The sequence below is a fragment of the Esox lucius genome, chromosome 13, assembly GCF_011004845.1.
Source record: "Esox lucius isolate fEsoLuc1 chromosome 13, fEsoLuc1.pri, whole genome shotgun sequence".
Taxonomy (NCBI): Eukaryota; Metazoa; Chordata; class Actinopteri; order Esociformes; family Esocidae; genus Esox; species Esox lucius.
This window is the reverse complement of record NC_047581.1, coordinates 24,567,679-24,639,767: the sequence shown is the minus strand read 5'-3', so window position 1 is coordinate 24,639,767 and position 72,089 is coordinate 24,567,679. Positions and strand designations below refer to the sequence as shown.

Genomic DNA, 72,089 nt, shown 5'->3' with positions numbered 1-72,089 from the left:
ACGGGGGCTTGGTAGAGACGGGAGCTGGGTAGAGACGGGAGCTGGGTAGATACGGGAGCTGGGTAGAGACGGGAGCTGGGTAGAGACGGGGGCTGGGTAGAGACGGGAGCTGGGTAGAGACGGGAGCTGGGTAGAGACGGGAGCTGGGTAGAGACGGGAGCTGGGTAGAAGCTGGCAATACAGCAAACCCACATAGAGACTTGAGGGCTTGGAGCTACTCCACCCACCCACCATCCCTACCTCCCTCAGCTAGTAAATTATGCTAACCCAGCCCAATATTAGTGTCATTATGAGGCTATTTTAGCTGCTTTCAGCTTGTCACATATGCTCAACTATGTCTGTGGCTTGATTTGATTCCTCTTGACAGGCTTTTCTTCAACTGAAAGGCCCGGGGAAGAAAGCAGGAGAGAGGGCGATGGAGTCACTTTTTAGGTCTACTTAGTGGGGGGTGTAAAGAAGAATGATGGATAACATTCATTTACTTTTATGATGATCCACACGATGTAGACTTTGGCATACTGCACAGCGTAATAATCAAAACAAAGACACATTTCAGTGGGAGAGAGGGAGGTATATAAAAGAGGCAAAAGGCAAGGAGAACTGGCAACGTTACTTCATCTGCCTGCTCGTTGACACATTTTTAAACATAGTTGAAGAATTACCCTCATTTCTAGAAACCCAAGGCCTTTCCATTTTACTGTGTTTGGCATGGCAATGCAGTCCCAAAACCCTCTTATGCTGCTGTCTGCCATGCCTTCATTTCCCAGCCCGGGCCAGTCCATGTTCCAGTCCTTCAGTCCTTCGGTCCCCCTCTCGCCATCTTTCATCCTGTCAGCGCTGGACTGATAGGGTATTCCCGGAGAAAAAGAAACTTCATTGTGAAGGTTAGAGGAGTGCTCACTCGCTCTCCTTCCACACTAAATCATAGCTGAAGCCCAGATCTCTCAATCTGTGATGGCTCATTTGGAAATGCGGCCCAGGGCTCTTGCTCCCTTCACATGTGCCAACTACAATAATTCTTATTTTTATTTCTCCTGCTCAATTTTATAATTTGACTATTTTTCACTGTCAGCCTCAGACTTTTGAAGAATTTTTATTTAATTTCCTGCCGGACTGCAAGGTCCATTCTGTCAAGTTTCCTGTTGATCTCTCTCTCTCTTTCTCATGTATTACACTTTGCAACGGTCACCCTTTCAATCTTTCCTACATCATAAACAACATCCACCAATCAATCTTTATACTCCATCCATCCATCCCTCTATATGTTGACTCCTTCTTAAATCCCTCCTATCTCTAGACTCTCTACATGTTGACTCCTTCTTAAATCCCTCCTATCTCTAGACTCTATACATGTTGACTCCTTCTTAAATCCCTCTATCTCTAGAATCTCTACATCTCGGCTGCTCATTCCTGTTCCTAGAGAGATTACATCCTGTAGGTTTTCATTCCAACACTAATTTTGCACACCTGATTTCAATAATGACCTGGATGAAAAGGTTGGTCACAACTGGTGTTAAAGAGAACACCAACAGCATGGTAGATCACCAGAATTTAGTAGTCCTTCTCTACATTCTTCCATCTCAAGACTTCCTCTATGCCTCTATCTTTGGACTTATAGTCTCCCTTAGACCATCAATTTATTGACTCCATCCGCCATCTCTAGACTCCTTCCATCTCTAGACTCTTTACATCTTTCGATTCCTTCCATCTGTAGAATCTTTCCATCTCTAGAGTCTTTACATATCTGGATTCCTTGCATTGTCACACTCATTCCATCTCCATACTCCTTCTATTGCCAGAATACTTCCATCTCTACAACTCTAAACTCCCTAAATTCTTCCATCTTCCGTTTATATCTTTACCTCTCTGTTTTCTCTTCCTAGCTTGGATACTTTTATTAACAGTCCTATATCTATAGTACATTACACCAATGCAATGCGGGTTTAGATAAACTATATTTCACGAGAGAAAATCAAACTGGTGGTATCATTATAAAGTCATTCCTCATTCATATCACAGCACTGAGACACTGACTTGGTCCAGCACAGCTTCTGATAATGCCTGACCTAATCCTGTTCCCACACTACATTTCTTCCCTTTCTCTCTCCTGAACACCGTGCTGGGCTCACAGAGTACTAAACCCAGTCAGCTCCTACTCCCCCTCCATCCACATGTGTTTGCAATTCCCCTCCTGGACTTATGATTCAACAACAGCATCATCTCAATTCGTCTCAATGCAAGAAGCATTGCAAGATAAACTCAAGTGGTGGTGGGGGGGGGGGATCCAACCCATTTGCCCCCTTTAAGCGGTAAGAGATTGAGTGTGTTTGGCGTTGCTGGACCCAACTCTGTTAGTGTCCCAAATGACAGTCTATTCCCAAGCAGTGTTCCAGGGTTCATCAAGGTCCTGTCACAGGGTAGCAGCATACATAAGAAATGGGGTGCCATTTAGTACGCAGCTCCAACCAGTTTCTGGGTTGTGCTCTCTAGAGAGAGCAGAGCCATGCTGGCCTAATCACATTAAGGGTGCCATATTATGTGTCAAGCTGTCACTTTCAATTTGATCCAGCCCGCTGTAGCACTGTAGACAGGCCTTTTCTTCATATTTCTGTTTTGATTGGGGCTAGATAGCAACTCACTGGGTCTGCATGCCAAATGGCACACTATTCCGCTATGCAGTGCACTACTGTGGACCTGGGTCCATGGGGCTTGATTAAATCAGTGTACCACTTAAGGCACAGAAAGCCATTCGGGACACTGCCTAGAACTGGGCGTTTTCGGGGAGTGAAGGGACTCTGCATCTGCAGTGTCGATCATATGTTTACAATTAGTGTTGGTGGGGGAGATGGAGGGTGGGGGGTTGGAGTCACATGTTTGAACTCACCCTTGTCTCCTGTTTGAACTCCTGTCATGTGTCTGGTCCACCAATCTGTCACACTTTGTGAGGAAACCATGTCGGGGGTAAAGGCCTGGCAGTTAGTTCAGTTCACTGGAAAGTGTTTGCAGCCAGTCGATCTACAGATCTACACTTCCATTGCCTAAGCAGGGTAAACTGTGGCGATACGGAACAACTGGAAGGAAGGGGGAGAGGACAGCACTATAACACTTGAGCAGTCAGAATCAATTGTCCTCGGTGGAATTGGTAGGAGCTAGAGCTCTTTTGTTTAGAAATGAATCATGTGAGAGAGTGAGAGTTTAAACCCTCTGTTTTTCTTAACTGAAGAGGGTGTTTTTGTATCCATTCATATCACACTTCCCCAGAGCAGCCCAGGGATAAGCTTGCTCAACCCCTCCCCCCATCTTTCAATCTCTGTCCAAAAGATCCAAATGTGATGATAACACACAGAAACCTGGCAGGACTGCAGGCTCTACAGTGCTACACTCTAGTACTACCCAGCATCAGTTCCAGCCTCTCTCTCCAAGGAGGCAGGCATATAGTTAGGTGAGGTCCTCAGTCTTGCCCAAAAGCTGAATATTTCCAGTAGATTGCTGTCATTTTTAATGCCTTTTTATCTAAATCTTTTCTAAGCTGTGAAAGCTGAATGGCACTGTGTTCCAGAGGGCTGTCCTTCCAGCGTCCACCTGAGCCAGCTCCTAGCTCCAATACATTCCTCCAGGCACGTCAACAGGCCTATTAGACCAGGATGAAAAGCAAACCAGTATCACAGTTATTTTCTTCTTTTTTTTGACACGCCATGCTGGCGCATACAGCAGGAACACATTTCCATCTCTACAATGTATCACTGGACAAAAACAATAGCATTTACCCATATAGTGTGTATTTATGGGTTTTATGTTGATCATTTTGTTTTAGGACTGATTATGGTGCTAGACAATTGTTTGTCTAAAGTGCATTACTTATTATAAATAACTAAATCAATAAGAAAACACATTTCTGATATTACCCAATTCACCTTTGTTGTGGAATATCTAGCAAAGATTGAGAGGGGAATAAAAGTGTTTTAATAGTAGCTAGCTATTTTGCAAGCTATTGACAAAACTGAAATCTGTCTAAAGTGGATGGAGTGGTTTCTTCCAAAATATTTGCCTACATTAGAAATGCACTGTAATTTTATCATACAAATATTTGTGGGTTTGAAACAGATCCACTGCTCTGTATGTATGTAAAATCTGTCATCTATTTGTAACTACTTACCAGAAAAATAAAGCAAACAAATGCCTTAATATTATTATGTTTTAAACCTTTTTAAGAAAGCACTGTAAATGCAGTCCATTGTGGATGCAACAAAATGACACAAACAGTTATACAGCACTGATTTTTATTTCTGGAACTCATAGTAGCCCACATACATAGTCCAAAGACAAAATAATAAGAATTGAAGTAAGTACATTTTATTATCGCAGACATTTCAATACTGGGTATAGAATAACACATTTAAGGTTTCATTATTCACCCTTAATTTACATTCACAACTTCTCCTCTAAAGATTAAGTACACAGGTTGCATTCCAAACTACCCACTAATAGTGTTCTACTTTTGACCAGGGCTAATACATTGTAGTGAAATACAGAGGATAGGGTGCCATTTGAGACAGTAACAAATTAAAGCAAAACAAGAGACAACACTCAGGCTCACAGTGTTATGAATGTGCTGCATTTGTCTTAGCTAGGTCATTGATGAATATATTCCCTACCATCTCCATTCCTAGCCATACACGCAAACCCACCCCAGGTAGTAAAAGGGGGTAAAAAGCTTTATGAACATTCTCAGCAGTTTGCAAGCAGAAGTGGAGATTTAATTTTTTACGACTGGCTGAAGTTATGGACTTGTATAAATATGAACACGTGCTGCCGGTGGTGAGTTATTGCCAATGGCAGGCCACATTAATATGTCACAATAAAGCAGCCATGCTGTTGACAGGACCTGTTTGACTGTGTCAAAGCACATACACGGACACATGCACACACACACACACATAACCCCTCTTTTCTCCTTCATTGGTGCCACTATTTCTAAATGTAGTCTATATTCTGAAAGCTATGCTGTAATCATGCTGTATTCTTTGGTCAAAGTTCCACAGTTTTGAACCAAACAAAACCTGTTATAAACGCATTTCAATCAACTAGCACATTTAGGAAAGGAGGAAAATGCTCACTTGTTGCTCACAGAACAGAGAATGAAACAGAAAGACAGAGATGAGAGACTGAGGCAGAAATAGAGGAACAGAAAGAAAGAGATAAATAAGAAGGGAAAAAGAACATAGAGAGAGAGACATCAAAGCGAGGCTCCCTCCACTGCTCTCCATACAAGGGGAAACAGGGCCCACATCAGACAAGCTCTTCTGTAAACAGTCTCCTCAGATCCTGCCAGCATGAAGTTCCCCTTCACTGGGCTGCTTTGTCTATCAAAGTGCTGCCGGGGCATAGTGGGGCAATGGAGCTGCACTCCTCTTCCCCTATACACAGAGAGCTGGGGTGGTGTCCCGCCCTCCTCTCCTCCGAATCGCAAAATAAAGGTGATTACCACCCCCCACTTTATGTATTGAAATCGTCCCCCTGTGAAGTGAAGCTTCTCTTCTCCTATAATCTTTTGTCTTGTTGTTTTCCTCTTGGGAAACCGTTTTTGCCTTTTTACTTCAATGCTGTAACCAGCTTTTATCTGTTTTTGCCTTTGCGGAATCTTGTGAATCGCTCAACCTACGACGCTTCTACTCAGCATTGAATACCACTGACAAGAAGATTTGACTTAACTACTACTGCCATCATTCAAGCATGCTCCACAACCAATGGGGTCAAGTATGTCTCAACTTTGACCTTCCAGGTTGTGATATGTGGAGCCATTACCCGTAGTGTTGTGGTTTCCTCTGGCCAGCCTGAGTCACTGAGAGAACAGTAATTGCCGGTCTGGTTTCTTTCCTCCATTCTTTTCAATGGGCTTAGGGAGCCGCCTTTACAAGCACTTCCCCCTTCTCATCCTCCAGTGATCAAAGCCTGTTCTCACAGATACATTTCCCCCACAGACAATACCTCTACTCAAGGTGCTGTCAGGTTCCCTTCTTTGCTTTAATTTCATCTCTTAAACTTTTTTTTAATCCCCGTACCCCCTGCCTCTCCTCTCTTTCCTCTTTTGTGGGAGCTGTCAGCCATGACAGTTTGTTGCCGGGAGGGACTTGTGGGAAGCGAAGGTAGGCAGCACTTCTTACAAAGAGCCGCCGCCTGGCTGCACCTCACTCACAATGTCAGTCAAACACACCACGCCTGCCTCACCTCGCATCGCTCACACCCCCGACACACTCACTCCTCATTGGCTTTCATGCATAGGCGACCGCAACAGCACACCTGAGACAAAAAAAAATAAGAAACATACAGGCACCTCGACCTATTCATGTAACAGGTAGGTATTACCACACTTGGAGCGAGGCCGAGCGGGAGAGGTGAGCCGAGCACAGTGCAGGCAGTTGTATTGTCTGGACCTCTCAGATCACAGCAGAGGAGGAAACTCAGGGTGACAGAGCCGGGATGGAGTTGTGACGGAGCCACTCTGACAGGCCCGAGATGACAGACAGGCTCTGACACATGCTGACATCTCCCTGTCGCCTCTGGCGAAGAGACAGACAGTCTATCTATCAGTGAAACCTGAGGATCTCTCCCTTGCAGGAGCCTGAAGCCACAACACGCCAGCCCTCCCTTGCTTCACACCCTAATCCTCCAAGTTCAGACAAAGACACCAGAATGACAGAGACGAGTGGAGAAAAGCATAATTTAATTTGGTGGATCAAAAAAGCAAGATGGTGGAAGATGGGGAATGTGCATGGCCCAGAGGGGAAAGATTGGGTTTGTGAAACATTAATTACACCTCTATATCCCTCCTTCCATTCGTCCCTCTATCCATCTCTTTTGGAGTGCTTCACAGTGCAAAGGATGCCCAGAGCTTGTAAGCTATTCTGTCTGTTCTTGTAAAGAGAGCCCACAGACAAGTAGGACAAAGTAACACACTACACTAAACCAGTAGCTTCTCTGGAACTCCCCAACTATACATCTCCCTTGTACATCAGTGTCCTCCACCACACCCCTCCCCTATTGTGACTATCACGTCCATTGGAAGACCACATGCTAAGGCTTGAGCCACTTGTGACCCATGGGCTCTAGTTCACTAGCAGGAGGGATTTTTTACTGTCGGTGTGAACTCCCTGAATAGGCAGCAGCCAGCTGGGTGCTACAAAATCACCTCAAGTGCTCAGTTAACCCAACAAGCTGAAAGTGGCAGCTTCAAAAATGTGTGCAGTGACTTTGATAAGTCAAGGTGCCTGAAGTCACACCTCGCTTTAAATTCCTTGAGACGACTACTCAGTAGTCAGAAATTAGGACATTAGCTTGTCAAGAAGGTGGCAACTTTAGCACAATGACACATTTGGTTGGAGAAGACATATTGGTCAGGTCAATGACACTGCTGTTGCCTTACATTTTGCGAGACACATCGAATAAGACAAGACACTCGAGACGCCACCTTCTGAAGTAGTGTGCGCCACATTTTCGATCGAGCCACCACAGAGGTTTGCAAATGTGAAGACAATCGTGTCTGAGACTGTGTCAAATTTCTGTGAAGTGCCCGCATATTGTTCAATTTTCTCTCGACTGAGGCTCACAGTCGTATGTGCTACGTCTTCGAAAATGCCAGTGCAAATTCAACTGCGAAGCAAATTATTTATGCACACGAAGATAGGTCTTCCTAGTGATTTATTCTGTCTCGTAATGGAAAAAAGCCCACAGTCAATTAATTTAAAGGCCTTCCAGGACAGTGGGCTAGATGAAGCATTGCGGATGCATGTGTTGAGCTGTACAACATACCTCTGGCCCAGCGAGAGATTCTCATAATGTAGAGGGAATAGATAATAATATTTACATTATTTTGTGGCATAGGTTCCAGTGGTCTAAAGATGCTGCTTCCAGTGCATATGTATAGCTGCAGCGCGAACTGAAATCCAGCCCACAGTTAATCCTAAAGCATAAAAAGGTTACAAAAAAATTAAGAGAAAAAAACTTGCCAGATAAACTGATCAGACTCAACACCAAACAATGTTATGTTTCTATGGGGAAGTGGAAGTAGAATGACTGAACTGGCAACACCATTCAGCCTTGCCCCAGATTTGCCCTCCGGAGAAGTCCAGCGCTAAGATTCCTACAGTGCAAGTTAATCTATGGGATGTTTATGTAGTGAGACAAACTATGTTTGCAGACATTATCTTGTCACCTGTAAAGTGATCATCTGTCACCTGAAGAATGAACAGAGGGAGTTTCTATAGACAAACTGGCTAGATTCTCTGCCTCTCTCTCTCTCTCCCTCCCATTGACTGACAGCTCCAATCATTCCCCAGTATTTGCTCGGCAGGTTCAGATGCGAGTGACACACAATAAATGGGAAGAGGGTGTCAGGCGAGGAAGACAAGAAAACAGAAAACCAAATCCTCCCGGTATGACACCCCTTGTCCCCTTTCCTCCCCTTTCCTCCCCTTTCCTCCCCTTTCCTCCCTTGTCCTCCTCTTTCCTCCCCGTCACCACACTCCCTCTCTTCTACCATCTTGCTCTCTGTCATTCCATTTCCATCCAATCCCTTCTGAGAGCACGTCAGTGGGCCCGTCAAATAGCAGATAATCCCCTCACAGTTTTATCACTAACCCCCTTTTTTTATTTTGATCCCTGCACGTATGCCTGCCTTGTTTGCTGATACAATCTGCCAGTCTTGGTGGATCACACATCAAAAGGCAGCACAGGCTCCCCACCACACCGCAGCACACCGAAGGGATGTCATGGTAGCACGCAGCTCCACTGTGTTGTGGTGGCTCAGTCAGTGGGCTCCCACACCACAAAAGCTTCATTCAACTCTGTACTGTTCTGTTTGGGACAGATTATGTTGTTTAGGGATTTCCGTGCATAAATTGGCAATTTGAAAAAGAACAAGAATGAACGATGAGAAGGTCCTGAACCCATTATGTTCTGAACGACGCCTTGTTTACATATTTGATAGCTCTGCATGAAAAATTGTAATCCAACTGTTATAAATAAATGATTATCTCTGTAAGGATTACTGGAACTATGTAATGATCGATCATAATATCAAAAGAGGGGGAAATGTAAATGTTGAACTGGATATTCCAGTAAAGAGGCCTCTGAAATGAACAAGGTTACTGAGAAATACCTATAAGGAATTCTGATACTGTATTACCACATCTGATACTAGAAATATCTGCAGCAAAGTATATTTGATTAGCATGAAAATATGAAGGGACAGCTCTAGCAAGGGCAAGCCAGAAAACAGATATCTACTGTTTTCTGACATTTCACAGACATTTTCACAACAGCATCCTTCCAGTCTTTTTTTTAACATGACAAAAACATTGCTTTTACACACTTTAGATATCATAGAAGAAACACAGGAATATAACAGAGACAGGAACAGAGAGTGAAAGTTTCTAAATAAGAGAGAGAAGGATAGCAGAGACAGAAGAGTAGCATGAGTGTACACAATGCTGTATTTTGTGGAGATGAAGAGTGAAACATGGAGTTGTAATGTGCAGAGAAAGGAGTGACGGATCAAATGATGGAGGAAACTATGAGGCCTGAACAATTCCCTCAAGATCCTGAAATAAGAATCAAGTGATATACATATAGGGATGAGTGCAGAGCCTCCCTCACTTTCAGATGACATATACACTAATGAGTCAAAACATGACCACATGCCTAATATGCTGTTGGTCCTCTACATGTTGCCAAAACAGCACCGACCTGCCGAGGCATGGACTATACAAGACTCTTGAAGGTGTCCTGTGATATCTGGCACCAAGACATTAGCAGCAGATCCTTCAAGTCGTACAAGTTGCTAGGTGGATCCGCTGTGGATCGGACTCGCTTGTCCAGCACATCCCACAGATGCTAACTCAGATTGAGATCTGGGGAATTTGGAGGCCAGGGCAACACCTCTTCATCATGTTCCTCAAACCATTCCTGAACAAGGTGTGCAGTGTGGCGGGGTGCATTATCCTGCTGAAAGAGGCCACTGCCATCAGGGAATGCCTGTGCCAGTTCCCTGGTCTGCAACAATGTTTAGGTAAGTGGCACCTATAAAATGTACGTCCACATGAATGCCCGGACACAGGGTTTCCCAGGAGAATATTACCCAGAGCAACACAGCTCCCTCCACAAGCTTGTCGTCTTCCCACAGTGCATCCTGGTGCCATCACTTCCCCAGGTCAACGGTGCACATGCACACAGCCATCCACATGTTGCAAAGAAAGACGGAAGTCATTGGACCAGGCATCTTCCACTGCTCCAATGTCCAGTTCTGCACCATTGTAGGTGCACAGAGGTCATCATGGGCACTGTGACCAGTCAGCAATTTGGCCCTTGTCAAAGTCACTCAGGGCTTTACTCCTGCCCATTTATTTTGCATCCAACACATTGACTATGAGAACTGATTGTCCACTTACCGTCTAATCTACACAGACCTTGACATGGGCCCTTGTTAGGAAATGATCAACGTTATTCGCTTCACCTGTGACTGGTCATAATGTTTTGGCTCATCAGCGTACATCCTGAACAAGCTAATTGAACAAGCTTCTCACGTGTTGTTGACTGAAAAAAGCTTTGGACTCGATTTGGCCAGATGGCTTGTATGTATGACATCTATAAGAACATTATGTAAAATAAACAGACTGATTCCTTCCTTCACGTCTGTGGGTTGATGACACGGATTCTTTAACATTTTAATCAATGAATAGGGTCTCAAATAGTCTGTGCCTCCCATCCTCAGCAAATTGGACTCTTAATTAGGATGTCAACAGTTTTCAAATAATCTGGTGTTCCTTTCCTCAACCAAAGAGAGCCTACATCACTTGGGTTTTCTGCAGAGATTCCATCAGATGTGGCCCTGATAGTGAACTGAGATATATTTTTTTAAAGCTCCACATGCCAGGACCACAAAAATAGGTTTTACCTATGGTGCTGCACAGGAGGACACAATGAATTCCTCCTACAGTGGATATAAAATGTCTACACACCCCTGTTAAAATGCCAGGTTCTTGTGATGTAAAAGAATGAGACAAAGATAAATCATGTCAGAACATTTTCCACCTTTAATGTGACCTATAATGTGAAAAATGCAATTTAAAAACAAACTGAAATCTTTGAGGGGAAGTTTAAAAAAAAATAAAAAATCACAATAACCTGGTTGCAAAAGTGTGCACACCCTTAAACTAATACTTTGTTAAAGCACCTTTTGATTTTATTACAGAACTTTTTTGGGGTTACCATCTTGACGTGGCAATATTTGCTCACTCTTCTTTGCTAAAGCGCTACCAAATTTGTCAGATTGCAAGGACATCTCCTGTGCACAGCCCTCTTCAGATCACCCCACAGATGTTTAATTGGATTCTGGACTCTGGCTGGGCCATTCCAAAACGTTAATATTCTTCTGGTGAAGCCATGTTTTGTGGATTTGGATGTGAGTTTTAGGTTGTTGTCGTGCTGAACAGGTGAACTTCCTCTTCATCTTCAGCTCTCTAATGGACACCTGAAGGCTTTGTGCCAAAATTGCCTGGTATTTGGAACTGTTCCTAATTCCCTCCACCCTGACTAAGGCCCTGGTTCCAGTTGAAGAAAAACAGCCCCAAAGCATGATGCTGCCACCACCATGCTTCACTGTGGGTATGGTGTTCTTTGGGTGATGTGCAGTGTTGTTTTTGCGTCAAACATACCTTTTGGAATTATGGCCAAAAGGTTCTACCTTGGTTTCATCAGACCATAACACATTTTCCCACATGCTTCCCACGTTTATTTTTGCAAACTTCAGCCGGGCTTGGATGTTTTTTTTTGTAAGAAAAGGCTTCCATCTTACCTCCCTACCCCATAGCCCATTCATATGAAGAATACGGGAGATTGTTGTCACATGTAGCACACAGCCAGTACTTGCCAGAAATTCCTGCAGTTCCTTTAATGTTGCTATAGGCCTCTTGGAAGCCTCCCTGACCAGTTTTCCTCTCATCTTTTCATCAATTATGGAGGAACATCCAATTCTGTTTTGCCATATTTTCTCCACTTGATGATGAATATCTTCACTGTGTTCCATGGTATATCTAATGCTTTGGAAATTATTTTGTACCCTTCCCCTGACTGATATCTTTCAACAATGAGATCCCTCTGATACTTTGGAAGCGCTCTGTGGACCATGACTTTTGCTCTGAGATGCAACTAAGAAAAAACAGCTGAACTTTATTTGTGATTAATCAGAGTCACTTTAAATGATGGCAGGTGTTTAATGACTACTATTTAACATGAGTTTGAATGTGATTGGTTAATTCTGAACACATCCCCAGTTATAAGAGGGTGTGCACACTTATGCAACCAGGCTATTGTAAGGTTTCTATTTAAAATGTTCCCCCCTCAAAGATTTCAATTAGTTTTTCAATTGAATTGTTCACATTAAAAGTGGGAAAGTTCTGACATGATTTATTTATGATTTGTGAATGGTTGGGGGGAAACAACCAAACAAAAACTAAGCAGGAAAGGGGGAAAATAATTTAGGAGTGTTGAAACCAATAAACAGTATTTGGTTCTTTCATAAACGTTGAACGTACACTGAACAAGGTCTGTCTGAGATGTAACCACAAAAAGGGTTTAATGGAGTCCATAACTCATAATTATTTAATACAAAATCGAAAGTCCATTAAAAATGTGAGAGTAATCAGGTAACACGCCTTAAGGGCTAAACAGTAACGACTGAGACCAGAACTTAAGGGAGCTTACGATACAGGAAAACAGAGCTTTTGGAGAGGCTAATCCCATACAGCACGTGGGCACTTAAAGTCATCTAACACTGAAGTCTGGAGCAGAATAACAAACTAATACTGTATATGACTTCATATGGCGTAATGGTGTCTACTGTAGTTGGATAAGGTTTTCTGATGAGGCACATGATTGAAGTAAGAGATGCCCTAAATCTATATGTGACTTTTAGTCACATTTTACTCATTATATTTTTTTCTGTGAAATATTGTACACTTAGGAGACCTCTTACCACCCATCGTGTGCACAATCAGAAAACATTGTGCAACTACATTATTGTTGTCCAGAGATTTTTTAGACTGATAAAACTTTAAAGACTAAATTAACAATGCTTCCTCGTATCATGGAGGTCTGCCCAGCCTGGCCTTGTTACATTGGCAGACACAAAAGGGCAGGAGCATTCAATTGTAGTTTTCTTAAAACCACGTTACTGAACACGTTTCTACTGGTGAGTTGCAGAAAATCATTAATTTGCACACAGTAAGGATATATTAACTGTAATTGACACTGTTCATGCATTCACAACCTATTGTTAATAGGCATATACCCCAGTAGAGCAGCCCTTTAAACATAGATATGCCTCAAATCAGAAATATACATGAGTGGTAAAAGAAACGTGTTTGATTCACAAATAAATTAAATATGTTTGTTGCCAAAGATGGAATGAGTGGTAGTAGCACAGGGATCTGATCATTCTACTGATAGCTGGATGAGTTTCTCTACACACAACATGCCTCCATACCTCTACATGTTAAAGTCAAGGGTGTTCAAAGTGTAAAAGAAAATTGCAAGTAGTCTAATGTTACTATCTTGCTTTGAGCAGTTATATATTTTATATAGCCTAGCTTATGGACCCCATGAAAAGGCCTCTGGACAGTGAACACTGAATGATACTGTATCCCTGTCACATAGGATTCCTTGCATAGTTCTCGGCAATGTATTCAGAAATGTTTGTCTTTTCCCCTTTAATACAGACAAATGTTTTTCGGCAACCAAATTTAACATTGCCACTGCTGGGAATGGGATTTATAGACATTCTTTGATCCATTTTACAGCCAGTCATACAGTATATATGTAAGAATGCAGTGGATGTCTACAAGTCAGTACAGCACACACAAGTTAAATATCTTCCACCAAAACCAGTGTTGCTAAGTTAGTACTGTAGCTGGCTAGAAAATATTGTTGTGACTTCTCTAAGCCAGCTGTCTCCAGCCTGTTGTTGCTGTGACACATTCAGCTGCTCTTGTCCACAGCTGACCAAAAGTATTGAAGAAACATGCTTATCTACAGACTGATACCAATTTTCACTGTTAATTAACAGGCAGCATGTCTACAATTCTAAGCTTAACGAAACAAGCAAAGCAAGTTGTTAATGTCAGCAGATTTAGCTTGCAAGGTAGTTTAGTCAGTTACATAATTAGCATCAGTTACCAAACCAGCTACAGTCCCCTAGCCAATATATTTGTAAGCTGAAATACCAAAACAGGATCATTAACAGTGACATATTGCAATCCTAATTGTACTGTCTATTTTTTTGACTAATATTCCCTATAATGTTGTTTCTTTACTAAATCACAAGCAAAATATTATGTTTTAAATGTTATTCTCTTTTAACCTTCTGTGTGTATAAGATTCATGTTGATGTCTGAATGCTTTTGTCCTTGTCTTGATTAATTTGTTTTGGCTTGTTTATTGTTTTTTAACATATATTTTCTTCTTGCTTTGGCAATGTAAACATGTTTCTCATGCCAATAAAGAAGCTTTGTATTGAACTGAAAATTAGAGAAACAGAGACTATTGGATTTGCAATTAAATGTGATCTATTACATCTTAAAACTTTGATCTCTTAAAAGGATTCAGGATTTACACAACAATAATTATTCTTGGTCTCAGCTGAAATGAATGATGTGGCATGAGTCCCAAGTACGGTTTTATAGTCTGATCATTGCTGGAAAACAGAGCAAAAGAAAAAGATGAGGAAAGAAAGGAGGCTAGACAATGAGTACATGAAGTGTCCTCATCTCAGCTTGACTAGAGGGAGAGATGTTCATAAATATCCAGATGGAATCCATGGAGCTATGACTTAAGAGATAATGAAAAAAAATACCAAGGGCACGCATCAAACTCCATAAGCAGAGAGTAATGGTCTGTGTTACCTGGGTTTCCCATTATGTCTAGTGTCGACAGTAATGGAATCACCCCAGCCGCTGACATCCCTTAGCTCATAGAGAGACTTACAGGTTACTTTTCACATACAGGTTTATAGCAAAACTTGCTTAGGTCACTGTGTAGGCACAAATAGTGGCATGCTTCATAAGGTTAAAGCTCTTGTAAAATGAACAAAGTACACTCTACAGAAGACAAGAAAAAAAGAAGCAGAGACGAACCAAGTTTGTCTGAACAAGATAGAAAGGATGACATGGTCTGGATAACACAGATTGTTGACATAACCTAAGACAGACAGATCTAGTTAATCTCTCTATATCGACCGATGCGCACACAAACACTACCTTTTAATTTTATTATTTTTTCCCCCTTCACCAAAGGGATGGGCTGTCAGGCCAAGAATTCTCCCCAGCTGCTCTCCTAAAATGGATGACATTCACCAGGCCATGGATTTGGTTTTAATAACAGTTAGCATAAACACTGTAAATTTACAGCTGTGAACAACTCTCTGAAAAGAGGCCCCGATTTTGCTTACACCATAAGTCCGCTCAGCGCCCCTCCCTCACTCCTCTTTACCTTCCCTTCTCTTTCTATCTTCTATCTTTCTTTCTCTCCCTCCCTCCATCTCTCCATCCTCAGTGACAGCTGGTTGTACTCAGTATGGGTCTAACACAGTACTTTGAAATAGCAATCAATGCCTTTATACTGCAGGAAGGGCTCGTAAAAGTGTCATTGGTAAGAATATATGACACCATATTTCATAGTTTTTTTTCTTCTATTTTTAAACGCTGAGTTATGGCTGTAGAAATGTGTAATGTGTTAAGGTGATATGATGTATTTTCTGCCTTGTCCTGAAACTCATTCATCAAATAGGACCAAAAAGAAAACCGCACTTACTCCTTCACTTCAACCCTACCCCCACCACCCCCCCCCTCTTCCTTTCTGGTCCCCCGTTCTTGTAGCCTGTCTTGTGTAATTTATGATGCACCGGCAGTGTAACCTTCTGGCAGGCCCCGCAGAAGCAGCTTGCTCACTCTCCTGGCAACTAAAAAACCCTTTTATAAGGCACAAACATGGCCAAGTTATTGGTGTGCAATGCACATGCACTGGGCCTGGGAAAGGAAGGACAAAACGGATCAACGGGATAAAATGGAGATGTCAAACAAAAACAAAAAAAGGGATCAAATGAAAAATTACACAAATACGGGAACGCAAACCAAGAGAGAAATAGACAGCATGGAAGAAGGGAGATGATATAGCTAGAATATTCTTTCTGTAATCAATAGTAAGTATTGTTTTTAACAGCCAAGCGGTTGGTGGTGTTATGTAGACACACACATGCCCACACACACACATGCCCACACACACACACACACACTCTGTCTCTCACTGTCAGTCTGCAGAGCAGGGATTAATGGCTGGGCTGAAGCGGTAGCCGGGGTCAGCAGGGGAAATATTTCACATGTGTCAGCTTGGCCCGCAGCCCTTTACACGGAGTTCTAAATGAGAATGCACGCACCGATGAGAAACGGCGTATGCATGTGACTTTCTGGGGCACACATGACCGTGGAGGGGGTTAGGGTGATGTATAGGACTGTTTCACTTTCATGTATATATCTCCCATCTGTGAATTACCGCCGGGCCCCGATAGAGTGCTTTGTCACTACCCAAAGCACCTATAGAGCCAGACTACAAGACTAATGGTATGTGTCCAGCACTACGTCTGGAATGCAGCTTTTTATTGTTTTGCTTTTCAAATAAATGGTTTCCATAAAGTGAGAAATGAAATATAGGGACTAACTGCTAAATTAAATGTCACTGTGACCCTTCAACGACTGTCCATCTCTGCATGGACAGCAGAAGGGAATTAGCCTGATATTCTGGCAATATATTTATTTTGCAAATGGTACGTTTTCAGCACACTTTGAAGAGATATTAGTTATCAGTTATCTTTTGGAGGTGACAGGCTGCTATAGCCTATATAATAGCACCATTAAAACTTTGCACAGTATCTACACTGACGAATTTATAAGCCACATAGCCTGCAGTTTATGGGTTTTCCAAATGGGTCTCGATATGCAAAAAAAAAACTATTCTTCAAGTTGGTGAACATAATATGTTCCATTTAATTTGGCTATTTCTTCTCCCCTTAGCTTTTCACTAAAGTAAAACGCTGGTGATGAAAAAAAGAAATAGAGAAGATATTAGTGAATTTAGATTTTCCATTGTTACTCTATCCCGGGATTTTGCTGCAACCGCTATGACCCAGGGTTGGCACGCAACACGCTGGGAGATTAATGGGGTGGGCGGACCCATGCAATAACTGTTTGTTTGATGTGACAAGACTGATAGGCGTTGATTTACTTACACGTTGATAAGCTTTTAATTGAGCGGCTCCATCCTTCGTCACATCAAAGGAAGGGCGACCGACAAGCACCCCCTCTTACTCCTGGTCTCGATGACTGACAGGTGGGCTTACCACAGTGCTGCCGAATCGTCCGTTCTTTCCACCACCGTTCTTTTTTTTTTGTAGTTTGAAGTTTGAATATTTAGTTAGACACCATTAAACTAACGTTTCTTAGTGAATTTTACTTCCACCACAAATAGCATCTATGAACTATATGGCTTTTACCACTGGCCGTTTTAATAGCCAACAAGCCAGTAATACTAGTATTACTACTTGGAAAAGTCAAGAATTGAGCCCGTGCTTGCAAGACTGAAGACAAACTTAACACTGCCAAAACTATTTCGTTTCATGGCACAACCAAGGTCGTTTTTCTTTCAGACGTGAATAACATTGATGAAATAACTATAAATATAGGTGACAACTGATTTTTTTCTCAAAAGAAACGACGAGAGATAGCACGGATACATCGAAAGTCCTCCAGAAATAGACATTTCAGGAACTTTTGGAATACTGTTTTCAGCGTACTATGGTTTGTTATGGTACTAACCTTCTCGCATACTAATCTGGTGTACTGTATAGTATGCGACATGAGATTCGGCCCATGAATCTCAAACCACTTGCACAGATTGCCCTCTGTGGTCACCTGTTGCTGACAATTCCCAGGGTGTTTAGGGGTTAGATGAATGCAGAAACTTCTGGACGCACTCATTACTTAAATTATGCAATGCAAGGTCCAATTTAAATTAAACAATTAAGAAATTGTAATTTACAGATCCTATCGATTGTAGTCATGAATGGATTTCCTGATTGGTTGCCTAATTTTATATGTTATACAGGTCGTACCTACTAAAACTTGTTGGTTATTGACAAACTATGGCAGTGCCCTTAAATAAAATATCTAGACTAAAGACCACCCCAGTGACAATCTTCCACTTGAACCTGTTCTTTCACATGCTAATATGACAAGGGGGTTGTCTTAGGCTATATGCATTAATTAATAACTCAAATTATTGTTCATTTTGCAACAATATATACACAAAATCATAATTTGGAGTCAGAAAAGGCAGACATATTTTTCTTTTTTTATTTCTTTTTAATTTTTGGGTCATTTATGTAAGCCCTATTTGGAATTATGAACATCTGTATTTGATCCCTTAGAAGCCAGCAAATTTGCTAATTCAAATGTATTTGCTAGATATGGATGCTGATATTTGGATGGCAGGGTGTGTGATGGTGGAGTATTTGACCAGTAACTGGAAGGTTGCCAGATCAAATCCTCAAGGTAATTATTTTTGTGTCTTTCTTTCCATGCCAAAGGCAGGAAACCCCTGATTAATCCTAGGTTGTTGACATTGTGCAACTTACTGTAAAATAACAGTAAATACATGTTCTATAGTTATTAGATTTCATTAAAAACATATTTTTTCTAATATAGCCTGTTTGTTTTGCAATGAGATAGTAAGCTCAATAAAGCATTGTGTGCATGCATGTGATTTTATGTTACACAGGTGTGTCCATAAAATGACACACCTGTGTAATTCCATAAAGTGGAATGCGTGAGATGATGAAGATACTGTGAGTCTGTGACTTTGAGTCTGAGTAGAGGAAACAGCAGTGAGTTTAACAAGTGTGAGGAATGTGCATGAGATTTAATTTGCACAGATGATGCACCCAGATGGCATCTTATTACTGGTGTAGTGCACTACTTTTGACCAGTACCCATTGTCCATGGTCAGGGAAACTGCTCTATATAGGGAATAGGGTGGTATTTAAGACAAAAATCTGAGCATTTACTGCTCTGGAACCTGTCATGGGTCTTGTGAATGCCTCGATTGTACTTCTATCAAACGCTTTCTCTGGACCAATGGAAAAACACCTTTTGATGTCAACTAAAATTTCACACAATCTGATTTGAGTCAGATGTAGTCAGACAGTGAGTCAGTCAGTCTGTTATCCCTGGGCATTCCCCCACCTGCAAATACTACTCCTTATAACTTCTCCACGTGGAGTGCAATAACTGCTTTTATATCCTAATGATTAAGAAACTGCATTTGTGATGTACACACCCTCATGCTAATGTGCGTACGTGTCTGTGCTTTTGTAAAGGTAAGAAGAGAATCTCTGGATCATACTAGGATCCCCTTTTTTAGGAAATATGTTTCAGTCCAACATTAACACTGCCAGGGAAGTCCATATGCACCTACACTACTGTTCAAATGTTTGGGGTCACTTAGAAATGTCTGTGTTTTCCATGAACACATACATTAAATTAGTTTGAATAGGAAATAGAGCTAAATTAATAGGAAATGTAGTCATTGACAAGGTTAGAAATAATCATTTTTAATCAAAATAATAATTGTCCTTCAAACTTTGCTTTTGTCAACAAAACCTCCATTTGCAATAGTGACTGCGTTGCATACCTTAGGCATTCTAGTTGTCAATTTGTTGAGGTAATCTGAAGAGATTTCACCCCATGCTTCCTGAAGCACCTCCCACCATTTGGATTGGCTTGATTTCTTATGTACCAAACGATCAAGCTGCTCCCACAACAGCTCAATCGACACCACGATGGAAGACATGATTTGTGACAATGACGATTCAGCCTACAGGGAAGAGGTCATGGACCCAAAGGGAAGGTTCGCTGACAACAACCTGGCCCTCAACGCAAAGAACACTATACGTTTTGAAGAGGCGGAAGAAGGCCCGCCTGCCTTTCAGGATCCTTGTGAACTTTTACTGCTGCGATATCGAGAGCATTCTGATAAACTACGCCATAATTTAGCAGCTGCTTCATAGCCAAACAGAAGGCCCTGCAATGGGTGGTGAAAACCGCCCAGCACATGACTGATGCCCAGCTTCCTGCCATCACAGACCTCCAGCGCAAGCGGTGTCTACACAGGGTGTGCGGGATAATCAGGGACCCTTCACACCCATGCCACAATCTATTTGCCCTCCTGCTCCCTTATAACAGTTGTTATACACAGGTCTACCTAGGGGACCTTAGTGCTGCTATCTCTGCATCCTGGTTGCTCATGCTTCTCTACTACATTACTCCTTTATCTGCCTCATTTGCACATCAAGAATGCCATTTAGAAACTGCCATTTGAACCCCAACAACTATTATCCCACTTGTAACATACACTATACCTAATGCTTGTAAACTTTCTGCCCTCCTTTATATGCCTTAATTGCACATTTAGTATTGCCATTCATTTGCCTTCTTTGCACATCTGCATATTCCACTTGTAATATACATATACTTTATACTTCTAAATACTTCAAGATTTTCTGTCCTGTATTTGCACTTCTGGTTAGATGCTAACTGCATTTTGTTGTCCTGTACTTGTACTGTTCAATGACAATAAAGTTGATTCTAGTCTAAATAGTTCTTGCATAGTTTGAAGATGCACTTTGGGTCATTGTACTGTTGTAGGAGGAAATTGGCTCCAATCAAGTGCCGTCCACAGGGTATGGCATGATGATTGCCTTCCTTCTTCAAGATCCCTTTTACACTGTACAAATCTCCCACTGTACCACCACCAAAGCACCCCCAGACCATCACATTGCCTCCACTGTGCTTGACCGATGGGTCACACGAATGTTCTTCTTTGTGATCCGAACACCTCAAACTCCACCAAAGCAATACTTTTCCAATCTTCCTCTGTCCAGTGTCTGTGTTCTTTTGCCCATCTTAAGCTATTCTTTTTATTGGCCAGTCTGAGAAATGGCTTTTATTTCTCTGAACACGAATAGACTGATGAGTTTCAGAAGAAAGTTATTTGTTTCTAGCCATTTTGAACCTGTAGTCGATCCCACAATTGATGATGCTCCAGATACTCAACTAGTCTAAAGAAGGCCAGTTTTATTCCTTTAATCAGTTTTCAGCTGTGCTAACATAATTGCAAAAGGGTTTTCTAATGATCAATTAGCCTTTAAAACTATGAACTTGGATTGGCAAATACAATGTGCCATTGGAACACATGACTGATGGTTGCTGATAATGGTCTTCTGTATTCCTATGTAGATATTCTGTAAAGAAATCTGTTTTGAGCTACAATAGTATTTTTCAGTATTAACAATGTCTACACTGTATTTCTGATCAATGTTATTTTAATGTGCTCTTTAGAAAACATGGACATTTCTAAGTGACCCCATACTTTTGAACAGTAGTGTATTTCGGAAATTGCTTGACTTTTGACCAGGGACCTGCTATGAGCACTGACCAGAAATTGTGCACTAGAGTGGGACTACAGTGTTTTTTGGGGACGTAATGCATTGTTCTGGTGTGATGATCAAGCAGGTAGGCAGGCAAAGTGCATAATAAGTGGGGTGTTGGAGAGAGACTGGGCTGACAAGAGACACTCTAAATCCTAAAACTGGAGGGAGAAGTGTCTCAGCCGCAGCACTATTACTTTACTGGAGAGAAAACTACAGTTAGCCACAGAGCTAGTACTAAACTGGAGAAAGATGTCAGCCAAACTGGCAGTGCTAGCATAGAACCACATTATTGTACCGCAGATACTATATACGAATATCCCATGTGTTCATGTGTGCGCATGCATTCATGTGAGTTTGTTTGCCTGGATGTGTGAGAGAGAGAAAGATGGAAAGAGTCCTAGAGAAAGAGAACTGTGTGTACAGTAGTTTTTCTGGACGTTTTTAAACTATTTGTCCAGCATGGAATGTTGCCTACTATGCCATGTCTGCTACACCCCATAAAACTGTCTTGTTTTCTCTCTGCGTTTTATTATTCCTGGAGAACACACAGATGGGCCGGAGCAGCAGAGCCCAGCCTCAAGCCTGTATTCCCATTCCACACACCCCATAAGTCACTCACAGATCATTAAATAGGAGTTATTTACATTCATTTCTCCTCCTCTCCCTCTTTTATCAGTTTTCTCTTTGTGCATGTAGCATACAGTAGATCGGTCCAAAATGACATATTCCTTATTTACTGCACTATTTTTGACCTAGGCCTAGAGTCTTTTACAAACTCAACTCAGTTGAGAGTTAACCTACTAATTCTTGCATCAAACACTTTATTTTACTCGTAGAGTAGGTAGGTAGAGAATTGAAAGAAATGCCTCACATCCATTAACTCTAGCTTGAAATAGTATGGCTGATTTTTCTCAAGTGAGTCAGACACCAAATTTTCACCAGTTAAATGAATAAGGCAGCCAATGACGGTTGGTGCCTACTACTGGCCTCACTGAGTATAAATCACTAAGACAAGACATCGGGGCATGTTGTTGGGGTCCTCTAGTGTCAGTTGCCTAGCCATGTTCGTATAGCCAAAGGACAGGTCAAAGCGTTTTGTTAGACTGCTGTTCTAGTAAAGACCGTTGCTTTGATATGGCTACGCAAAGGCAAATGCCTTGAGGGCCAAAGAGGTTTCTACTGCTGAGCGCCCTCCTGACGGGAAACCTGCCCCTTAAATATCAACAACAGGAAATGGCCATCAGTCACCAACACGCCACAACAGCTGTTACCAGCCCTACTTCAAGGCAAAACATGAAAGGAGCTGCTCCCCGTTGTTTCAGCCCCCCCTCTTGTTTCATTCTCTCGCCCTTTGTGTCTTTTTCCTCTTTTGCCCTCCTCCAGGTCTCATTTTTATACCCCTCCTTCTTTAACCCACCCCACTCACACATCCGCAACTTATCCTCTCTTTTCCTCTCTTTCTGAGCTGACATCCCTCTTGCAAATACAGAACTGAGTCATGTCGGCAAATGACTTGAGTTATAAGCATGGCACGTTTCCTTGTGAAGCTTCTTGAAAGCTTTGGATCAGCAGTAGACAGAGAATATAAATATATAGTCAGTTTAATTCTTGACTGCCTTGAAGCCTAGCCTACTGTTGAATTGTCCTGTAAATATAATAATCAACCCTTGTATACGTCATGCGTTTATACATCTTTCATCCCACGGTGGTGACAGAATAAAACAAACAGGCCAACGGACACAATTTGAAAAGGGAGATCACATCACACTTAGTGTTGAGTACATCTGCATTTGCATGTTCTTGGATCTGGCCAGGTTATTCAAGCGAATGCTGCAGTGTATAGGTGATAAGTGATGGCTAAGCCTAATGATGACAAGTCAAACAGTGATCCTGTTGAGTGAGGCAGAAGAAGTGACTTCATCTATCCACCCCCAGTCAGCCAGCCAACATACTCCCTTTCCTCTTAACTGCAGATAAATTGCATTAGTCATTATAATCAAGGGCTAAACTGCTGACAGCACTTGATAAGCTCCATCACAGACTTTCTGTCCCATTATTACACACAAGCAGCACAGGAAAGCCCTTTATTTATTGTTCTCTTGAGTCATTGAGTTTGTCAGCTTCGTTTTCTCTTTGTCTAACAGGGTTAAGTGAACAGTGTGGTGTTGTTGAGGACAGAACAGGCAGATTCAGCCGTTGCTTTGGAGGGTAAAATAAAACACTGCAAAACACATGATACAAGATGGGTTGTTTCCCAACTCAACTTGCTTGTGTGCTTAACAATAAGACTGCAAAGGTGCTGTATTGTTGTATCCATTAAAATAACTGATTGGTGTAGCAATTGGTGTAGCGGTTAAGTCACTGCCTCCCAATCCAGCTCTGTCATTTCAGACACAATCTTGGTTGTGACACACCAATGAGGCCAAGGTGTTCACATGTCAGCACCGACTGTGGTGAGGTTGGTTTTAAGACAAGGTTTGCTTCACAGCAAAGTAGCAGCTATTTGTGGTTGGTCAGGCACATGCAAGCACAATTGTGTTTGTTGGCCAGATAATGCATTCTCCTCCCAGAGCATAGGTGCAGGTGAGTTCTTCCTGGTGGTGTGAACAGTGTGACAAGAAGCAGAACTGCTTGGCAAGATGTTCTTTGGAGGACCTATGTCTCGATCATTGACTCCTTAGATTGCAGATGCCATAAGCGCAAATTGAATGACACAAAATTCGGAGTGGGGAAATGCAGAGAAATTGTGGAGAAATAAGTAGGCTACTTAATAAAAAAATAAGACTACTGAATTAAGGAAACGATTAGTAAGTATGACCTGTATGATAACAATACCATCTGATGAATGGGGGTTCATCTTGTTCCTGTGTTGTCATGCAGTTACAGTTGGGTTGTTATAACTGTTATATTTAGGCTGATTTGTGTCCTACTGAATTGAAAAATGTTTATGCATTGCCTTTAAATCAAGAGGTGACATTATGGCGTCATGTGGTCCTTTGGGATCACAATGAGAACTACAATGTCAGACAATTCATGACAAATGTAGGAACAGAGTAGGATACACATCAACGTTTCTTTGTTTCAGCAGGAATGTAATGGAGTCTGTCAGGCTTAATTTTGCAATAATACAATCAATTAATTTTGTAATGAGATTAGTTAAAATACCATCCCTACTTTGCCAGATTTACATGAAATATGACATTTAATTACTTACAATTAATTAATTTGTTTTACTTCCAAAATTTTAAATTAATGTTAAAAAGCTGCTTTTCTGCATTTAAGTCGTGTACCCAGGCATTTACATGAACTACCTAACAACCTTTTATTTCAAATCAAAACTATTTTTGCAAGCTATGTATGGTAAATTGCAGTTACCATAAAGTGTCTATACATTAGGCTATATTTTTACAACAGTGCTTGGGATGTGCCACGCCTCCAAAAGAGTGCCGTCCCCCTTATTACCAATGCGGGAACTCGCGATTGGACGGCGGCTTCTAGCAGTGAAATTCCTCCTCTTGAGATCTTTAGTATGTGAAATGAGCATGGAACTGCCTGTTGTATGAACAGAGAGAGATATCGTGGGACAGCGACGCATCAGAGTGGTCGTGTCCGCTTCGGGGATATTCTATTTGGTCGTTTTTTTTCTTCCGTGTTGGTGAAAACTGACTACTAAGACTGACGGAAGGAAGGACTTGTCCATTCTAAGGAAAGTATTTAAGGGCAGAAGATTGGATCAAGGAATGTTCACATTTGAAAGAATCCTTCCTTTTTAAAGACATTAATTTGATCTGATTCGGGGAACCTCTGCTGTCGTTGGTGTATTTGGATTAAAACAGACCGGGTACTTATACTTGATTAATTGATTTTCTCACCGTACATAAATGTATTTCGACTGGCACCTACACGTTCCCTGCCCTCGCACCAACTCTGCGCCACCCCGATCCAGATGAACAATTTTCCTGGTGGATCAGAAGCGCATTTACGCAGTCTGTCCTCTGAGTGCACTGGTACAGAAAGTGGTAATTCATCCCAGATAGGAACGAAAAGACGGTTGATTTCCCTACGTTCTCCCACAGACCCAACGCGCCAGGCTAAAAGGCTTCCCATTCGGATTCTAAAGATGTTGACCGCACATAGCGGCCACTTGCTACACCCGGAGTATCTCCAGCCCCTGACTTCCGCGCCAGTAAGCATTGAGGTGAGCAAAGTACACAATAAACTGTAAAATTGTTTGACCAGCATCGACAGTGTTAATGTCTGGAATTATTTATATATATATATATATATATATATATATATATATATATATATATATATATATATATATCCCGCGTAGTTCACGATATTACGACCAAGCAAATTATCTATATACGCTACGCGTCAACACTTTGTTTTAATACAATTTATGTTTTTTTTCTTTAAAAAAATGTATTTTAAATTACACATGATTCAGCGAACTAGATTATAAAATCCATCTTTCAAATTGAAAGCCTTTTATAGAGTCGCCCTTTTAGATATAAATAGGTCACTGTCTATGCTCTGTTATTTGTTTAATTGTCTGTAAAAACAGTTCTATAATTCCTAAATCTTCCCCAATTAGAACATATATTTACCCCATGCCAACATTGCAGTCATATATTCTCAGAATTCTTTCTTTTAGATTTTTTTTTAGTAGGCCTAATGCAAAAGCTGCTGAATAAAATAAGCAGAATGATATAGCCTTCCATGAAACCTGCTTCCCTGAAAGGATATTTGACTCATGGGTTAATTTATGACTTACATTTGCAATACATTTTACTCCTTGTTGTGATGACAGTTTCTTGAATGGAAATTACATCCATGTGTTTTGTTTTTTGGCCTATTAATTGCTACTTGCTTTGGTACATTTCTAGTAGAAATTATACTCTAATACTACATGTTAATTACTGTATCGCAGCCAAATATTTACCAAATAACCGTCTAATTGTATAGGATATGCATGTAGAGTGTTTTGAAGTAGCTATGTACTCATCTTGTCTCTCTCTCCCTTCAGCTGGATGCCAAGAAGAGTCCCCTGGCCCTGCTGGCTCAGACCTGCTCTCAGATTGGCAAGCCAGACCCCCCCTCCTCATCCAAGCTGGGTTCCCTCTCTAGTGAAAAAGACCCATCCGGACGCTCTTCCAGCTCCAGCCACAAGTCTGGAGACCAGCACCAATCCCTGGAGGATAAGTCCAGCTTCAAACCTTACAATAAGGCTGGAGGGGAATGCCGTAAGGATGGGTTGGTGGCCAAGAGCACTACAGACAAAGCTGGCTTCAGGGTGCCCAGCAGTGGATCCGGGAGCGGCAGCTCTTGCCCGTCCTTTCCCCCACACGCCACCTCCCCCAGCTCCAGCTCCCCTCCTCTGCACTCCCAGGGCCAGTCACACAGGCAGACTCAGTCCCCCTCAATGCAGCAGCAGCCATCACACTCTCAGAACCTGCACATGGACAACAAGCCTGTAAGCTCAGACCAGGCTAGCTCTGACAGTAACAGCAGTACCGGCAAAAAAGACTCTGATCACACCAAGGAGAGGCTAGACGGGGCCCAGCTAGCCAACTCCAGTCACATGCGAGCTAGTGCCAACTCCAGCAATGCCAGCTCCGCTAGCAGCCCCCGGCCAGAGAGCAAGCCTGACCCGCAGTCCTCTCAGCCTGGACTAGTCTCCGGACACATTGCCCCAGTCTCCCCCTTCAAACCTGGCCATTCTGTTTTCCCTATGCCCCCTGCCTCCATGGGCTACCACGGCTCCATAGTGGGAGCCTATGCGGGATACCCCTCTCAATTCCTGGATCATACCAAGTCTAGTCTAGGGATGGGGATCCCAGGGAAGCACCCCAGCTCCAGTCCCCTCACCGGGGCGTCACCTCCGTCTCTCATGCAGGGTCTATGCAGGGACCCGTACTGTCTGACTTACCCCAATGCCCCACATCTAGGAGGAAGCAACTGCAATACCTGTGTCCACGACCCCTCCTCCCTAAAATCGGGTTTCCCAATAATGTACCCATCACACCACCTCCATTCCCTCCACCCGAACTCTCTGTCTTCCACCAACCCCACCCTATCCCACCCGCTGTACACCTATGGCTTCATGCTGCAGAATGAGCCCCAGCCCCACGCCTGTAACTGGGTGTCAGTAGGAGGGCCGTGTGACAAACGTTTCTCCACATCAGAGGAGCTGCTGGCCCATCTGCGTACTCACACAGCTCTCCCTGGTGGACTAGAAAGTAAGCTCCTCTCTGCCTACCCCTCCTCTGTCTCCTCAGCTGCCTCCTGCCACCTACACCTTCCACAGCCTGGCAGCCCCGGCAATCTGCCCAGCTCCTTCTCCCTGCGGGGTTCACCTGGCCTGAGCCTTGCCCGCTACCATCCTTACTCCAAGGCCCACCTGCCCGGAGCCCCAGGCCTGCCAATGCACTCCCTGCAAGCCTCCTCCCCCTACTACTCCCCCTACGCTCTCTACAGCCAGAGACTGGGCTCAGCCTCCGCCCTTGGCTACCAGTGATGTAACACGACAGAGATGACAGAACAGGCACGAGCTGGACACCTCCGAAATGCACAGTGGATGGATGGACCAGGCTCGATATGGACAGAAGGGGTCCTTGCCCGTCTCTAGAACAAGGAGGCCTCGGCCTGCCCGCCTGGAATACCCCCTGTTAAGACACAGGATTCAGAATGTCATTTCAATGGCATGAGACCCCAATGGTGATGGCTGGTCAGCATTACAGGGTCAGAGACATTGGTGTGTGGACCAGACACCTGTCTGAGAAAAGAAAGAAGCTTGAATTTGGTTGGATGATATTGTGGGATTTCAATGGCTTCTTGATTTTATTTTACATTCTTTTTTTGTGATCCCTACCAGGACTGAAGCTGTGTATTTATTTTTCACTTGAGCGCTTGGCATTCAAATTTGCAGAAAGTTTGCTATACAAATGAATTGTTCATAATTGTTCACTAATTGAAATATTTTAATGATAGTATTATTATGCATATCATACAGTCTTTAAATAAAGTTTTGCACCATGGCATATACGGACGTTGTTTTTTTGTTTGTTTTTGCTTAAAGTTTTTCCCCCGTCCTTTTTTTCTGAAGGAATTAGATTTTCTTCTACTTTCCTCAATTTCTGCTGTAATATTATTATTTTGTGGCTATACTCTGGTGGAGAAGCGCATGTCCTGACAATGAACGTCTTCTTGATGAATTGCCATTCATTTTGTATTTGTACATAAGAAAATATGTAATATTTTTTCAAGTGTTATTGAGTTAGCTCTTTGCCACTGAAAGGGGATTAATTCAAACAAATTTCCAACACTTAACGATGGTAGTCCATCTGACAGGGAAGTCTTATTTTGTTTAATAAATGATACTTGATTGCATTTAATGTTTTTTTGTCATAATTTAATGCGTATCATGTATGGTTATAAGAGTATGCTATTTCTTGGTTTACTAAATTAAATAGTTTGTTGCAATGCTATAATGCTACAATTATCTACAGTTTAGCTAAGGACCAGGTTTTGATTTAGTATGCTACAGAGATATAGCTATGTGTACCATTTGAAAATAAATGCTTTTTTTGTACTGGATTAAGATTTAAAATTGTCCCAGAAAAGGCAGATCAGCTCAACTATGCCAATTTCTTTCTAAAAATGATTCTCACCCTTAACTGGGCCACAACTTTGGGAGTGCAGGCCAGGGTTTAATTGCTGATGCTTGTTTGTTAGGGGGCAGAATAGCAATCTCAGCATCACTGTGGCTTGCTGGATGTCTCTGAGTCAGTGGGATTTCAATAATGACTGGAGGGATGCCGACCCTGGCTCTTCTCCCTGTCTGACGGATGGCTCTGCTACACAAAGGCCAGGGCTGACAATGGGAGGCAGTTAATAGAGAAATATTCATCAAAGCTCCTGACACCCTGTCCTCCCCAGAGAGGATGAGCATCGCCTTTTTACCAGGCATTGAAAACAACGTGAGTGTGTCCCAAATAGCATCCTATTCCCTAAGTACAAGTACAAGTTCCCTAACAACGGGCTTCGGTCAAAAGAGGTGCACTACATTGAGAGTACTATTTGGGACCGATGCAGCGGCCCTCTCCTGGTGGGGGAGAACATGTTAGGTCACTGGTTACTGTTAAACCCACTGATTTTTGCTCTGCCTGGAGTACCGTTGGAGTAGCCACTAATGTTCTGTTTTTACCAGTAGGCTGATGATCTCATGAGTCTTCTCAAATACCTGTAGAGGTCCTAGTACCCCTGGTTGGTTTTATCTGAGTTTTTTGTTTCTAGTATTGGTTAATTATATTGAGGAATAATGTTAGCCTGGGCAGCAACAAGATCATAGACAAAAATGGAGCTGAAGCACACCCAACGTTTACGACGTGTTACTAACTGGCTTTGTAATAATACAAATGAGATTTTGCAGTTTGCAATATGTACATAATGTGTGATGTAGCACATGACTGGATTACAGGGTACACAAGAAACCGGGATCATGTTGGCTCATGAGCGCCACAGTACTGTGTGAAGTCTCCCTCAACATCAAAGGATTGGATCGTGGTTTACAGGAAACGGAACGATGGACACTACTCCAACCACATCACCAGGGTTCAATTGACTGGGTCGAGACTACGTTCCTTCTGAATACATCAGTGAGACATTAACATGCACCACCCGCACACACACAGCTGTGAAAAATGCACATTAGTGCCTCTTACACCTTTTGAAGATTTGGCATGTGGCCTCTGATTCTGAAAGGTTTCTACAGCAGGAACAGCAAATGGTAACAGTAGATCTTGTCTAGAATTGACAGGACCCTGTACAGATTCTACCCACAAGCCATAAGACCGGTAAAATGGCCTGCGTGATTATTACTCAGTGACCATCTGGACTATCTGCTTGGTCCCGTTTTTGCACTGACCCTTTGGTCCTGACTTAATGCACATACAATTTCATCACTGTTACTGTTTAATATTTAATTCCCAGGACACAGTAGCCCACCTACATGTACATAAACCTACATAAACATGTACATAAAAATACCAACTACTCAACATATCAGCTTTGTCCTGGTACTTCGTGTCTAACCATGCTGTTGTCACTGATTTTTCTTTGTGCGCATATTCCAATTTTTCTACAGTTTTCATTTATTTTCAACTATTCCTGTCTCTTTGTGTTTCCCTTTTTAGCTCTAAACTGTTGGAAAAGAAAGTGTTTCACTGTCAGTTTGCATTTGTTATTTACTCAGAATGTGGCAAATCTCCTTTTGCTGCTCTATTTTGACTAACTACTCGGATCAGATGTGTTTTGGGCTTAGCATTCCCTGTGACTGTTCAAGCTCACTTCTCATCCTAAATGTGACAGCATTTGGTTTGTTTCAACGAATCCACTTTTTAACAGAAATTATACAAAAATCCAACACAGATCTTTATGTAATTCCCGTGTTTTTGTGTCTCGGTTTATTTTCTCTTCAGCCTAAATAAGACAAGTGTCTAGGATTGGTTTATCCAGGAGTGAGAGGCTACACTCAGTCTCATGGGTGGCTATTGACCCAGACTCCCCCAGCTAGAGGCACTCTTGGTTCATTAGCACTCCAGACAGGAGAGACAGAGAGAGGCCAGTACAGGTGTCACTTGACAGGGCCATTAACAAAATAGATCACCCTTCCAAACTGCGGTGGGCTGGCCAGCTCCAGACCAGCAAGGTCACTTTGCCCTGAGAGCTGAGCACGGGAACTCATCGGGAGGGACACATTCTTCATCCCCAGGGACAAGCTGTGGCCCGCAGATGTGGAGTCTTCCACACATTATAGCCTGTCTAGGTTCTTTACCTGTTTTTAAGGTTGGAACTGAGGCTGGAATTAAAACTAGGATGGAGACAATAACAATAACTATTGTTTTGAGTTTTTGCTTTCAAAAAAAAGAATCCAGCATTATGGAAACATGCTGTTAAAAGGGCCATTAACTGGGTCATAGGCTGGTTTGATGTTGCCACCTATGGGTCTTTTGTAGAAGTGCAGCTTATATTTGATTGATTCCTGAATTTGTTTGTCTTTGCCACAAATGTACATGTCTGTTGGATTTGTATAACCGGGTTGTTGTGTAAATATGGTAGTAAATACCAGAGCTTCAATTTTAATGTCCTAAGGAGTAAGGCTGGCCCTTAACATTTTTTATGAGAGATCTGTGTCACAGCAGCATATTAGAGGAGGGCCTAGCAGCAGAGGTCAAGCTGAGGGGAATACTTTCAATCTAGTCCAGAGGGAGGAATTAATTCTGCTGTCGCCCATTTACACTCGTTCATCAAATGCCTCACTATTCTTTCCATCTCAGTACTCTCATCAATCTCACTCTACATCTATCTTTCTCCCCTCTCACTGCTCCAGCTGAGTCAACACCCAGATACTCAATTTCTGTCACCTCCGCTCTGCAGGTTGGCTGGGTTAAGAAGTGACCTACGGCTTACATCCAGGGTTGGCTAGATTACTTGAGAAATGTAATCTGTTACAGTTACTACACTGAAATTATACCATTAATCAAACCTTGGTCAATTGATCCAAAAAAGACACACTTTTATATTTTAGCAGTTGACCCAGTGTAGATAAATGTATTTGGTTCAACCTGTATTAGTAAACCAATGTAAATCATTCGGTTAGGTTTAACCTGTTTTAAGTTTTTATTAGTGTAGATTCTCATTTTGATAGTCTAATTTGCATATATATTAGCATGCCTTTAAATATGTGAGTGATACCCACCCATGAGTGTGTTGTTGCACTCAAAGGTTTGCAATCCTTAAACTTCCAGCAGGCATGTGCTAAATTCATACTGTTCTCATAACATAAATGCATGGAACTCACAGCACTGTTGGCTTCTAACAGGGTCAGTTGTAGGCAGAAGTGGTTGACTACTAGGTCTCTCCAGACAAAAAGAGTTAAGGGCAGAGTCGTCGCTAGGATCCCAATACATTCGTCGCTTAGTATGAATTTACATGCTAGCGGCCTACACGTCTACATTGTCATAACATGCAATCGTAATTATAGATTAATAGATCAGGGGTTATTTTTTAATTATTATTATTTCTGGTAAATTTGAGATCTGGATGCCCAAGCCACTGGGGAAGGGTGCCCTAAATCTAACTTCACTTGGGACCTCCAAACATTTAGAGCCAGCTACTGGGTTTTAAATATTGACTAGCCAAGTGGTAACTTGATATCACCCACAACAGACATTCAAAGCACCTGAATGACCTGTGAGTTTGCTTATTAATCATGATCAGGACAAGTACATCAATTCCAACAAGCATCTCTGTAATGGGTGCAATAAATCCAACCACTTAAAGGTTGGAATAGGTTAGGAAAATTAAGATGATTAATTACTTTTCATAATAAAACAGAGTAATCAATATGTGCATGGAGAACAGAAGATGCTAAAATTAACCTTTTGCAGCAAAGCTTTCTGGGAAATGTTGCTGGTGCCAACCTAAAAAACATACATCAAATGAAACTGAAATACTTAGGCTAACACTCTGCAGGCAATTTTACTTGATCTAAAAATATCTGGTTCTACAACTAAACTAATAATTTTAAACTGATATGAAATGAATTGGATGAACAACAACTGGTAATAACTTTTTTCAGTGTAGTTACCTGTGCAAAATCATAATCAGTAACTTTTTTGAAGAAACAAACTCAGTTATGGAATCTCAAGACTTTATTATGGATTTCCTTTAAACAGATATTAGAAGACTGAAAGAATACATCATACACATTTGTTGTAATCATAGAGGTCTGTAACTTGTGGCCTGACTTGCTTAGTTTAAAAAAAACTTTGGTCAATGCTGAATTCAGTATATCTAAGAAAACAGGTTTCATCATGTTTTTTCACAAACATTAAGTTATCAAATTCGTAAAACAATATTTACAATCGGATAATTCAGTGGTAAAATAACTAATCACAGTCACACCCCACCCCAAGGATACTAGTCAAATGTAGTGCTTTATAAAGGAAATAGTGTCCCCTCTCTGTCACTCTAGAGAGAGAGAGAGCTGTGTTGCCAGCCAGGCTGGCTGGCTGGGTGTCACTGTGGGGTCCTGGGCAGACAGTTGACAGCCCCAGTGATTAATGAAGACAGGGTGTGGAGCTGCTCCTCAATTAGACGCCAAGTCCACACTGGTTCACTGCGCTCACAGGCACGACTGAGAGAGAGAAGAGGTAGGGGACATTATCTCTTTCTCTTACGAATACAAACGATCAAACAAACAGTGAAACAAAACTTATCTGCAACTTCCATGACTACCACCTCCATGTAGAGCGTCATTCAGAGAATCGTCAACAGGACACAATGCATGCTTTACTCTTTCCAACAGTGACCGCACTGTAAAGCAAACCCAGATGGTAAAACACATCCTTCATCAGGGCCGTTAAGCAATCACAGAACTCCTGCTTTATTTCCACATTTAAACACGAGGAATGCCTCTCTCCACATGCTTCATTTCAACCCGTCGTCTCATTCACACCCGCGTTTAAGTACAGCATTACTCCAGTCTTAAAAACAATAACGACGAAATAAAACACACGGCGCCCAAAGGGACGGTCAAAACTTCTTTGAACCTCCACCTCTCACGATGTTCCTTTGACTCCGGCGCACACGGTTGTCCTATTCGATGTGTGTGCGCCGTTAGTAGAAAAGGAACTGCAATTATGGCGCACCGCTAATAACGGCGTACCGCAATTGCAGCTGGATTCCATTTGTTTTGCGTTTTTCGAGCGTGGCGGGGATGTCAGGAGACGTGTCGCGAGCACGGTGGTGCACTGGAGAACGTGCCTTGGCAAGGAATAAGTGGCGGCCCTGATACTTGAAATTCGTGCCCTGGTTGACAACGCGTTTTCCTCTTCACGTTGGAATAGCCCATGGCCATAATGCACTCACTCAGGATTTATGGTTTCTGCCTATGCAGGCTCTCTCAAACGAGAGCATTCAGAGCACACATCCCCAACCCAGATGCACTCTAAAGAAAATGGCCTGCTAGCCATAGCTATAGAAATAACTTAAGGTCAAACTTTGAATGCAGCTGGTCTGAATTTCGCAGTCATGGACTTCAAAGCTTAATAAATCCCAAATATTCTTATCAGAGGCAAAGTCAAGGTTATCTTGTACAATTATCTATGGGCCTAGGGCTTACGTATCTAAGGTGAGATTCAAACCACATGTTGAAGCTGCTGGGAGGAAGGGAACACTGTTGATGAGTACATTATTCATTTGCCAGGCACCATATAGAAATAACAGTATGTCAGGCTAAGGTAACAATAATTAATTAAGCATTGATTGAATGTAGCCTACTGTATGACTGAGCTCTGCCTCAGTATTGTGCAGGCTATCTCTGTAGGTTTTTCCCGCTCATCTGTAGATAGTGTATTGGGGGGACAGTATTGTTGTTTTGCAACCGAGATATAATTCAAGGTGTCAAAACTGTCAGTGGCCTGTCAATCAGTGGCCACTGTCAGTGGCCTGCATGTCTCCCTTATGTACGGACAGGTTTGAGTAAGACTCACGTAATGTGACAATAATTTTTATTTAGCTAGTGGATGGATGTATTGAATTTAGCTTAGAAATAAATTCAATAAAATGAATTGTATTTAGGTAGTAAATAGAGGCTATTTATTGTATTTAGATGGATGTATTTAGCTGGATCGATATGGGATTATTATAATTTTTTTGTCTGTTTTTCTTTTTTTCCCTGAATTTCGTGATATCAAATTTGTCATTTAGTCTCTGGGCACCCATTCCCAGCAGACTCGGGACAGTCAATATAAAGATCTGTCTTGAAAGCACATCCAATGCTATTGTGGTAGGGTAACGGAGCAAGACACACCCTGGGGTAATATGACCCCCCATGTAACGCTCACAAATAACACAAAATGTCACCATTCTTTTTTTCAACACCTCCTCTGGCTGCCACTAGTCTTGATCAACTGCAAATGTCCTCTGTATCATCACACCTTCTCAGCCAACTACTAAAATGTTTTCTTCTGTATCTCATTTTAAGGACTGCTGGGATTTAAAACATTTCCTTAATATGTTTAATATTAATATGTTTATTTTAACTGTATGAAATGGCGTGTAATGAAAATGTAAGTGGTGCAAAAAAACAGGGCCAATTATTAAAAATGGGGGGCATTTTACCCCAGTGGCTGGAAAAAATGCCCCTTTTCTAAAAAAATACATTTTATTAAATACAAATTAATCTGTCTACTGCAGCCATTTATTTTACTTTATAATCCATTACTCTAAGCATAGCCATCTTCAAAATACAACAAAATCACAAAGCTTTTCATTTTTTTCAGATCTTGGGGGGGAGGGGGTCATTATCGTTGTTACCCTACTTATTAAGGCACTTGCAGGCCGGCCGCGGTAAGTGAAAACTAAACCGCAATAAAAACCGGCCTACCGTGTGTTCACCCATCCGGGGGTGGACACTCCACAGCTACCACTGCTGAATTTGCATTTGTTACCATAGTAACAGCAATGCTCTGGCAAAATTAGGTTTGGTGTCTCCAAAAAATACTTTGCAGTTGTTTTTGTAAATTAAATAAAAATGAATGCCAAGCAAATTGTATTTTTTTCTGTGTGTTCATTTTAAGTAATGTTGTCTAGGTAAGCAGATTATTTGCAGGTCTCATCTGTGCAATATTCTTCTTATAGCCTAATTATTACGCTATATTGTTATAATATAGAAAAATCACACATGACGATTAACATTCAATTAACAACATAAATAGTTGTGTATGTGCAAAGCTAGCCAGTCAAACCAGTATAAACTCTGGTATTATAAACCCATTCTCTTCCTTTTGTGTCCATATAACACCCACCTGATAAGACCACAGTGGCACCAACGTTCCTCCACGCTGCATTTTTTTTGGTTTAGGTCTATGTAGGCCTGCAGAGTGCAACGTTAGTGTAGGCTATAATTGTGTAGCAAGTCCAAAGCAGCAATAATTTATTTATAAAAAAATTTTCCTGTCATATATTGATGTTGTCAGTGTGTGAGTGTTTGATTGGTTGACAAGATAAAGACTGTTCAGTGGTCGACATGTATGGAGTTAGATATCTGCCAAAAGGTTAAGTGTACGTATTGTTATGAACGTAAAAATAAGTAATACGCAAAAAATGAAATTAGATCTGTGAATGAACAAACACCCTGTTACGATGACGGACAAATATTTTTTGCTTGTACGAATCTAGTTTTACAATTCTAAAATACAGCATCACAATCTGGAGTTTTGGGAGTTTCATCTCATCCTCTAAAAAAACCTAACCGAAACATTCCGGGATGAGTGCTAATAACAAGCAGCGTCAGTGTGACCAACTGGAAATCAGGGAAACTGGAAATAGGTATCCTGCAAGATTTCAATTGAGAAGTCTCTCCTTTCTTCATGCATGCATAGTGAATGCTGATTTTCATGTGTGTAACTGCTCTTTGTACATAGGTTTCATGTGGAATAAAAATCACTCAAACTTATAGAAATGTTATTATTGTGTAGGCCTAAACACTTGTTGTGGTCCCAAATACTCAAACTGCGTTGCTACATGGGTCTTTGTTTTTTTCCCCCGGGGTTGTTGCTGTAAAATGAGAATTTGTTAAAATACTGAATAACTAAAATGAAATGTTAAGCAATTACTACAGAAGTTCCGGGCCACATACAGCCATCATAAATAGTATGGACAGAACACAGCAATTAAATAGCACATGCCAGACTAATATTTAAACAATATCTTGACCTAAATCACTTCATTATATTTTGCAGCTCAGAAGGATATTCTGTGCAATGGTATACGGTTGTTAAGCGGCCTTAAAAAAACAGCTATGGACTTTTATTTTGAACATGAGGCTAGCGGTCCAACTTATTGTTGCTAGCTTTACAGTTTCTAAGAGCTTATCTTTGCATATGCCAAAGTACTGACAAAGGTTTGTATGTAAAAAAAACGATTTGTAAACAAATAAATGGCGACATAAAGTAAGAATTTAACGTGTGGAAAATCCTAAAAGGTGTTTGTATGTTCACAGATTTAATTTCATGCTTACGTTTCATGTTTTACGTCTGACCTTTTTTACCATCATACCAATTTATTAATGTATTTTCTTACGATCCTAACAATATGTACGCTTAACCTTTTGGCAGATATCTAACTCCATAGGCCGGCGGGCGCTCAAGAGGTCAACAAATGTAACGGTGGATGTCCACTGTTCCGGCGTGTCCGCTGCCCCGGACCGATACAATTCAATGTCTTTGAATGGCTAGCAATGGAGCGCTTCCGCTTTCAACAACTGCATGCCGCTTACAGTTGTGTTCATAAGTTTGCATACCCTGGCAGAAATTGTGAAATGTTGGTGTTGATTTTGAAAATATGACTGATCATGCAAAAAAAAGGATAGTGATCATATGAAGCCATTTATTATCACAGTTGTTTGGCTCCTTAAATCATAATAACACAAATCCCCCAAATGGCCCTGATCAAAAGTTTACACAACCTTGAATATTTGACCTTGTTACAGACACACAAAGTGACACACACAGGTGAAAATGGCAATTAAAGATGAAATTCCCACACCTGTGACTTTTAAAATTGTAATTAGTGTCTGTGTATAAATTGTCAATTCATTTTTTAGCTCTCACGTGGATTCACTGAGCAGGCTAGATACTAAGTCATGGGGAGCAGAGAATAACTGTCAAAAGACCTGTGTAAAAAGGTAATTGGACTTTATATAGATGGAAAAGGAAATAAAAAGATGTCCAAAGCCTTGCAAATGCCACTTAGTACTGTTCAATCACTTATTAAGAAGTGGAAAATTTGGGGATCTCTTGATACCTAGCCAAGGTCAGTTACAATATGCCCGACAACACTTTAACATGCCTCACGGCCTCATTTGGAGTGATGAGACCAAAATGGAGCTTTATAGTCACAATCATAAGCGCTATGTTTGGAGAGGTGTCAATAAGGCCTATAGTGAACAGAATACCATCCCCACTGTGAAGCATGGTGGTGGCTCACTGATGTTTTGGGGGTGTGTGAGCTCTAAAGGCATGGGGAATCTTGTGAAAATTTATGACAAGATGAATGCAGCATGTTATCAGAAAATACTGGCAGACAATTTACATTCTTCTGCACGAAAGCTACCCACGACTTTCCAGCACAACAATGACCCTAAGCACAAGGCCAAGTTGACCCTCCAGTGGTTACAGCAGAAAAAGGTGAAGGTTCTGGAGTGGCCATCACAGTCTCCTTAATATCATCAAGCCACTCTGGAGGCATTTTGCCAAGACGAATGGGCAGCTGTACAACCTGCAAGATTGACTGCACGCTGTCATTGATGCTAAAGCGGGCAATAAACAGTTTTAAGAACTAAGGGTATGCAGACATTTGAACAGGGGTCAGGTGGTAATATTTTTCTTTGTTGCCATGTTTTGTTTATGATTGTGCCCTTCTATTATGACCTTCAGTTGAATGTGAATCCCATAAGAAATAAAGGACTTGTTTTGCCTGCTAGCCCATGTTTTCTTTACAAATGGTACATATATTACCAATTCTCCAAGGGTATGCAAACATTTGAGCACAACTGTATGTGTGAAGGGGAGATAAGGCTAGACCAGAATGATAAAAAAGAAAAAGGTGGATGGAGAACAATGTCTTCTACCTCATTGGTGCTGTTATTTGGTAGAAGGATATATTAAGATGGTGGATAGACATATTGTATTTAGCTTGTAAATAGATGTAACCTGCATTTAGCTGGTTGATAGGTAGATAGATTTAACTGGCAGATAGATAAATTGTCATTGGCTGATAGATTGTCTCAGAAGTCTCTATAGCTTGTGTTGCCCCTCTAACACTCCAGAGATTTCAGGGGTCGGCATCTAATGACCATCCGTATGTTGTGTGTTTCAGTTCAGCAGGACTGTAAGAGAGTGTACTCACACACAGAAGTTTACATTAAGAGAGTCATGGCGGTTTCTTGAGGGTGAAAAAAATAACAAAAATTCCACTAGAGGCCCTAGCAGTGATTATTTTTAGTTTTTTACTTAAGCCCCTTTAAGAAGCCTGAATCGAGACCACTCCTTCACTCCTTTGGCCCTTCTCCCAAATGGCAGCCTATTCACCATAAAGCACACATTAAGATACAGTTCACTTATAGGGAATAGGGTACTCTTTGGGACACAAGCTCAGTAGTCCTGTAGTAAGTCAACCCAGCTGCCTGTGATATTGCTTGGGGCGGAAAGGAAAAGGGGAGGGGCAAGGAAAGGATGGCCTGGGCCGAGAGAGGAAAGACAGACCTGATTATCCAAATACAGTCATTAAAGGGGAAATGTGTTTTTCAAACTGTCAAGATGATTAATGGGGTAGAGCAAATCCTCACAAATGCTCTTGTTTAGTCTAACTGGCAGACACGATCCTGCCCATTGATTTATGACAGGCCTGGTGTGTGAGGCCATAGTGGGGTTACAGGAGTGCTGGGTGAGGTTGGGGAGAGGCAGGATGGTAAGGAGGGACGGAAGGGATTTCTGGTGAGGGAGTATTAGCGCACAGGAGGTAGAGAGTTAGGGAGGGAGGAAGGAACAGCCAAGTAAACACTATGAGTGACAAACTTTTGCCCCTTGGTTTTAGAAAGCAACAACATGTCAAGACGAGGCTTTCCAGTGCTACGTAAACTTTTTTTCCCTCAGTGTTATGAAAGTCACATTCTCAATCTCAATAAATCACCCGAGCAATAAATCATCCAAGCTTTCAAGCCGCTTTTGAATGAGGGAATTAATAGTCCTACACTCAGAACACTAGATTATACTATAAATCCCTGGTAAGTGAGCAAGGGACACAAAGACATTATTTTTTCTATTAATCAGAGTGAGACTTAATATCATAACTGTGCACACATGTATAACATGTTTCCCACGCCATAGGATACACACTGTCAGGGGTTATACAACTACTGCACATCTCTCAATGGGAATATGACTCAGAAGACAAAATCCATCAAGAACTCCACTTGGTTTACTATGTAGCAAGGCAATAAATGTCCTCATGCGTTCCAAATGACACCCTGTTCCCTGTATAGTGCAGTGGTGTTGGCACGGGTTCCTTGGGCCGTGGGTTTACCATACCTGTTCCCCATGGCTGGATTCCCTGAAGACCGACCTTCACCTTCCAGCAAGGCCGGATAGATGACTAGCAGCTGTTAAGTCTTGCAGCCTCTTCCTAGTTACTCCAGCAGATGCATGAGGGCAATCTATCTGCAATTTTCTAATTCTTCCACTGCCCTTCTGAAGCCTTCAAGAGCCCTTCCCACACCCCCATAGCACCACACACACACATGCGCGCGCGCACTGTGTCTGTGCACCAAGATACTCAAGCACATTTCCAGAACCATCCCACCCACACACACACACAGACACACACACACACACGCTTATTGTACACACACTGAGCCCTCATAAATCTTCAGATGAAGTAAAAGCAGGCGGACACCCATGAGGAAGACGTTAAATGGAGATCTCGGCAACGAGGAGAAGATTAATGTGGTGCTGTAAAGATACAGAGAAGGAGAAAGGGAGAGAAGACACGAAGGAGAGAGGGAATGGGAGAAAGAGCAAGCTTATGTAACTCCGCACTGGGACCACTTCTGGGACTCTGAGCAGACAGCAGAGAGAGAGAGGAGGAGGACATCCAACTGGAACACAAACAGTAATGAAAATAAATGGTGGACAGGGGAAAGGCAGAGCACCAGTGTCCAAATGCTGGAAGTGATATCCTGACTTCCTCCCTTACTTTGTGTCAGGTGCCTTCGTTATTGTGAGGCGATGGTGATTTATCGGTAAATGGGTGGGGGGTGGGGTGGGTGGGGGGGGGGGGGTGTAGCAAGTGGACAGACGTCAGAAGGAGAGAGGTGAGGGGGAGGAGAATACAGAATACGGGTGGGAGGGATGCATGTCTTGTGAGTTGAGTGTAGTCCGTCCCAGCTGTGAGCTCTCATGGTGCCATGGCATTCTCGTCTATCTTTGTGTGTGTGTGTGTGTGTGTGTGTGTGAGCGAGCTGATGTGTGTTGAGGTTGTCCCAGCTGTGAGCTAACTGACAGTGCCCTGGCCTCCTGGTCTGTGTGTGTGCGCGTGTGTGTGTGTGTCAGGGCCCAGTGATTAATGACCCACAGGCCTTGTTTCTCCTGCTTCCTTCCCCTCCAGCCATGTCACACTCAGTGTCACGTGTCAACCTAATAGACACCGGCAGATTGACACTGGCGCAACCCCCACTAGGCCACAGCAATAGACAGAGTTACTACTCATGCACACACACAGATATGCATGCGTGCGCACACACATACACACACACACACACACACACACACACACATACATACAATACAAAGCTCCAGGGATAGTTCAGACATTTCCAATACAAACCCTGCTCATCAGCCGCTCCTGTTCTGAAGGAAGTGCTGCAGTGGGCATGTAAGTGGGGCTCTGTGTGTGTCTGAGTGTGAGGCTTTCTGTAGATGCACTGTACGATGTGTGTGTGTGTGTGTGAGTGTGAGAGGGAGAGAGAGAGACAGAGAGAGACTGAGAGAGAGCAAGAGCAGGGATTGCATTTGTGCTGGTTCCCAGCCTGTCAGAGGGCTGTCATGCTGTGATTTATGGTTGCGAGACTCGGAGCAGTCTTCACTGCCAGTTCAGTATTGTTACAACTGACAGCTAATGAGGCCAGACGTGCTTTCAAGCACAGCACTTAACAGAGGCCTCCATCTTCACGAGTCACAGACTCCTTTTCCTCTTCTCTCTCTCCCCCATTTATTTTCTCTTCTAGGGTGGCAGTGTGGAGAGGGCTAGCAGCCACATGAACCTGGGATACTGAGAGAACAAGCAGAGTAGAGCAGGGCTGAACAGACAGATGGGATGCCTTTTATCCCTTCATGCACACTGTTAAAAATAAAGGAAAACATTTTTTTTTTTAAATGGGGGAGGGTATTCAACTTATTTCACTCTTCAGTGATAGTAAAGAATCAGTAAAGACAGTTAAACAGTGGTAATACTGATGGTTGATTCTTGGCTGTTGAGGGATCATATCTGGACTATGAGCACCAGACAGGGGTCTGCTCTACCTTCAACACCCTAGCTCAGTGTGTGGACTCCCGGCAATAATCACTACCAGAGTCTCTGGCAGCAGCACCCGTGCTCTCCCTTCCCCGGCCCCTGGTTCCTTGTCAGTCGTGATTAATGGCAGTAGGACCCAGTGCGGCTTACGTTGCCAGTTCTAGCCGATGTTCCCTTGATACTTAATGAACTCTGACAAACTTATTTTCCCTTGCTCTTTTGTTCCTTTTTTCCTCTCCTTGTTTAAAATGCACAGATCTGTTGTGCACTGTAGCACCAGGGGGTGAACGCTGGCCTTCCATATTCCTGCAATGCCCGGTTAAGAACTGTAAATGAAGTGTTAGCCATCCTTGTGGTAATGACCCACCTGTGACCCAGGAGAAACACATGGGTCTACCTGTATGCAGATGAGGTGGCAGCATTGAATGGAAATCATGACCTGTCATCACTAGGCAAAATGCTTGCCAACACACCTTTACTCCTCAAATATAGTAATAAATTCCAAATAATCTTGAAAGCATTGCTGTTACAGCTATCTGTAGACAAATAGTTGCCTTATTACCTAAACAAGTCCGATCTGTAATCTGAAAAAGATAATATACCATGTATCACATAGTATTGTTCTGTGAAGGACAGTAGATTACTAAACCAGATTTTCTGTGTGTAGGCTAATATTAACGTTGGTATACTCTGTTTTACCAGCCAAACCGGAGAGAATTAAACAAGTGCTTCATTGGTCGCTAATCTGGTTATGCTACCCCACCTTTGATGATCACAAACACAACACCTGAGGCAAACAAGGTTTGGGTATGAATAACAATGTTGTAAGACCATAAAATAAAAATAATACAAAATGCAACATGTCAATTATTTCACAACCTTATTTTTGTTTTGAATTTAGAATTAATTCATTTTGTTCCATAGTATCTGTATACGATTACAATATTTTCACTGGTAACGTAACAGATTAAAGTTGGTATTTTTTGTAATCCGTTTCTCCCTACTCTGGAAACATGCCGTGCCGCCGCAAAATATGCCTTATGGGATTTCCCTTTTCTCCTGGAGGCTACGTTGTTACACACTTGCTGGAAAGGGCTACTTCGGGGTGTAATTAGCTCCTACACCCTGAAACTGTTTTGGCTCACTAAGGTTTCCGAAACCTATGCAAATGCTGGAGGCACCACGGTGGAAAGGAAGGGAGAAGGGGATAATTTAGGTTTACCCAAAAAAGGAGACCATAGCCGGCTATCTCCTCCGTCGCGTGAGCATGACAACTATATTGTGGAGTGACAGCAGTGCACCTTTAAACTGCTTGAGTTGTTAATCTTAAATGTGTCCACCATCTTTGGTGGTTTTATGACATTATATGTGCCCCACTATCTATAATCCCCTCATTGGTCTGAGCGTGGGTTCCTACCTTGTTTCAGTGATGTAAAACTGAACAACAATACCTTAATGTCAGCTAACGATATAGCATTTTAACTACAGTTATTTGTATAACGTATGGTGGTATGTCCCAATAGTGGCATACTTGCTGACAATATATTCAATAGAACGTGCTTTTAGTATAGTACGAATATGCAAATTCAGATTGTTACAAACCTTTTTTTAAGTGGATCTAAAAATGTCTCTATAGAAAGTAGTGTAAGAACCGAATGAGTTGCTTTTCCAGTTGTGCCATAAGGTTTTATGAGGCTCTTGACTCTTATGATTTCATTCTATACGGCAGCTAGAGAAGATAGTCTTAGTATAAACAGCTCTGGAAATAATTACTGCAAATCACTGATCACTGCAAAATTATCAGTTTCTCTGATTTTACTATTCATAGGCATGTGTTAGAGTAAAATTAACAGTTTTGTTTTATTCTATAAACTACTGACAACATTATTCTCAAATTCCAAATAAAAATATTGTCATTTAGAGTATTTATTTGTAGAAAAAAAAAAAACGGTCAAAATAACCAAAAAAAAAATGGAGTTTTCAGACCTCAAATAATGCAAAGAAAACAAATTCATTACATTTTTCAACAACAAAGTAATAATGTTTTAACTCAGGAAGAGAAATCAATATTTGGTGGAATAACCCTGATTTTGAATCACAGTTTTCATGCGTCTTGGCATGCTCTCCACCAGTCAGTCACATTGCTGTTAGGTGACTTTATGCCACTCCTGGTACAAATATTCAAGTAGCTCAGCTTTGTTTGATGGCTTGTGACCATCCATCTTCCTCTTGATCAAATTCCAGAGAAAAAAACAATTCTCCGAGTTGGGAAACATTGTCAGAGAAGAAGGAAGCATGTGTTCTTCCAGGATAACCTTGTACTTGTACTTTGTGAAGGATGCTTGTACTAGCATCCTATACAAAGACAGATCTACCCAATTCTATCCTTGCTGAAGCATGCCCAGATCATCACTGATCCTTCACCAAATTTCACAGTGGGTGTGAGACACTGTGGCTTGTAGGCCTCTCCAGGTCTCCGTTTAACCATTAGATGACAAGGTGTTGGGCAAAGCTGAACATTTTACTCATCAGAGAAGATTAACTTACTCCATTCCTCTATGGTCCAATCCTTATGGTCTTTTGCAAACTTCCGCCTGGCTCTTCTTTGGTTCTCATTGATGAAGGGCTTTTTTCTAGCTTTGCACGACTTCAGCCCTGCCCCTAGGAGCCTGTTTCAAACCATCCTTGCCATGCACTTCACCCCAGCTGTTGTTTGCCATTCTTACTGTAGATCACTTGATGTCATACTATGGTTGTTGAGTGACATTCGAATGAGTTGACGGTCATCTCTGTCAGTGGACAGTAGTTTTGGCCCTTTGTTTGTAGCTTTGTTGTCCCCAATGTCTGTTGCTTGACATTGTTCTTATGAACCGCCATCTTTGAAATTTTCATGATGAACGCAACCTGATGCTCACTGTATCCCTCTGCCAGTAAAGCCAGAATTGATCCCTTCTTTTCCTCACTCAAGCTTTTCTTTTCAGCTCTTTTGTCATGCTGAATAGTTATTTTTTTATTCAAATCACCTTTGAGGTACTACTTGCACTGGTTTTTCCATCCAGCTGATCCTATTGCAAGAGGATAGAGATGACCACAGCAGTGGTTTTTATACTTTTCCTCATTAAATTAGATTTGGTTAAGGTAATCACCTAATCAGTACCTCATGAAGTAAAATGAGATGTGCCTGTGTTGGTATTTAACAGACACTGGAATTGAAAGGCTGCCATACATGTAGAGATGCTGATTTAAGAAGAATTATGAGTGGTCTCTTAATTTCCTGAGCTGTATATATATGTATATAAGTATTTGTCGCCATCTGCCGTTTTTTTGGGATATCCTGGGAATGACTAACGTAGAAATGATGACGCTTGACGCAAAATGCGGAAGCGAACAATTTAGCAGGTGTTAGCTACACAATAATAATTATATTTGTTTTACCGTGGAGGATACTTCTCAAGTAATAATACAGGTAAATGGGACTGTTTTCTAGTACACGTTTATCAATGGCCTTTAACGAAGTATCAACAGTGACAACAGTGTGAGTGAAATAATTGGTTGTCGGATTTGGCCGTCTCCCTGTCGAACGTAGTTTAGTTAGCTAGTATAGTTAGCCAGTTACCTTGAAACCTTTCTCCGTAGGAACTACCACTAGCTAGCTTACAAGCTAAAATGCGGTTATCCAACGCCTGCTAAGGATTTAGTTCGTTAGCTTATCTCCCCTTCTGGTGAATTGTTTACAGTATGAGTAAGTCCAAGGCTAGGAAACAAGGTAGCTAAATAATTTGTGTTGAACTGCCAGCATTCTGTCAAAGTGAACTACTTCTCAATGTTAGACATAGAACATGGAACCAAAGAGATTGAACCTTCAAGTGAGACCTCAAGGTTTATGACCTGGTAGGGAAAGCCTGTTTCAGTCACTAGTAGTTGTCCATACCTACAGTAGCTAACCTGTGTTCCTGTAGTAGCTTTATGTGATTCTTATTGTTGTTATACGTAGATTAATACTTTGGTGGTAATTGTTTTCAGAGTGAGTTAACAGTTAAGGCAGAATCTGTCTTGGCCAATCCTCTTACAGTGTTACAAGATCAGACTCTAATGATCTAACCCAATGTAGCAGGCGTTCTAAGAAACGCCTGCAATTGGATTCCATGTATAACGATCTTGACACGAAGAAAATAACATCTTGGGGGAGATTATTTTCTGCCCTGTTAATCAACCAAGTTACTGTAGTAGAGGAGTTAAGGGGGAGTGCAATTTTGTTGATGTCAAAATGTGAAATCAAGTCACTGCTTTATTTCTATAACCCCTGAACACCAGAACCTATTGTAGGGAGCAGTGGTAGTTACCTCAGCTAATCTCCTTCCTGGCTAAAAACAATTAAGCTTTAGAATATTGTACCTGCTCTGTGGCTGAATATCACTTTGTTTGTTTTTACACATTATTTATTGCAAAGCATTTTATTTATCTATACTAATGCAATCTAATACTTTTTAATCCATTATTATAGCATCTAGATTTGGTGATGTAACTATATTTTCTACAGTGTAGTTGTTGTAAAACAAAGTTTTGTGTATTTTTAGCTTTTGCAGGACTGTTGCATTTAGATGGAACCCTGGCTCCTGGTTTTGGTAGTGCAGACTGGAGGTGCCTAACCACAGTTTTTGATGGTTGTTTTGAAACTCTGTGTCTTCTCTTCTTCCTAGGATGGCACAGTTGGGTGCCATAGCCTCAATAATATGTGCAATTGGAGGTGCATCTCTCTTCGCCTCTGTGCACAAGATTGAGGAGGGACATACTGGAGTTTACTACAGGTCTGTCAGACAAATATTATGCTTTTTTCTGCTGTGATTGATTTTTGTACTGTTATGCCTAAGTTCCGTAGATATAGAAACAAACAGATATTGAGGGATGTACAGTAAACATTTGGCAACGTAGTTGGCAGAGTTCAACGAACACGCTTTCTGTGTTATATGATTGTGAACAGTTTTGGCAGTGTCCTCGTTAAGTGGCCAGCATTAATAGGTATTTATTTTCCCTTTTTATTTTTGGTAAGCCATTTGTATATAGTCAGATTTATTGCCAGTTATATAAGTATTTTGAACTTTGATTCGAAAGCAATTAAGTTACATCATTCTCAACACCTATTTTGATATCAAGGCAAAAGAGTAATAAATCAAGTGTATTTAGTTTTTTCAATTACCATTAAAACTTGGAAAAATGCTCAGTGCTTAAAACATTTATTACAATATGAGCGAAATGCTGTCATAACCATCATCACCTGTAGACCAACTGATGCTTTATAGATGCTAAAACATGTGGTTGACCATTTGCGTATCCGATTGAGCTGTTCACAATTATATTCAAAATATTGAAATATTTGTGCGCAGTTGTGATAAACAGAGACCACAAATGTAAATTGAGCTGGTTTAAAAACTTATGGCTAGAGTAGGCATATGGGGGGAGTCCAGTCCGGTGTTAGAAAGCTTACAGTTCTTTACCACTTATAGTAGTTTAACAAAAGGAAACATACAGTCATACAGAACCCCTGAGATGTGTTGTGACCTCTTCTGAGGCCTGGTCTTAAGAACATTTTGTCAAGGTACTGTGGCTGGCCTAGAGATGATTGTAAATGTGCAGAGTAGCAAGATCTGGTATAAATTTTTTTGTGGTCAATTTTGAAGACACCCCATATAATCACATTTTCATTCATCTCCTTTATGGTGTAGGTACTCTTAAGAGATTCATGCTTTTATTCAACTATTTCACTTGCGTGTTTAATAGAATTTGTCACCAACTGGAAAGTTGGGTTTTATGATCTAGCTAGGAAGGCTACATACAGGTGCTGGTCATAACATTTGAATATCATCAAATTGTTGATTTATTTCAGTAATTCCATTCAAAAATTGAACAGACTGATATATTTCAAGTGTTTATTTCTTTTAATTTTGATGATTGTAACTGACAACTACTGAAATACCCAAATTCAGTATCTCAGAAAATTTGAATATTGTGTAAAGGTTCAATATTGAAGACACCTGGTGCCACACTCTAATCAGCTAATTAACTCAAAACACCTGCAAAGGCCTTTAAATGGTCTCTCAGTCTAGTTCTGTAGGCAACACAATCATGGGGAAGACTGCTGACTTGACAGCTGTCCAAAAGATGACCATTGACACCTTGCACAAGGAGGACAAGACACAAAAGGTCATAGAGCTCTGTGTCCAAGCACATTAATAGAGAGGCGAAGGGAAGGAAAAGATGTGGTAGAAAAAAGTGTACAAGCAATAGGAATAACCGCACCCTGGAGAGGATTGTGAAACAAAACCCATTCAAAAATGTGGGGGAGATTCACAAAGAGTGGACTGCAGCTTGAGTCAGTGCTTCAAGAACAACCACGCACAGACGTATGCAAGACATGGGTTTCAGCTGTCGCATTCTTTGTGTCAAGCCACTCTTGAATAAGACACAGCGTCAGAAGTGTCTCGCCTGGGCTAAAGACAAAAATGACTGAACTGCTGCTGAGTTATTTTCTCTGATGAAAGTACATTTTGCATTTCCTTTGGAAATCAAGGTCCCAGAGTCTGGAGGAAGAGAGGAGAGGCACAGAATCCATGTTGCTTGAAATCCAGTGTAAAGTTTCTACAGTCAGTGATGGTTTGGGGTGCCATGTCATCTGCTGGTGTTGGTCCACTGTGTTTTCTGAGGTCCAAGGTCAACGCAGCCGTCTACCAGGAAGTTTTAGAGCACTTCATGCTTCCTGCTGCTGACCAACTTTATGGAGATGCAGATTTCATTTTCCAACAGGACTTGGCACCTGCACACAGTGCCAAAGCTACCAGTACCTGGTTTAAGGACCATGGTATCCCTTTTCTTAATTGGCCAGCAAACTCGCCTGACCTTAACCCTATAGAAAATCTATGGGGTATTGTGAAGAGGAAGATGCGATACGCCAGACCCAACAATGCAGAAGAGCTGAAGGCCACTATCAGAGCAACCTGTGCTCTCATAACACCTGAGCAGTGCCACAGACTGATCGACTCCATGCCACGCCGCATTGCTGCAGTAATTCAGGCAAAAGGAGCCCCAACTAAGTATTGAGTGCTGTACATGCTCATACTTTTCATGTTCATACTTTTCTGTTGGCCAACATTTCTAAAAATATTTTTTTTTGTATTGGTCTTAAGTAATATTCTAATTTTCCGAGATACTGAATTTGGGATTTTCATTAGTTGGTCAGTTATGATCATCACAATTAAAAGAAATAAACATTTCAAATATATCAGTCTGTGTGTAATGAATGAATATAATATGCACGTTTCACTTTTTGAATGGAATTACTGAAAGAAATCTACTTTTTGATGATATTCTAATTTCATGACCAGCACCTGTTCATTATTTTATTTTAAGCTAGGTTTTTGCTTTCTTAAATTTTTTTTATGAAGTAGATTTTTTATGAATAAACAATTGTGAAGTATAATCTTTTGGTGTACTTTGTTCAATTAGGTTCTGTCAGTTGTGTTAAACTGCAGATAAGTGTCAGTGTGTCCAAATATGTTAAAACATTTCTACTTTCCCAGGGGTAGGTGTACTTTTCACCTGACTGTATTTTTAATTAGATACGTTAAAAAGCATATTTTATGTTTAGTATTGGTATCAGGATGCCCTAACAGCAGAACAGTGTAGGATACTAGTCAGTTAACAATATTCGTTTATTTATTTAACACATTCTAGGACATTGTTTGTTGTACATAGTATATTTCTTCCTGAATGATCTAACCTTTTCTGTTGGACACAGCCCTAGGTTTGTATGGAATGACCCTTGTGTGATTCCTGTTGTGACTTGATTATTTGTGTGTTTTCCACAGAGGAGGAGCTCTCCTTACCACCACCAGTAGTCCTGGCTTTCACCTCATGATGCCCTTCATAACGAGCTTCAAGTCTGTACAGGTGAGGCAGACTGAAACCGACCAAGAGACAGGGAAAGACAGATGGACGGACAAAACCAAACAGATGGACTGACCAGCTGCCGGATCCCTGGGGTAATGAGGTAAATCGTTGGTTGAGTGTTTAACCCCATATATTTCTTTGTCTTTGTAGACCACCCTTCAGACAGATGAAGTGAAGAATGTACCATGTGGCACCAGGTAGGATTGTCTGTCATTAAATATTTATAAAATAACCTACTGATATTATCAATTTAAAAACAGAGAATGATTGCATATACAGTATATACAACCCTGTTTTCTAAGAACTTGGGACGCTGTGTAAAATATAAAGAAAAACAGAATGCAATGATGTGGAAGTCATGTAAACCCTATATTCATATGTGTATTATTAACATGATATCAATATTACATTTTTTGAATATCACGGTTATCGTCAATACCGGTATATTGTGACACCCCTAGTTCAAAGATAACATATCAGATGTTGAAACTGAGAAATGTTACTGTTTCTTGAAAAATATGGGCCCACTTTGAATATGATACCAGCAACACATTTAAACAAGAAACCAGGCAAGCCTAGTTCAGCTGGCCCGCAATAGAAAATGTTGCCCCCTTGAGTTTCAAACCCCGGTCGTCCGCATGAAAGGCTTTGTCATTAACCACTACCCCACTGAGTTTTAATAGTTAATTGGCCATTTGTGAATGACATTGATACAGTTAAACTAGCTAACGTTTTTTTACTATGTATTGCGTTTGCCACTGGCCATTTGAACAGCATATTAGTCAGTAATAAGCTTTACTGGTATCTACTAACTTACTGGAATAATCATAAGAATTGAGCAAGACAATTGAGCAGACATTCTCTCTTCTTAGCCAGCTCCTCTTACGCAGTCCAGCAAAAATGTGGGGCAACCAAAGATTGGAAAAGTTCTGTAATGCTACAAAAAATATATATAACAGCCTGGTGGAACGTCTCACTAATAATTAGGTTAATCGGCAACAGGTCAGTAACATGATTGGGTATAAAAAGAGCATCCCAGAGAGGATGAGTCTTTCAGAAGTAAAGATGGGAAGGGGTTCACCACTCTGTGAAAGACTGCACAGGAATATAGAGCAACAATTTAAGAATAATGTTTCTCAACGTGGAATTTCAAAGACTTTGGGGATATCATCTACAGTACATAATATTATTACAAGATTCAGAGAATCCATAGAAATCACTGGACGCAAGGGACAAGACTGAAAACCAATATTGGATGGCCTGTGATCTTCGGGCCCTCAGGCAGCACTGCATTAAAAACAAACATGATTCTGTAGTGGACATCACTGCATGGGCTAAGGAACACTTCAGGAAACAGTGTTCTGTGAACACTATGTTGCTGCATCCACAAATGAAAGTTAATACTCTACCATGCAAAGAAGAAACCATGTATAAAAAAGATCTGTGGACTGACTAATAAAAATTTCACATTATTTTTGTTAATCATGGATGCCGCTTCCTACGGACTGACAAGGAGAGGGACCATCTGGCTTCTTATCAGCACACAGTTCAAAAGCCAACATATGTGATGGTATAGGGGTGTATTGTGCACATGGCATGTGTGACTTCTATCTGTGAAGGTGCCATTATGCTCGACAATATATACAGGTTTTGGAGCAACATATACTGCCATCCAGATTACATATTTTTCAGGGAAGGCATTGCTTCTTTTTCATCAGGACGATGCCAAACCACGTTCTGCATGTATTCTGACAGCATGGCCCCGTAGTAAAAGAGTCTGGGTGCTGAACTGGTCTGCCTGCAGTCCAGACCTGTTGCCCATTGAAAACATTTGGTGCATTATGAAACGAAAAATACGACAACGAGACCCTGAACTTTTGAGCAGCTGAAATCCAATCATGGCAAAACATTTCACTTTCAAAATTACAGCAGTTTATCTCCTCAGTTCCCAAACTCTTAGAGTATTATTAAAATAAGAGCTGATGCAACACAGTGGTAAACATGCCCCAGTCCCAACTTTTCTGAGACGTGTTGCTGGCATCAAATTCAAAATGTATTTTTCCAAAAACAATAACATTTCTCAGTTTCAGAATTTGATGTCTTTGTACTATTTTATATTAAATAGAGGGATAAATAATTTGCACATTTGCAGTTACATTAACATTTTTTCCCCAGTGGTGGAGTGATGATCTACTTTGACCGGATCGAAGTGGTGAACTACCTTGTACCATCTGCAGGTAAACCTCCAAACTTAATTTTATTTGACTAAATGTCATCTCCATCAATACAGGGTTTCACTATGTCTTATCTCTCTCCAAACATCTGGAAGCTAGTGGAGTGAGCGGTGAAGGACAACTCTGTTGTTTAGGGTCACGCCAATGTTCTTTGCACTTTAGGAGGGTGACACCATGGAACTGTCTACTGGAGAGGTCTTGGAGGGGACAGGAAGAGCAACTCCGTCTCATTGGGCCAGAGACACTAAGCCCTGAGAGGATAAAGAGGATCTTATTGTTCAGTGCCAAAGGCAGCATATGTGTCTAGGAGGATGAGAACAGAGGAAAAGGGGTCAACTTTGGCTGTGCCAAGATCCTCTTTGACCCAGGAGATCGGTATCAGTTGAGTGACCTTGTATTGAAGCATTTTCTGATTTTCAGAAAGATGACAGGAGTCGGTCCGAGACCGCATACTACCATTTATGGGAAAGGAAAACGTCATAGTTCAAGTTTTGAGGGGAGTGTTTATTTTTTTAATTAAGTGGCTTTGGCAGCAGGGAGGGTAGCGAGGATGGAATGAAATGACGTTGGGTCATTCAGAACCCTGTTCTCTGAGCTTACAGTGAGTCACTCAGCCACAGAGCTCCTGAGGGCCAAGCTGGTCGGTGAGAGGCATGTAGCATGTGCTGAGTGTGTGCTGCCACTGTCAGGATGGTGTGTCTTGAGCCATGGGAAGTGTTACATTTGTGTGCTTTGAGTTTTACCAAACCTGGCCGCAAAACGTATTTGATTAGTCTCCAGACGCGCTTTCAGATTGTTCCTTTTTAGTAACATCTTTCTTGCCGCCCTCCCATACAGGCCAGTGTTATGCAGAGCTTTTGATGTAGTTAACTGGTGTACCAACACTCTCCTCCCAGCCAGAGAACTCTGAGCTCCTTCAGTCTGTTTGTTGTCCTCTCTTTGTATGAGCGCTGAGTTTTGAGGAACAGACATTCCCTGGCAGTACTTTGGTGGTGTGATCCAGCTTCCGCTTTCTGTTTATTGGTTATGCTGTGCTGACTTTGGCCAGATAACATGCACTGGTAACAGTTTGTAGGTTATTTTAGGGTGGGCAGCTTGATAGAAAAAGTGTATATGTAATCCAAGACTTTGTCCGTTTGCAGTCCGACGTCTGTAGCAGTCCACACCACAATAGGCTTTAGGCATGACCGACCAACCTGTAGCCATGTTGTTTCCTTCTCATTTCTTTTCACATTATTTGACCGGTACTTTCTCATCCAAATAGACATGTGGCTTCTAACCTATATACATGTAAACCACCCTAACAACATCTTCCTCATTTGTAATGCTATGTTTAATTTTTAGTATGTTATTACCATGTACAGCTGAAATCTGTCACATGCTGCAGCTGGCTATAACATGGCTGGGTAAACACTGGCTAATATTCCTGTGTTTTGTCTGCCGGAGGTTCAAGACAGAACCTGGCTACACGATTCTCTGGTCTTTTCACTTTTCGTAAAAGTCTGTTATCGTCACCTATATTGATACAGTAGTTATTGTATCAGTGTCATTCATGAATTGCAAATACGCTGTTCTAACGGCCAGTGGCAAAAGCCTTACAGTTCAATACTATTTGTGATGGAGGTAAACTTGATAAGAAACGTTACACAGTTTAACACAATGGTTAATGATGTCTAACGAAATATTTAAAGTTGACGTGATGTTAATGCATGACAACATTATATAATGTCAATATGCTATACTATATATACCCGGCAAATGGTCAGCTCTGTGGTGTTGTGGTTAAAGACACAGCCTTCCACGTGGGCGACCTAGGTTAGAACCTTGAGAGGTCAGCCATGATCAACACTTTCTATTGCGGGCGGCTGAACTAGGCTTCCCTGGTTTCTTGTTTTTCTTTTAATTAAAATATGGACACAATTTATACAAAGTTTTGCTTCTAACTGGATCCTGTCACATTAGATTTACAATTGTTCCAGTGCTCCATGTGTGCACATACACACACATACTACTACTACTACTACTACTACTACTACTACTACTACTACTACTAGTGTGCTACTGCTGTTACCGCCTGTAAATAATGGCAAATATTGCACCAATGTGCAGTTTAATAATGAGATTGTTTTGAAATGTCTCTTCACAGAAAAACATATAGCTACACCTTTTTTAGAAAATAAAATGTAAAGCCCCTGAAGTATAGAATGTACTGTATATAATGAAATGCTGAAATACAAATAAAAATTAATGTACTTTTTTCTTTTTAATAATTTGGCACCTGTTTTTTTTGCTTAGGAAGTGCTGTGTGTATTTATGGCAAAACATTTGAATTAAGTCAGTAACACAACAATATCTGGTGAAAGTGAAGGGGTCTGACTAGTAATGTTGTGGTGTCTTTGTTCTCTCTTGTGTGTGGTATCTTTGTTCTCTCTTGTGTGTGGTGTCTTTGTTCTCTCTTGTGTGTGGTGTCTTTGTTCTCTCTTGTGTGTGGTGTCTTTGTTCTCTCTTGTGTGTGGTGTCCTTGTTCTCTCGTGTGTGGTGTCTTTGTTCTCTCTTGTGTGTGGTGTCCTTGTTCTCTCGTGTGTGGTGTCTTTGTTCTCTCTTTTGTGTGTAGTGTCTTTGTTTACTCTATAGTATGTGGTATCACCTGAACTCTTTATCATCTCTGCAGTGTATGATATAGTGAGGAACTTCACAGCCGACTATGACAAGGCCCTGATTTTCAACAAGGTTCACCATGAGCTCAACCAATTCTGCAGCGTCCACTCTCTGCAGGAGGTCTACATAGGGTTGTTCGGTATGTAATAATTCAGTAGTTACAGAATATTTTATAAAATGCTTAAAAGCCTTGAGATGTGTCCCAAATGGTACCATATTCCCTACAGAGGGTGCTACTTCTTAGATTGCAATATATAGCTTTTAAGGTGCCATCTGGAATACAGCCCCTTAGTCTATGGTTCATCCTGTTTATTTCCCTACTCAGATCAGATCGATGAGAATCTGAAACTGACCTTACAGGAAGATCTAACTAACATGGCTCCAGGACTCATCATACAGGTACTGGTGCATGGGAAATTGTGCTTTAACAAAGTACTGAATAAAGGGGTCTGACACTTATGTATTTGACTAAGCCAACTGTATTAATATCAATCTATTTTGTCAAGATTGCCTATAAAATATAGCAAATTTTGAGGTTTCTTTTACATTTAATTTACATGTACACTTACATTATTACTACATGTACACTGGTATTATTATTACATGTACACTGGCATTATTAATACATGTACACTTACCTTATTATTACATGTACACTGGCATTATTATTACATGTACACTGGCAGTATTACTACATGTACACTGGCAGTATTACTACATGTACACTGTGTTATTGTCTTTGCTTCATATCTCAGAAGTACTTTAGAGGCAGTGATGTTATTCAAAGACCGTCTTGATTATATATTGTTACTAAGTCAATAAGCATAGGGTGGCCTACATTGTTTAATACACTGGTAATTATAATGCATTTTAGTGGTTTATTTCCTAAAATAATGAGCCACTGGTACATACCAGTAACAATGTAATGAATGGCACACACTGTGAAACGTATAAGTCAATGTGAAGACTGTATATAAGGGCTCCTGTAGGCTTCATCATGTACATAAAATAAATGGGAGATGCTGTGTTGGGATTTCTGGACTAGAGAACAATTGGAACATACTGTTCTGTTACAAAGGCGTTAGCCTAGAACACAGGTGTCAAACCGGTTCCACGGAGGGCCGAGTGTCTGCAGGTTTTCGCTCTCACCTTGTACTTGATTGATTAATTAGTTCACTAATTGGTTAATTTCTACCCCCACCTGGTTGTTCAGGTCTGACCTGGGAACCAATTTAAAGGAAAACCCAAAGACCTGCAGACACTCGGCCCTCCGTGGAACCGGTTTGACACCCCTGGCCTAGAATATCTCATGGTGATGATAATGCCTCTTGTCATGTACTGTAATGACTTGGAGTTCCACAGAAAATTAGTGTTTAAAATGATTGTAGTCAGCTAACAGAGTCCCCCCAACAGCTTGCTCTCTGCTGTTAAGCCAAGCAGTGGTGGTTTTAGTCACCCCCTGGGATGAGAGACAAATCTGGTCTTTGTATCATCATCATAATTTCCACCTAATCGAACTCAACTTCTAATTTCCTCATTCATCCCCTCTCATCTTCCTGAAACACCAAAATGTGCATTGGTAGGAAATGTCTTCTGTTTATGATGTTAGTTCTGGGTAGCAATGTGAAGGACTGAAATGTAAACCACATCTCCATGTTTCCTTTTTCATTGTTTGGATCCTTCCCAACTTCCAGGCTGTCCGAGTCACCAAGCCAAACATCCCTGAGAGCATTCGCAGGAACTATGAAATGATGTGAGTCAAACCGTTTTACATCACTGAAATCCCCCATTGCTGTGGGAATGATTTCACAATGCATTCTCTCTAACTCTTTTTTTTTCTCCACTTCCTACTAAAATGATGTTTTCATTTTGTTTGTTGTGCATGGGCATGCATGTGTAGGGAGGCTGAGAAGACAAAGCTTCTGATTTCTGCTCAGACTCAGAAGGTCGTAGAAAAGGAGGCCGAGACAGAGCGGAAGAGAGCTGTGATTGGTAAGCCATTTGATACACATGCACATTTTCACAATAAATCAAACCTTCACGACAATATACTGACTAATAGAAGGGAGTTTATTCTTGAAATCTGTGTTTCTCAATAGAGGCAGAAAAGGTTGCTCAAGTGGCTGAAATAAAGTTTAGCCAGAAAGTAATGGAGAAAGAAACCGAGAAAAAGATCTCTGAAATTGAAGGTGAGTATGTCTGGCAAAATAAGATTATATTTAATGCAAAGGGGGCATAAGGGTGTGTGGTATATTGCCAGTATACCATGTCTAAGAGCTGTTCTTATACGACACATCGCGGAGTGCTTGGACGCAACGATTAGCCGTGGTATATTGGCCATGTATCACAAAGCCCCAGGATGCCTTAATGCTTTTATAAATAAGTTACCAAGACAATTAGAGCAGTAAAAAGTGTTGTGATGTCTCACCTGTGGTATACAATGTCTAATACCACGCCAATCAGTGTTCAGCATTCAATCCATTCAGTGTCTAAGAGGCCGTGGTATATTGGCAATATACCACACCCTCTCGTACATTATTGCTTATATTTTATATGTCATGGCTATTAGCTAATCTGAATTCAATATTCAGACCATCCTGGGTATAATAGCCAATAGGCCGCTGAAAATTCTACAGCGTTTTTGTTAAACTGGTCTTTTTAGATCCTCTGTTTGTTGTTCTTTCTGGGAGGCATTATGATTTCCAGATGGTTCTCCCGTTACTGACTGTGGGAGCTTAATGCTTAAGTGAAATTATTTTCAGGCAAACATCAACCCGTCCTCTTTCCTGGAACACTGGTGGTATTATCCAAAGCCCATAGGACTCTACATTGGTTTAGAGTCTTGTTTTTCTTTCTGGCTTACTAATGCTGTAGACTCACCTCTAAACCCCTCCTCTTTGACCTTTGCAGACACAGCATTCCTGGCCAAGATGAGGGCAAGGGCTGATGCAGAGCTCTACACAGCCCAGAGAACGGCAGAGGCTAATAAGGTGATAGGAATTCACTAGTACAAAGAACGGTTTTCCCTAAGATTTCCATGTTGTCAGATCAGAAGGGTCTACCTTACCAGGGAAGTGAAAGAGCTCCCACGTCGTTGTTTCCTCCTGGCAGATACTCACATAGAGTTAAATCCTGGACCTGCTGGAACAGGGCTACAACCTAACATGTCATCGTCGTCGTCCCCCGCCCTCTCCCCTCCTTTCTCCACCATCTTTCTCTCCACTTTCTCCCTACACCCCTCTTTCACTCTCTTTGCATTTTTTTTCTGTCTCCCCCTCTCTTTCCACTCCTAGCTCAAGCTGACTCCAGAATATCTGCAGCTGATGAAGTTTCAGGCCATAGCCGCAAACAGTAAGATCTACTTTGGGAGTGAGATCCCACAGATGTTTGTAGACTCCGGTCCCACTTCCAGTAAGGCTTCTGCTGCCATGGACGTTCTGGCGGAACAGATCCTGGACCTGGACTGAATGAGACTGAGAGACCTCCCAGGGCTGAAGCTGCGAAGCTGGGGCCAGGCCGTCCGGAAGGTGGGGCAACAGAGGAGCCTTGGGTCTGTGTTCCAAATGATACCCATTGTCCTATACAGTGCAAAGGTACTTTGAACTACTATAGTGCACTACTATTCATAAGTGGACAAAGACAGTGGACTTTATATGAAATAGGGTGCCATTTGGGACTCAGACCTGCACTGTAGGTTTTACCAGCCCTGCCACAGACTCTCCTAAGAAGATCTTAGGCCAAACAAAGAGATATTGAATGTAACATTGTAGTATGGTTGGCAGGCCTAATTCTTAATTTTAGTTTTGTGATGTTTTCGTACATTTCAGCTTGCACCTGGGACATTTAAACTTTGGTGCATATTCTTATGCAAGTGTGTGATATTTGATTACAACTTAATTTGGTAGTCCTTCCGTGTTTGTTTCTATTTTTGGTTGGTGGTATTTTGCATAGCTAATAATAAAAATGGGACAGAAGTATGCAGCCAGAGAATAATGAAGATTTAATCAAAAACAAGCTGGATTGTTGGGAGTACTTTTATTTTGTTTTGCAGACAGCAACAATCTGTCTACAATTATGTGAGACCAAATGCTGGGTTTACTCCCAACAGAGTAAGAGTTATGTTCTGAAACTGACTGGGAAAATTTTCCTGACCTGGAACCCGAGAAGACAATGGCTTCTCTGTCAGTAGTAGTGGGAGTGATGTTGATGATGGCTGGCGCTAACAAACTCTTAGCAACTCACACTCTTCCAACTGCTCTCTACACAAAGGCACTTTGTAAATTGGTGTTTGTCTTGTCAGCCTCATACTTTGTTTCTGGAGTTTTTTCTTTGGAGCATGAGAACAAAAAAAAGCATATTTACCCATGTTACTACTATTTTATCTTGTATGTAACAACAATGGATCAAATTTGAACACCAAAGACAAACCATGAACTGGTGATAAAACATTTAAAACAAGCAGAAACCAAGCAGAATAACAGTTTGGCTGCTCCAAACTAAAGAGAAAAATGCCTTTACACACATACACGTTTTCCTATATGATGGCAGCCTGTGAGCTGAAACTGTTAGTCTTACTGTTTTGTGTGAGTATAGGACATCAAGGGTTGTTGGTGTCATTTTTCCCCCCATGGAATTCTGATGTTGTATTTTTCATATTTCTTTTATTCTCCATACAATTAATTCTTGATCCATATTGGCACCGGAATGATGGACCAAATGAAGGCTCAAGCCAGCTGATCAACTCTTAAATCTGTGATTTTCTCTTTTTTTATTGATTTTTGCCAGGAGGTGATATCAATCAACCATTCTGTTTGTCATTTAAGACACAGGTGCTCTCTATTGTATTATCTGATCAAACATGTTCTCATACTTGTTTCACACCAGTTATCTCCATAGAAATGTTATCTTCTCTCACCATGAGTCATGCTTATTAGAGAATGGACCAAAATGTCAAGCAGATTTTCTTTCTTGTTATCAAGAAAGATGAAGGTATTGTGTAAGAAAAGCCATCAACAATGCATGGCTTTAGTCAAATGGGATGGATTTTGTAATGGATTCAGTGTTGTGAAGATTTATATCTCTTTCACACGCTGGTGCCGTCTGCAATGGAGACAGTTCCTTTGGTGTGAATAATTTGTATTTTTTTTTTTTATTTTATTTTTTTCTTTGACTGAGACTTTCACTAAATATGAGGCACTTGATTATTGTGGTGTATCAATGAAGTGGTTCTCATTGTTCCACTGGTTTGTTCCGGCTGAGCGTGCTCCGTGTGCTGTGAGTGAATGCCTGTATATTCTGTTCCTTAGACTGCTCAGGTTGACACGACTGGTTATGCCTTGAAGGGAACTGTTTTTACACTTTCGTTGATATTACATTGTGAACTAGGAACCTGTAATTTTGTCATTTATACAATAAAATTAGGTTATCTTTGAAGATTGTTTTTTTTATAGATGTTTTAAATCTAGGGTAGAGTTTATCAACTTGTTCTTCCATAGCCATGTCACTTCTTTCGAAGACGGACATGTTCATTCTTGATTTTGCAGATAAGTAGGTGTAGCCTGATGCATACCACAGCCTTTAATTTAAACCCTGTAATATAAACCCCGAGTCATAGCTATACAGAAAAATAGAGCTTTGGGTCATGAAAATATGAATACCAGCTTCCGGATGAATGCCAGCAAATTTCTTGTAAACCAATTCACTGGCACATTTTATCTCACTTTCAACACTAACTGGCCATAAACTAGATTTTTATTTTATTATCTATGTCAGGATTATTATTTGGAAACAATAGCTGTTTCATAGTAATTATTTACAACCGAAAGAAAACATTTAATTTCCATGTTTACACTGTTCAAATGAAAATCATGATTTAATTTGGCTCTATCTAAATAATAGACAAATTATTTTACTCCTCTTAATTGAATATGGCAATTTCTTTATTTTTTATTAAACAGACACAAGGCCAGAAATGGTGTAATAGAACCCAGTAGTATTATTTTCCCATTTTCATTGAAATTAAAAGGACATCAAAGTAAACCCAAAATAATCAAAAACAGGACCAGGCATGGCTCTAGGATGATATCTAGTTTACAGGCCCTTTAGCCCGTTTTGTAATGCCTAACCTTCAGCCTTACCTTTAGAGGCAATATTTGCATATTACAAGCAGAAATACATCAAAAGATATCTGTTAGGAATGTTGATGTTTATTTCCTTTTTTAAATTCCAATCATATATAAATTCCAACAGATATATTCCCAATTGAAACTTTTTTTGCCGGTCTCTCTAGAAGTTTGAATTGACTTAGTCTCCTCATTCTGACGGACACATTATAATGCCCACTACCTGTGAATTAGCTAAATCCAATCTTGTTTGGTAAGGGAAGGGGAGGACAAGACAAGTCATGTCATTGTTTATAATGTAGTATTGTAAATGTTAAGAGATTCTGAACAGTGCCCCTTTATCCCAAGCCTTAAATGTAACTTATGTCATGTTTTAGCAACATTGTAACACGTTTGGCCGCACACTGTAATATACTCCAATGTTACGCAGCATGTAATGCAAATATGTCTGTCTCCAATTTTCTTATAATATGTAATGTGTACGTTGAGACCATGTTGGTCATGTGGGCTACAACCATAAGGTAGAGGTCCAGTAATCACGCAGCAGAGTTGTCCTGTTTCCATACACTTTTGCCTAATGCCATGCTTTGGATCCTGGCCTGAATTTGGACTAATTGATTATTTCCAATGTCTAGTGAAGGAGGGCCTGAATCTAAACTGGTTGGTGCCTGGAACATCATTCTAAAAAGTACAGTAAATTGACTGCAACTGATCCCAAAAGCAGAGTGTTTATAAAAAATTATTTCATACCTTGATTACATTGACACAGTCACAATATTTTATTTCTGGGAATACTTGGGAACAGATATCCTGAATTAAAGTCAATTGCTGGACAAAATAATAATATAGTTATACCTTTTTTTTTTTTTTTTTTTTACTTCGGTGGTCAAACTATCATTTTGGCCTGTGGTCAAGTACCAAGTCCGTAACACTGCTGTGTAAGGCTAGTCTTCACAAAAAATGAAGGTGCTTTTGAGTTACAACACTTTTGTTCACACCCTTTTTTGATGTTTGTTTTGTAGTGTGTTATGTAGTTACCCAACTTCTTGACAGAATAACGCCAACTTCAGTTCGCACTTGAAGAGACATGCAGCAGCATGCACATAAAGTTGTCGACTAAATGTTTGTACCATTTAAAAATGCATCTTCATGTGAATGCATGGCAGAAAGAGGTAAATCCAGGTCCCTGGGTAGGAGACAGAGCTTTACCATTGGCCAACTGCTCCACACTTCTAATCCTTCCATTTTCTTCACTCCATCATTCTACCTCCTTATTCTCCCTAGTTCTCTTCCCTGTCAGGCTGTCTTCAGTTCATCTCTTCCCTTCCTCTCAAACCTCCCTTCTGACAATAGCGTGTTAATGAAAGCCAAGTGGCTGAACTTTTTGCGGGGAAAAAAGGGAATTGCCAATATTTGCTATGAATTAATGGAGCACACACTTGTGGCGGTACGGGTTCTGGTATAAGGCTGCCACTTCCTGTTGGCCTGCTCATCTAATTAAAGGTACCAGGCATGCCATATAGCACCCCCCACCCACATCTTTATTATTACAGCCACATGCTTTGCCTACCCAAGACAGTTCTAGTTTGGGTATTGGTGGTAATGTAGAGTGAGACATTGTGTAACTCATAAACAGGAATTGGTTGCCAGTTTTACAATCACACCAACTAAGTTATTTTGGAATGGTGGGAACAGAACAGTTGTATTGTAAGTCTGGGACTTTTCATGCAGGCAGTTTGCAATATGGGATATTCAGCTACTTAATCAACCCTCACAATCCACGAGAGTGGAACTGGTTCGCAAACAGCATATTTTGATGCCGAATCAGATGTTGTGCAGTTAGTTTGTACTAAAATCATCTGTACCTTTTGTTCGTCCTTCCAAGGTCGAACTATTTTCATTTAAAGTTAATTTAAACAGGATAGTATTATTGATATATCAATACTTTCTATTAAACCCATTCACCTGTGACCATCTCACACTTTGTATCCTCCATTCCAGTATACCAGTTGGGAGTGTAACAGGCTATTTTCTTGTTCACTGTAATCAACCGTTATTCGATGTTGTCTGGCTCTAGCAGCGCTCTCCTTATTCTGACTTGACAGCACGTGGGCGGCGTCGTTGTCGTGGGACATATCTTAGCGGGTTGGCCTTTGGGGTGGTCATGTGGTTTGCAAGGGGTCCTGTCACTGCAGAAACACCAATAACCCTTAGTCACATCATAATTCTGTGAAACATTGATAATATATTAATCATTATGACATCCATCTATTCACATGCTTGCAAGTAATGTGAGTCAGGGAACATAATGTTCTCGCCTGTGTACTTATTACAAACACCATTTACTGGATTTTACTAAGTTGGGTTAGTCATGAGATGGCAATCACTATCTGGGGGCAGTTATCCATGTGTCAAGACATGTTATTTTTCTGTTCAGATTTGGTTTCTCTGTCATTAATGACTTCTGTCATGATATACACGGGTCTCTCTGCTCCTTTCATTATATGTTATATCATTTATGATCGCACCATAACCATCATAGTGTGGATCAAAGGTCCATACTGTTGGAACAACAATCATAATACTCAGAATCAATAGAATGATGGTGCAACTCATCCCTCCGGTCCTCCTGAAGGGGACACGCTCCTTGTCTCTCTTGCTCCGCAGTCCTTGTGTCTCTGGCTCCACGGTCATCTCTCTGACTCCACGGTCATCTCTCTGGCTCCATGGTTGTCTTTCTGGCTCCGCGGTCCTTGTCTCTCTGGCTCCGCGGTCCTTGTCTCTCTTGCTCCGCAGTCCTTGTGTCTCTGGCTCCACGGTCATCTCTCTAGCTCCACGGTCATCTCTCTGACTCCACGGTCATCTCTCTGGCTCCATGGTTGTCTTTCTGGCTCCATGGTCCTTGTCTCCCTGGCTCCGCGGTCCTTGTCTCTCTTGCTCCACAGTCCTTGTGTCTCTGACTCCACGGTCATCTCTCTGGCTCCACAGTTGTCTTTCTGGCTCCATGGTCCTTGTCTCCCTGGCTCCACGGTCCTTGTCTCTCTTGCTCCACAGTCCTTGTGTCTCTGACTCCACGGTCATCTCTCTGGCTCCACGGTTGTCTTTCTGGCTCCATGGTCCTTGTCTCCCTGGCTCCACGGTCCTTGTCTCTCTTGCTCCTCATTCCTTGTGTCTCTGACTCCACGGTCATCTCTCTGGCTCCATGGTTGTCTTTCTGGCTCCATGGTCCTTGTCTCCCTGGCTCCACGGTCCTTGTCTCTCTTGCTCCACAGTCCTTGTGTCTCTGACTCCACGGTCATCTCTCTGGCTCCACGGTTGTCTTTCTGGCTCCATGGTCCTTGTCTCCCTAGCTCCACGGCCCTTGTCTCTCTGGCTCCACACTCAGTGACTTTTACTGCAGACTGGGTAACGAGTTGTATCTGGTACGGACCCAGCCTGCAAGGTTTGCTCCAGGGCTTGCTTTTGCAGGCCTTGATGACTACCCAGTCGCCTGGTTGGATGTCATACAGTGGGCTTTCGATGTGTGTTGGTAGGGCTGCTCTTATACTCCTGTGAACATCGTTCAGAACCTTTGACCGATTAGTATGGATTAGCTAATATATTAGCATTAGCATTGTGTCATTCACGTTCTGTTGTGAGGTCTGTGTGAATGGGGTCGCCTAGGCCTGTGTTCTCTCTCCACTGCTTATATCTTCCTGTCACATACCATAAGCTTTCCAATCAACTTTCCTTTTACCTTTCTGCCTCTGTACGCCTATGCAGATATTCCATAAACAGTCAACCGTTTCCAGCTACAATAGTCATTTACAACATTAACAATGTCGACGCTGTATTTCTGATTAATTTGATGTTAATTTTTTTTTGCTATTTGAATTTTAAAAATTCTATTATATTTGAAAATACAAATACAACCCCATTTCCAAAAAAGTTGAAACTCAATTCAATGATGTGCAAAGCAAATTATTTGAAACCTATATTTGATAGAAAATAGTACATAGACCACACATCAGATTTTGAAATTTAATTTTGTTTTTTATTTATTATTTTATAAAATATATGCCCACTTTGATTTTGATGCCAGCTATACACTATATGTATTGCTGCATCCACAAATTAAAGTTAAAACTCTGCCATGCATAGCAGAAACCAGATCTAAACCAGATACAGAAGTGCCATCGCCTTCAGGTTTTGGAGCAACATATGATGCCATCCAGACATATGATGCCCCTGTCCCAACTTATTGGAAATGTGATCAGACTGAAAGGGACTTTCCTGTCTCTGCGGTATTTTTTTAATGTTTTACTTCTCTTGACACATAAACCAACAGTTTCCCTGAAGATTATGTGACAGATGAAGTAATACCTTTCTGTTTCTAACAATCCACTGAACTCTTTGAGTTTTAATTCCGGTTTGTTGCACAGAATGGTTGAACGCTACAGCTGTTTTTGTATTCGGGATTACATTATTTTGATGAAATCAGATCTCACCAATCATAACAGTTTGACATAATATTTTCATATGATTCATTTCTAGCTCACAAGTGTGGTAATAAGTTGGATTAACTTGACTTATAGAAATTCACTCAAGATTTGTGGAATTGAGTGAGCAATGTCCAAATAACATATAACAGCATTTTCTTTGGTGTCATAGTCAATGTGTAAAAAGTGCACGTCTCAATAGAACACAGAGTAAGCCTTGTAGGTCAGATGTGACAAAGTGTACTTCTAATGTGCTTTTATGAGACCGAATAAACAGATCTGGGTGATCTCAGAAAGACAGTTAATGTGTTCTGTTGTCCATAAATCTAGTTACATGACAATCCTGTTCCATTCTGTACTCGGGCCATTGTGAATAGGTGAACACATAAGGCTGTACATTGCACTTGTCTGTACGTTTTGACCCTACTAGGGAGTTTTTCCTAGCCACTGCATTAACACTTGTTGCTTGCTCTTTCCGAGTTTCAGGCTGGGGATTTGTAAAAGCACTGTGACAAATGTTAAAAGGGCTTTATAAAATGCATTTGATTGATTGATTGACTTGATCTTTCTACAATAACGGGAAGTTACTTATTTTGGAGTCATGTAGTAATTTCAAATAGCTATAAAAAGTTTCATTTTTACAAATTATACAGTACATATTTATGAATAGGATATTCATATGTCTGTCTGGATTTGTCTGTCTGCCTGTTTGTCTGTCTTGCTCTCAGTGAGTGAGTGGATATGTATGTCTGGATATATCTATGTGCCTGTTTGTCTGCCTGTCTTGCTGTCTGTTAATGAGCAGATATGTCTGTCTGCCTGTCTGTCTTGTTGTTGGGTGGTGAGTAGATATGTCTGTCTGTCTGCCTGTATGTCTGTCTGCTGGTCTGTTTGTAAGTGGATGTCTTTCTCTTTGTCTGTTAGCAAGTGGATATGTGTGCCTGCCTATTTGTCTTGCTCTCTGTTACTGAGTGGAAATATCTGCCTGTCTGTCTTGCTCTCGGTTAGTGAGTGGATATGTCTTTGTCTTTCTTGCTGTTGGTTAGTGAGTGGATATGTTTGTCTGCCTGTCTGTCTTGCTATCAGTTAATGAGTGGATATGTCTTTGTCTTTCTTGCTGTTGGTTAGTGAGTGGATATGTTTGTCTGCCTGTCTGTCTTGCTATCAGTTAGTGACAACAAAAGTAATCGTCTGTGAAGGTGGGACAGAGGAGGGGAGGAGGTGGGATTCGGTAAAGAGGGATGAAAGGACAGGGAACAAAGGAGGGAGGAAGATTGGAGGGGGAAAGAAAGATAGCGGGAAGAGGAGAGTGGTAAGACTGAGAGGTTAACAAGAGAAAGATGAGGGAAAAATATGGCAAGAAGGAGAAGGTACTGACAAACAACTTTTACTGACATCAACATAGTCTGTGGAGGGCAGAGGGGAGAGGCAGTGGTGGGAGAGAGGAGAGGCGGAGGGAGGAGGGAAGGTGGAAGTGGGAGAATGTAGGAGAGATGGAAGTGGGTGAGATAGAGAATGATGAGGCGGCACAACTGAGGTCTTCAATATGTTTTGCCAGCTGTGTCTGTATAGCCTCACAGGACATATAAACATTGTAAACAAATCATGGGTACTAGACAACAGAATTGGCACACAGCTACTGAGACAATATATGCAAGAACATTATATTGACGGCACACAGGTGGTATTACGGGCACATGTTTACAGCTCCAGAAAAAATTAAGAGACTCCAGCACCTTTTCCTTCCCTTTCCAGAAAAGTTGAAAAGGAAAGTTTTGAGTCAGGAAAAGAAGTGTTCAGTTTGCGGTGGTCTCTTAATTTCAACCCTTCTGTTCCTCACTCAAAACCTTACTTTTTTGACTTTTTTGGAAAGGAAAGAAAAAGGTGCAGTGGTCTCTTAATTTTTTCCAGAGCTGTATATCTGTTGATCTGTTTGGCTGTGTGATGACGTTTGACAGTGTAGTGACATTTCACAAAAAGGGTTATGAGAGACGCCAGACGGATTTTGAAAAGACCTGGGTGAATAGTGAATCATAGCTGTCTGCCATTTACAGTTACACAATTTGGCCCAAGTAGGGCACTATACTAGTTAATTGCCATTTTGTGGAAGAGGTCTTTACAGTTGGCTTATGGAACTTCTGTTTATGGAGCTTCAATGTGAAGAAGTAAGCTATTCGTTTGAAAGTGACTGATCAATGATCAGTGGATTAGGGAATAAAAGACTAGATGATTATTAAAAATTGATATTCACAATAGACTACTCACTTATTATCTCAGGCTCACCTTGGGGAAACATTGTCTTTTAAATCATTGTCTCCAATTAAACGTTTAAAGGAGTTACCGTGAAAAAAAACATGACCACCGAAACAAGACTGATCTTTGTAGCGCAGACCATGGCAATCTGACACAGGCAGACTCATGTTTGAAAGTCTCCAAATTTATTTTTCCGGATATGATCTAACACCCGCCCCAGAAACAGCTGAATGTATTCACTCAACCTTGTTGGAAGCTATTAGAGGTAGCTGATCGTGATGAAACAGACACTTCACCGAAAATCTTACATTGGAGACTGGATTTAAGAAACTAGATCATTAACCATTCTATCACGAAGTGATAACCAACACTTGAATAAAAGATGTGGACCATGTAGATTTTTAGTTCAATTATAAAATATTATCTTCGGATGCTGCTATGAATAATAGTAGCTGTCAAGAACATAATGCCCCAGGTGGACCACTGCTACTCCAGGTGCTATGGAATGATCTTCGATCGCAACAGGAGTTCCTCTCGTCGCCTTACAAGCCGGGATTATTCGCGTTCCTGATTCACCTTATCCTCTGCACACCTTTTCTAGCCTTGGAAGTGCTGGGGCATTTCTTACCAGGGATTAATATCTACAGGATCTCGAGGACCTCTGAAACGTTGCAGTTGTGTTTGCAGCGATGGCTGGACTGCTTTGCAAGGATTGCAATTAAATACCTTACTACGGTTCTCCCAGGCACCGCGCTATATCAATTCATTCGGATGCCAAGCTTTCCAGTCCTGGCACCATCATACCGCCAACTCATTGGGGAGGTTATCGCGTGCCTACTAGTATTCGATGCCCTCTTCTTTGTATTGCATTATGCCATGCATCGGTAAGCTATCCCCAATATGCAAATAAGAAGGTTTTACAGTTTTTCTTTGAGTGCATTAACCCGTAAGCAAGGCACTTCACTGCGTCTTGCTCCAGGTGCGCGGCTAGCCCCTCTCTCAAACACCTCCGAGCTTATGGTGATGACAAGATAACATTTTATATTTCACTTAGTTGGAATAAAGTCTGGTCAGGTTATGCACAATTAGTTGCTGAATAGGATGTCGATCTGAAAGCAATTTAATGAAATATAATTTGCCAAGACTTTGGCATTACCACTTTTGACGGCTTTGCCTTTGCATGGTTTGATCATTCCACTTGTTTGTTCCCTAATCCAAAAGCAGGGGCGTAGCATTAGGAGGGGACGGGGGCGTCATGACCAGCACAATATTACAGACGAGTCAATGCGACACCCCTGGAAAAGAGTGAACATCCTGGAATAAATTAACCCTGACCCCCCGAATATTCAATACAAACAAAGTATGATCCAAAAGTATGATTAAAAATGTTCTAATTAACCCTCCCATCACAAAAGTTTCCAGTCAGAACCATTACAAACGTGTTCCTCAAGTATCATTTTCTTTACTGAGCCTTATATTTTTATGCTCATTAAGATGCTTGTCCCAGGCTAAAACAATAAAGTGTGCTGTCGTGTACTTGAGGACTGGAGTTGGGAGTCTTTTTGGGGTTACTTTTTGAATAATGTTTTTATAATATTTTGTAGAGGTGTCCAATATGATATTTCAGGGGTGTATTATTGATACTATTATTTTTTGGAAATCAATTCTAATTTTCATCTGCGCTAATACTCCCCATATGTGCATTGGTCAGTTTTGTTTACAAATGGTATAAACCCACAGCTATTTCCTGCCCCAAGGGGAATATATTATTTACTTTCTTGTATTGTCAAACAGTGGGCCAAATAACAGTGGGCCACATTCATACCCATCTTGTAGTGGTCTGCTGGACCATCCTTGGCCATGAAACTTATATTTTAGAGGGAACATTGCATGGGTTGATAAATCATAAGAAAAACCTTTCTAAAAAAAACTGTCATTAAACAGTTATTAAACAAAATCAAAAGTCATGTTTTGGTTGATCGAAAAGTGTTGCGGCAAACATTGCCTTGCCACACATTTTCCTGCGACCCTGTCTGGCAGTGTTTCTAAATTCCTGAGAGTCTGTGTGTATGGTCATCAGAGTTCCCTGGCTGTATCGGAGGGTACATCAACCACACCACCAGAACCGGATCACCTTCGCCCTGGCTGCCCAGGATGCCAGTGCAGCTGAGCTCCTCTCCCTACAGATGCTGGCCATGATCAGTGCCTGGGTGGTTGGCTGCCACCCTATGAGTGAGGTCGTGTTCCACCTGCTCAACACCTGGCTGGCCATAGAGGACCATTGCGGCTACAACTTCCCCTGGGCCCTCCACAGACTACTGCCCTGCTTTGGAGGAGCCCCCTTTCACCAGGCCCACCACCATGTCTACAGGGGTAACTTCGCCCCCTACTTCAAGCACTGGGACTGGCTCTGTGGGACCTACCTGCACGCCAGGGAGGAGGCTGGTAGGAAACATGGAGGGAGGACCATGAGGAGGCGGAGGAGAAAGAAGAGCCTAGGATCTGACTGTGTGTGTGTAAGTGATTGCGTGTGCTGAACTTTGATTAAAGCTGTGTAGTAATCAATAATGAATAAATTATATTTTAGGTAGCGTCAGTGAGGGGTGACATGCATTAGTTGGTGAGTGTGTGTTCTGTTTTTAGGGGCGTATATGTGTGTTGTAAATTTCAGGTGATTATTCAGATGTATATATCTTTTGGAATGTTATTAGCTGGATTTAATGAGACTATGCTGGTACTTTGCACAGTTTTGACAGTATTGATATGGCTTATCTATAACTCTATAACTCAATAATTTACAGTACTGTGTAAAAGTCTTTGGCACATGAGAGTCGACCTATAGTCATTTATTTGGATAATAAGTGTTCATTTGTAAAAATATCTATGTATTTTTATATATAACACTTACCACCCAAATAAATGGCTGTAGTTCAACTTTCAGCTGCCTAAAACATTCACACAGTACTGTATCAGTTAATAATTTCAACTTTATAAGACAAATATTGTAATACTTAAAAATACTATAAAAAAAGATTTGTTAGTATGCAATAAACTCCATTAGAATTGATCATTAATGTCACAGACTGTATAATTATTTGATATATTTCCTCTTTATGTCTCTTTCATGTTGTTGGTTTAAGGATAGGGCTTAATTTCCCATCCAGCAGTTCTATTGTTAAGTTTCCCTGTTTCTTTCTGGGTTAAACAGTTTGAGGTATTAACAGAAAGCAGATGTTTTCATGAGAAACATTTGAGTCATGCGAGTTTTATTAGTTTGTGTACCTTTCCAGTACCGAAGTCCCATAGCTTCAGTCTGCAGGCTATCTCAAGACGAAGTTAAAACATTCAAGATGAAATTGTGCAAGTTGTTTAAACTGCAGTACATAAATTCATAGTTTGGTCAAACCATTGTTTAAAAATAAGTTATTACTTTGTCTAAATTTATTACATTTTGATGTAGGTAAATCAACAGTAGACTACAACAACACTTCTAAAAATGATTTACCTGTTCACTAGGCCTAATTCAAAGTTGCTATATTATTTTATTATATGTGGTGATGAGACTGTGCCATGTGGTAATATGACAGATATGTGGTGTTATTACTGTAAAATGACTGTGACATGATGCTATTTTGGTCATGAAAATTAATGAAATGAAGGCTGATAC

General features: G+C 41.2%; 3 protein-coding genes across 5 annotated transcripts; all 3 read left to right on the top strand.

Annotated features, from left to right (window-relative positions):
* The first annotated feature begins 25,132 nt into the window (after window positions 1–25,132).
* On the top strand, window positions 25,133–28,984 carry znf703 (zinc finger protein 703). Its single transcript, XM_010876635.3, has 2 exons — window positions 25,133–25,787; window positions 26,622–28,984. Exons 1-2 carry the CDS (start codon window positions 25,536–25,538, stop codon window positions 28,110–28,112), a joined length of 1,743 nt encoding a protein of 580 aa, XP_010874937.2. The 5' UTR covers window positions 25,133–25,535; the 3' UTR covers window positions 28,113–28,984.
* Window positions 28,985–46,088: 17,104 nt separating this feature from the next.
* Window positions 46,089–61,002, top strand: erlin2 (ER lipid raft associated 2). 3 transcript variants are annotated; one of them, XM_010876634.4, is made up of 12 exons: window positions 46,089–46,199; window positions 47,434–47,541; window positions 50,596–50,677; window positions 50,828–50,874; window positions 52,853–52,914; window positions 55,583–55,708; window positions 55,895–55,968; window positions 57,264–57,322; window positions 57,470–57,561; window positions 57,669–57,758; window positions 58,480–58,559; window positions 58,863–61,002. In XM_010876634.4, the coding sequence occupies exons 2-12, from the start codon at window positions 47,435–47,437 to the stop codon at window positions 59,034–59,036; spliced, it is 993 nt and encodes a 330-aa protein (XP_010874936.1). In that variant the 5' UTR covers window positions 46,089–46,199; window position 47,434; the 3' UTR covers window positions 59,037–61,002. The 3 variants fall into 3 exon arrangements, with proteins under 3 accessions (XP_010874936.1, XP_010874935.1, XP_019907921.1); XM_010876633.4 differs by lacking the exon at window positions 46,089–46,199 and adding an exon at window positions 46,211–46,268; XM_020052362.3 differs by lacking the exon at window positions 46,089–46,199 and adding an exon at window positions 46,398–46,624.
* Window positions 61,003–68,696: 7,694 nt separating this feature from the next.
* ch25hl3 (cholesterol 25-hydroxylase like 3) lies at window positions 68,697–71,434 on the top strand. The gene is made up of 2 exons (XM_010876631.3): window positions 68,697–69,306; window positions 70,503–71,434. The coding sequence occupies exons 1-2, from the start codon at window positions 68,861–68,863 to the stop codon at window positions 70,957–70,959; spliced, it is 903 nt and encodes a 300-aa protein (XP_010874933.2). The 5' UTR covers window positions 68,697–68,860; the 3' UTR covers window positions 70,960–71,434.
* The last annotated feature ends 655 nt before the right edge of the window (window positions 71,435–72,089 follow it).

Excerpts from the sequence above, each read along its gene's own strand:
- erlin2 (XM_020052362.3), top strand. The coding sequence starts at position 46,557 with ATGTTAGACATAGAACATGGAACCAAAGAGATTGAACCTTCAAGTGAG. Across the intron at positions 47,542-50,595 it reads CATACTGGAGTTTACTACAG|AGGAGGAGCTCTCCTTACCA; the intron begins GTCTGTCAGACA and ends TGTTTTCCACAG. Across the intron at positions 57,759-58,479 it reads AAAGATCTCTGAAATTGAAG|ACACAGCATTCCTGGCCAAG; the intron begins GTGAGTATGTCT and ends TGACCTTTGCAG.
- znf703 (XM_010876635.3), top strand. The coding sequence starts at position 25,536 with ATGAACAATTTTCCTGGTGGATCAGAAGCGCATTTACGCAGTCTGTCC. Across the intron at positions 25,788-26,621 it reads CCGCGCCAGTAAGCATTGAG|CTGGATGCCAAGAAGAGTCC; the intron begins GTGAGCAAAGTA and ends CTCTCCCTTCAG.
- ch25hl3 (XM_010876631.3), top strand. The coding sequence starts at position 68,861 with ATGAATAATAGTAGCTGTCAAGAACATAATGCCCCAGGTGGACCACTG. Across the intron at positions 69,307-70,502 it reads TTGCATTATGCCATGCATCG|AGTTCCCTGGCTGTATCGGA; the intron begins GTAAGCTATCCC and ends TATGGTCATCAG.